This window comes from Martes martes (assembly GCF_963455335.1).
Source record: "Martes martes genome assembly, chromosome: 6".
Taxonomy (NCBI): Eukaryota; Metazoa; Chordata; class Mammalia; order Carnivora; family Mustelidae; genus Martes; species Martes martes.
In genome coordinates, this window is record NC_137893.1 from 118559440 (window position 1) to 118631528 (window position 72089).

The window sequence follows — 72089 nt, forward strand, 5'->3', positions numbered from 1 at the left end:
TTTTCACAAGAGGAGGCATCTGCAACCTCCTTTGTTCAGAAGGGAAGTGACTGATATGTCTCCAGTGGTGAGCTATGGATTGTCTATGCTGTCTGTTAATGCTCAGCCCCATTTTCATACTGATATTTGAGTCTCATGTATATCTACGTGTTGTGACTGGGTTTGTATCATTTTCCTAGGGCATTTTAGATGAAAGTATGCATCATTTAAAAAAGCAGTTACAATAGAGTATAAATCATCTCCTGAACCATTTGGTTTATAATCTGTGACTGTTGCTTTCCCCCTGCCCTATAGAATCTTACTGGTATTAGTTTCTGGGGAAAAAGAAGCAATCACCAGCTTATCATTGCTCCCAAACAGGTTCTTCTAGTTGATGTGAAGCAGTAAGAAGCTGGACACGTTAGATGGAATGAGTCTTAGGCTTCTTTCACTCTGAATTTTTCAGTTTTCAAAACTAAAGCTGGCATTCGATTTTTGTTCTGGTAGTTTTAAAACTTTTTAGCTGTGTGGAAGCATTTTTTTTTTTTAAATTTATTTGATAGACAGAGATCACAAGTAGGCAGAGAGGCAGGCAGAGAGAGGAAGGGAAGCAAGCTCCCCGCTGGCAGAGAGCCAGATGCGGGGCTCCATCCCAGGACCCTCAGATCACAACCCGAGCTTGAATGCAGAGGCATTAACCCACTGAGCCACCCAGGCACCCCGGAAACATTTTTATAATGCTGGTATAGTGGGCATGTTGGGTTTGCTGATCTCTGTAGTTGGGCTATTTCTTTTACTCAACCCTTTGTGTTTCAAAATGACACTGAAAGGCAATTCAGGGTGGTTTCCTTGGTGGTCTCTTCCTGTACCACCATTTCCACCACTCTTCCATTCTCTTTCCAAGGTGTGCCCTGGGCTTTGGGTTCTCCCAAGGCACTCGCAATGGCTTCCTGGCTGAAGAGTGAGGATGCAGAACCTTCCTGCTCTTTCCTGTACACCTAGGAGAAGGTGGTGATGAAGAAATTTGAAGGAAGGGTTGGGAGGAGGGCAAGAAAAAAATATTTGAATCCTACTGTAAATTTTCTGCATGCTCCGAATAAATGGACCTTAGGAGATTTTTAAAAATAAAAGAATATTATTGTTCCTTTAACTCAAGAGGACTTTTCATTTCATTCAGAAATCGTCCCTCAGGCCTAAAAAAAGTAGCTTGAAGTACAACACATGAGGTGAGGGGTCAGAAATGATCAGAAAAACTGCGGAGAAATTGAGCCAAGGCCATTTCCTTGTTTGATTGTGGAGGGGTTGATGTTGATTCCTTGTTGTAACTATGTACCTGTTGGAAACCACAGAGCGACTTGCTCCATTACAGTATCGGTTGGGTGTACTCATATTTTTCTTTTGTATTGCCTGCAGGGAGAATGGTGGATTTTCCAGGATACAGTGTGTCTGGTGCAGTTGCCTCTTTCTTCTTTGTACTGCTCACGATAAGGGAGCCAGGTAGGGTGCCCTTCTTCCCTTTACTGTACACCTAAATGTCCCAGTGATAGAGTCCACAGGCAGAACTCTAAATCAACAGCTCTAGGACAATAGTAGGACTGGGGGACCAGGAACCAATGCATCTGTGTTCCAGAAAGGGTCCTCCACTTCCAGCTGGCTTACCTTTGAAAAGCTACTTGAGTGCCTTCTGCCTTATGGTTTTCTCATCTTTATGATAATAACAACATACCTATGTCTTAAAGTCTAGGACAGGCTTTAGGATTAAATGAGGATGCCCAGGAAGAAGTACCTGGAACACATTAAGTTATTTATCCATTTTCCTGCTTCCACACAGGACAGCACTTTGGGTGCAAGAAAAATGGCTGTTTCCTACCACAAATTATACATCATAAAAATACTTGGAAACTAAGAAATTAGAAGATTTCTAATAAATGGATTTGGAAATCTCAGTGGCTGAATTGTACCTTAAAAAGGGATTTTGAAAATTCAGTGTCAGGGGGAAATTCCAGAGTCCCAAGGAGAATACAGCATGCAAAGGTGGAAAACAAAACAAAACAAAACAAAAAACATTGGACAGGGTGCCAGAAGGCTCAGGCTCCAGACCAAGGGCTATAGAAACTATGTGATGTGATGCGCAGCTGTCCTGACCTCTGTTTAATGCAATTTCCTAACCTGTAAAAGAAGTCAGCCAGATGGAATGACTTCATATTTGGATTCCATAAATGAAGAATGCAAACAGATCTCCACTTAAGCTCTGCAGTGAGCTTTTGACTAGCATCTATTTGATATTCATCAGCAAGTGAGCAAGTTGAGGTTTCTTCCTTCTTGGGATGATTGGATGTGGCAGAGAAAGTACAAATGGCCCTGGAGCATTTTAGGATAAGGAAGACTGTAATATATATGACTTATGAGATTATTAAACATAATAACATGTGGAATTATTAAATATCCCTTTGATTTGCAGATAATGACAAGAGGTCAAACGTGATTCAAAATTTGATTAAAAGTCTCAAACTCTTTAGACACACCATTGCCCTTAATCCACCACAAAATGTCCTTACACAGAAGTGCATTGTACATACAAAGCTCCAGTTATTGGAGTCTTGCCTACTCCAGACCAAAAATATTTTAAAGTTAAAAAATAATCCCAGTTCCTTACCTCGAACCAGGGAAATCCCGAAAAGCTGAAAAATCTAATGAATTAATTTATTACCTAAATTTTAGGAAAAATGATTATGAAATCAGTCACTAACAATTTAAAATGGGATCACTAACTATAAAATGAATTACTATAAAATACAAAACAAATCCCTAACAAAGTTCCCAGTGTAAAAAATCAACTTGCACATTAACTTATTTGAGAATAAAACAACCCATAGATGGTGGCTTTAGTATCTTAAAGATGAAGAACTTGAGATTCCAAATCTCAAATCTCATTGAAAATAATGAGTTTGCCCCCCAAATCACACAGTGGTGATAGATTTATCACTAACACTCAAATTTTTGAACTGCATCTTATTTTCAGTACACAGAATTCTCTTTTGAACAGCCAAATGTGCAAACCATCATGTCAGATTTCTCTAAATTATTGAAAATAAAGCCTTCCCTCCTCCAGGTGCCTCCGTTTTGATAGGTTGGACATCCCAAACAAGTATATTAGTCTTCTAATTAGCATTTCCTGGTTCTTCTTTTTCACTCTGTTTTGTAGATACCTGGAGAGTGATTGGTCCTACATACCCTATCCTAGCCAGGATTGGGGAAGATGCCCTACTAACCTGTCAGCTCCTCCCCAAGAGGACCACAATGCACATGAAGGTGATATGGTACTCCTCGGAGCCCAGCACACCCGTGTTTGCACACTGGGATGGAGCCGATGTGACCGAGATGCAGATGGAGGAGTACAGAGGCCGGGTCGAGTGGATAAAGGATGGCAATCATGAGGGAAATGTGACTCTGAAGATAAACAACATCCAACCATCTGATAATGGGCAATACTGGTGCCATTTCCAAGAGAATAACTACTGTGGAGAAACAAGCTTGCTGCTTCAAGTAGCAGGTGAATATTTTGGAATAGACAGAGTCTTGGAGGGAGAAGTATATTAATTCGTGGTAAGCCTACTGCCAGTTGAAAAATTCCTTTCTAATCCTCAAGGCAGTTCCTAAATGCCAGTCCTCTGTCCTGACTCATCTGAAGGCAAGTAAACCTGAAGTCTTCAAAGCAAGTTCACTTAAAAAATCTTCTCAAATTTAACTTACCCAGGTTTGACTATTCGTGACAACTAATTGCAATCCATGACATCTGGTCATTAGCAATTTCATTGAGGCACAAATGAGGCTAGTGTATCAGGCTGGTGTGATACAACAAGCCAATTGCTGTGTCTAGCAGACTGCCCAGCAACCATATCTCAGTGGAATGCATTGTCCTCTATCCAACCTCCAACATGCAATAAGTACATATGAAAATTTTGTTTTTTTGTGGAGTGCCTCCAGTTAGGAAGCTAGTGCTAGGAAGAAAGAGGATAAGAACTGTGCTTTTATGGAGATTATTAAATATTAGTGTTCAATGATTTGGGGACTCCAGATGCATTTGGACATACCCATTGTGAATGACAAGGTTTGCCTGATGCTTTTGTAGTGACAAAGTGAGGAATAGTTGAGAAAAGGGGATCGGATCTGTCCTAGGGAAAAAACATGTATCTGAAAAGTAAATTATCATCTATTTCCCTGGCAAGAATAACTGCCCCCCATATGCTAAAGACAAAATCAGGCAAATCCACTTACCTTCTCAGGGACATAGTTCTCTGGAGATGTCACCATCTCTGACTCACACTAAGGCTGTTTCCTAATACCATTTTTTCTTAACACCCATGACTATGATTATTATTATTATGTTATAGGTAATCAAAGATGAGTGAAAGAATCTATGTATTTCTGAGATATGGAGAGAGGAAGGCAGCTGTTCACTATCAGGAACCTTTGAAAATAAGTCACACGTTTTCTAAGGCTGTAGGTGAAGGGAGTGAGTCTCTTTCTCCACCAAATGATGGAGAATTATCATCTATGGGAAACAGAGTCCCTTTGTTTTGGTTTGAGAGCAGTGTTGGTTGAAGAAAGAATTTCATGACTACATAAAACTAGGATTTCTCAAAAGCATTTTCCCATTGACTGTAAAGAATGTTTAGAAACCAGAGCTCTTCATTCTATATACCCAGGTTATCTACTTGCTCCCCCAAGGTCACAACCACCAACAGAAAAAAATGTGAAGAGTAGTGCCTGGAGATGATTTCTGGCTTATATTAAACTTTTTAATTAATCAGAGTCTAGATATCATCTAAATTGTCAGAGTTTGTGGCTGGGGAAGCTCAATGAATAAATTATAACACATCTTTGTTGGCAGCACTAGTGACATAAGCAAAATGTCACTATGTCCCTTTCTCTTATTTTCCTCCTGTCTGGATCTGAAGAAAAATACTGCTCATATGCTAAAGTTTAAAGATCCAGAATGAGGAACAAGCAAAGTGTGTATGAACTCCAATTTGAAGGGGAAGAGGACTTTGGGCCCACGAACTTCTGCCTTCTCCCTTCATGCAATGTCACTGGGATCTTGGTTTCTATGGTTTGTGCCTCCATGGGATCCAGGCCTTAAGGATGTGTCTTCCCTCCACAGGTCTGGGGTCTTCCCCTTACATTCACGTGGGGGGAGTTGTGGAAAGTGGAGTCCAGCTTGTGTGCACTGCAAAAGGCTGGTTCCCAGAGCCCCAGATTTATTGGACAGATATCACAGGAGAGAAGTTGCTGGCTGTCTCTGAGCATTTCATCCAAGATGCCAATGGCCTGTTCTATGTGGAAGCGACTCTTGTGGTCAGGAATGATTCTGTGCAAACTGTGTCCTGCTTCATCCACAACCCCATCCTCAATGAGGAGAAGAGCTCTGTCATCTCCATTCCAGGTAAGAGCTCTGCTTCTAGGATCAATATGCTAATACGCAATGTGATTAACAAGAAAGGTTCAAAGGACTGCTCCATAGCACCTAATATTTTTTTTTTATTAAGGAAAATATCTAAAATTTAGTCCTATGTATTAAAAAGTATAAACTATTTATGTCTGGAAATATATACTATATTTTGATTAAATAGCTATTGTTAATGGTATTCCAGTTATTTTCAAGTTCCACCTTTAATTCTTTCTGTACTAATTTTCTTTACTCACAAGTATGCATCACATGATAAAGAAAATAAAACTATATTCTTTCAATTAAAATGTTGTCCTATACCACATTGTGCCAGCTGCTTCTAGCAACCTGCATTGTGAAGATAATCAGAGATGGAGACAACTATTTATATAATAGCATCTTAATTATAGCCTCATTTATAAATAGTAATAAAACAACAGTAAAAAAGGGCACAATACAACAGTGGAGTGAGTGTTAAGTACCTAATGTGACTATAAATTATAGCATTGATGAAAAATGATATCTCTAAATTATTTTAATGGCTGAAAAAATCCTTATGATGGGCTATTTTATAAAGATTACATCTATCTACCCACCTACCTATGTATTTATCTATCTATAAACATTTCCAATCACGTAAAGAATAATGGCTTTAAATAACTTAAAATTGCACTAAGATTTTTGGGACACCTTCTACATTTAGATATAAGAATATAGGTATTCTTATTCATATAAATTGATATATGAAAGAATTTAAAGTAAATGTCATGTGTGAAAGTTAAAAGGAACTGAATATATATTATATAATATGAATATATATTATGTAATATATATCTGAATGCATATTATAAATGCTTTATATATGTTTTACCTCTCAGTTTGGGATTATAGATGATAATTGCCTATGTCCATATATTTTTATACTTACCATGTACTTACAAGAAGAATATATATAATTTTTACAAGATGTTAAATATCAGTATGTTAAATATCAGCATAAATAAGCTATCATGAGGTAAAGAACTGAGAGACTTTTTGTTGTGCAAACAAAAGGAAAAACAGCTGGATCACTGGGTGATCTACAGGAAGGAATATTTTTCTGTACTTAATTTCTTTTTTATGAATTGAGATTTATTTATTTATTTGTTTGTTTGTTTATTTATTTTTATTATATTAGTCACCATACAGTACATCATTAGTTCTTGATATAGTGTTCCGTGATTCATTTTTTCTGTATAACACACAGTGCTCCATGCTATACATGCCCTCCTTAGTACCCAGAGCCTGGTGATGAATTGAGTTTTTAATAAAATATAGAGCTTTCTTTTCTTTTTAAATATTTTCTCTCATTTTCTTTAGATCAAATTCCTTAATATATTATTCTTTTTCTTTTTCCAGAGAAACTCCAGAGTGAGCTAGGTAAGTAGACATTGGATGCACTAGTATAAAAGAGATACTGCTTGCCCCAAAGGGAATTGGTAATCCCTGGACAAAGCCAGTGGGAGCTAACATGACAACTTGTAATCCAGATGAGAAACAGAGGCATGACTTTACCAAGTCTCAAGTTCAGTTAGTACTAGAGGAGACTGGCAAATCACAGCCTCCTTCAGGCACGTTCGCACTGTGTAGCCTATGACTTTAAGTGTTCACAGGGATCCCACTGAACTTCAGATGGATGCCTGTAAGGGGTGAAGGCAATCTTTGCTCTATCTGGCTGGAGTAAAGAGTGTTGCCTTTGTGTGTAAGAGATGGTATAGGACAGATGGTGGGTCTCTGGAGGCCCTTTTAAAATCTTTCCAGTATGAAGACAGTATCATGGTAACTGGAGCTCACCACCCATCATCTCAACTCTCTGGCCTTGCTGTGGTTTCTGCACCTTCTCCTCATGCCAGTGGATCCTAACCTCATCACTACTGGGTGGGAGCCATTACTTTCCCAGATGTAGCCTGGGGTACTATCTGGGTCGATCAACCATTTTCCTGTTTTTCTTCTTTTTCTTTCTTTCTTCTTCTTCTTCTTCTTCTTCTTTTTTTTTTCTTAACAGTTGAACTGTAGTATTATTTTATTGTACCTAAGATATAGATAAGTGGTTTAAAAAGTAACCAGCTGATATTTGAGCCACTTTGAGTTTCTCCTTTACTCCCTTACCATCTTCCTCTTTTCAGTGACCTCTTCTCCCAGCCCATGATAACCAGCCTGCTCCCTGCCCAGGTGCATATGACCTTGCATCATTCATTTTCCATCAATATCCTTCTCACCCTCAAGACACTGGTGTATGTGTACACCTGCCTATTGCAGATTAGGTGAGACTGAGCATACTTTTCAGCCTGTGTAGGAATTTTTGAGGAAAATCAGGGTGGCAAACACACCCCAATCTAGTCTAGTCTAGCCAGGGTCTAGTGTGACACTTTCAACCCCATCAGGCCATAAAGATAAAGGGAACAGCCTCAGGAAGATCAAAGGTAAATCCATAAGCTGAGGAGGCCTGTACCCCTGTAAACCATACCTTCCAAGTCAGATTCCCTTCTGCCTGGGCAGCATCTGCTTATGATCAGACAGAAACCTTTGCCGCTTCCAGTCGGCGAACGGGAAAAGAATGAGGCACAAACAAGTCAGCTGCAAGAGATTGGGAGCAGGGGACAACAGTCGAAAAGACTGCTGCCCCGAGCAACTCCACAGTCTCGCTTTTATTAGACAGAAACAGTAACCAACAGAAGAGTCGATGAAGGTCAAACGTTAGTCATATGCCTTGTAGATAAACAAGGAGGAGGGCAGAATATGTCTGTACAAGCAGTATAAAGTTTATAGTTGAACAAGCACATTCAAAGGACTTATCTAAGTAGCCACAGGTGCTCTCTGGGGAGAAAGGGGAGATAAGGGAAAAATGAAGCAGGCGGCGTTCTGCCCTGAGCGAGCTGAGCATCCCCAGCTGCTCAGCTTCAAGGCCGTATATCGTCCTGTCCCCCAGAGGCCTGTTGCAGTATCTGTTTTTCTTAAGGCTGTATCTAAATGTGCTTGGTAACTCGTAAAATTTCCCGGGGGTTATATTTTAAGTAATAAATTGTTCTGAGGGGCAGTTGCACTGACTCCTACTTTTGTCTTCATATTTTAACAGATATATAAGTACTGGAGATATTATTTTAGGTAAAATTGAAGGATAAAGCAAACAAAATGCTAGAGATAACTGGGAGTCAAATTTTAGCTAGAAGAGGAGGTAATAATCTAAAAATTAGGATCATGTTGATTGATAGTAAGTTTCCTTTCTAAAGAAATACCTAGCAGATTTTAGCTAATTACATAATGAGGACATTTTTGCCTTTGATCATTGACTCTCATCCAACAATATACAAATTTATGCCTTTATTTCTATTATAAATGACCACAACCTATGTGAAAGTATTTTTGCCATTTGATTGGAAAGGATGATTCTCAATTTAGAACAGAGAACAACTGGCATGGCTAGAGCCTGATGAACTGGCAGTGAAACATAGCTTGTGTCTAGGAAAGCCATCAGATAAAATCTCCAATTTTTCACAATGGGAGAATTAGACTTTTTGTGTATTCATTTTTTTGTGTGTTTTGCATTTTGCCAACCTCCCCAATTCTTGGTCTTATAATGTTTCTTAAAATAATCTGAGGATATTGAACCTGGTGGGTGTTTAGAGCTCCCCGTATGTTGGACCTCACAGAACAAAAATAAGGAGGTTGGATCTGACTTATAAGGTGTTATAAAAATCAAACCAGTGGAAGCTTTCTTCACATTTCATTACTAAAAATCCCCCTGAAACTCATTTTTATCCCTTATCATTATCAAGGCAAAGGGATTGGCTTCAGTGTCCTCAGGTTTCACAGTCCGCATGCCTCCACTCACAGTGCATAGTCAGAGCAATCTTAGGATTTGATAGTGATATATTTATTTCACAGTTTGAGAAACTGAGGCACACACAGATTGAGAAGTAGTTTAAGGAGGTCATACAGATGTGGAGTGATAAAATATTTTTATTCCAGGAGTATTTATTGCAAAATTATTTTTTGAGTTATAATCTGAATAAAATAGGTTGAGACGGGTGTGGGTTCCATTAATCGTTCTTTTTTTCCAGGGACAAGCACTATCCTGATCCCACCAAACCTCCCGCTCTCTAAAGGATGACCTTGTGCCTCACAGCTCCCCTGAGATGCCCATGGGTTCTAAACCCACTGGAGATTTTCCTACTGATGACACGATTTGCTCCATTTTTTGTCTTTCATTGTGTTTTGTCTGTTGTATTCCACAGCTTCCTTAAAAGTGATTGGACCGTCCCAGCCCATTCTTGTCAGAGTGGGAGAAGACATACAATTAACCTGTTACCTGTCCCCCAAGACTAATGCACAGAGCATGGAGGTGAGATGGGTCCAATCACGCCGTTATCCTGCTGTTTACACATATGTGGATGGGGAACATGTGACTGAAGAGCAGATGGAAGAATATAGAGGGAGGACATTGTTGGTGAGTGACGCCATTGATGAAGGGAGACTGACCCTGCAGATACACAATGCTACAACATCAGATAATGGGCAGTACCGGTGTCTTTTTGAAAAAGATGGTGTTTATCGGGAGGCCAGTTTGGATCTGAAGATAGTAGGTAAGGATTCCAGATGTTTGCGATTCAACCTCTGTTCCTACTGCTTTAACATTCTAGTTCCTGGAAATTTTCCCAGGGACCTGAAATTTTTGGAATGTCCATTCACTTGTCAAATTTATACTCAACCCTCTGATGGATAAGAACTGTAGTACATACTTAAAGTTCACAAACTCAAATGGACCAGATATAATTCTCTGGGTGTAAAAACTGTATACTTCCCATGATCTCTGTAAAATGACCACACATTTAGTGAAATTTGAGAATTTTACTCCACAACTATACACAAAGCTCATTGGTTCATAGAGTGTTCTTAAAATTCTGAACAATGTATAGTTACTGGGAAGTATAGTTATGTGAAGACTAAACTTTATCCATATAAAAGCAAAAGTAACAAGCATCAACAGAACTGGCAGGATGGAAGAAGAAAGACAAAATCATTCCTTGCATCATAATTTCCCACTGTTTATATTTGTGAGTAAGAATTGATTTTTCAAGGTCAGCAAATGCCATTGAAGGCACAGGCCAATATCTTGGATAATTGATTTGTTTCTCCCATTGATTTTGGGTCTTAATTCATAAACATAATCATAAAATATCCACAGGGGTACGTACTGAGAAGTTAAATGGATTCTATTTTTTTTCTGCCACTGGATGAACATGTTTATAAAATGCTGATATTTGAGGATATTCTTTTACTCACTTTCTTTAATCCTGTCCATGTGATTCATATCTTGGTCAACGCTGTTTTGTTTTCAGATACAGAAGAGAAAAGATTGGATTTAAAATTTATTGTTCCCGTGACTTTAACTGAGGATGACTTTAGGAATTCAAAAAATAAAAATAAGCCTACCATAACAAAACTAGAAGCCATTCCAGCTAGTCTCTCTCATCCCTAGATGGAGTGTAATTCCACTATAAACATTGTTCTCTCAGCCAAGGCTTTCCCATCTTTCCTCTCAGTGAAGTTACTGACAATATAACTACTTGCAGATGCTCTAGGTTTTGTTCCTTGATCTCTATTCTCCAGGTCTGGGGTCTTCCCCACTCATCACTGTAAAGGAACAGAAGGATGGGGAAATAGAACTGATATGCAGTTCAGAAGGGTGGTTCCCAGAGCCCCATGTGCAATGGAAGGACATGGAAGGAAAGATAATACCATCATTTTCAGAGGTTCTGACTAAAGGCAGCCATGGACTGTTCCATGTGGAGACATCTCTATTGGTCACGAACAGCTCTATTGTAAACATAACTTGTTCCATTCGCAACCCCCTTCTTGACGAGGAGAAAATGGCAACTTTTTCTCTCTCAGGTTGGTAACTCCATGTGTTCCTCTCAACTTTGGGAAATACATATGAATGTAAACCAAGACTTACTTATTTTATCACTCTATTATTTTTAAATTTTTATTTCCTTCTTTCTTATAAAATCACCTGCTATCACTTCAGGACACCTGGAGATCCTACTGACATCCCTTGACTAAAGCCCTAAGGTTATATTGTTGCATATACACTAACTGCTAAGACTTGACTCTATCATCACTGCAAGGACAAACTCTCTTCTTCTGATGTGAAACCAGTAACACCCTCTTTTTCCCCTTATTGTGGATTGTCTTTGTGATTCAAAACTAGTTTTCCTTAACACCATCTTCATGCCTGTGGATTAGGTAATTTTATCCTTTTCCTACCCTTGTTATTTCAGTGATGGCAGTGATATAATTGGAAAAGAGACAAGAAAGAAATATGTGTGTGTGTGTGTGTGTGTGTGTGTGTGTGTTTCTGACAGGAGCAAACAATAAAGTTAGCATAAACTTTGGGTCTCCCCTCAGCTTCTGCAGAGTAGAGAGGAACAGATCAGCTTCTTCCTTAAGAGACCCACTTCTCACTGTCCTCTCTAACTCAAGAGCTGCTCAGATAAAAAGAATGATCTTGGAATTTTCCCAGTTTCATGATTTAATGGGATTCTGGGTTTTCCGTTTTAGAGCCCATGATGAGTTTTTCATGGAAGATAGTGCTTATTTGGGTATTACTTCTTGCTGCAACTGTAGGCCTGGTCAAGAGGAAGAGCTGTAAAAAAGGTAAGTCAGGTAAATAGTCAGGTATGGAGCATCCTTTGTAGGGGGAGCCTTGCTGTGCACCTTCCCTAGCCTCTTTTTTGAGCAGTCACATGGGGGAGGCATGCAGTGAACATTCAGTAATTAATGAAACATGAGATTCCATGGTTTACATTCATGTAATGGAGGATCTGTGCTGGATGATACCAGAATTTATAGTGATAAAAGGAGCAAAAGGATTAAAAGACAGTAATTTGTTCCTCCTGTGAACACTCCCAAGCTATCTACTTAAAGGGGAAGAAGAAAAAGGTAGCAGAGCCATCCATGCTTTCTCAGCTGAGATCTGAGACCTGATTGAGATTCTGTTGGCATGAACATTTCACTAAGATCTTTAAAAATATGGTGACTTGCTTATTGATGATTCTTGCTCTGTGGATGAAGGACTTCTATATGTCAATAGGTTGTTTTGTGTGCCCTATAAACTCCCTTCACTTCAAATTTCTTATGTCACCAAAAACTTTGCTTTGCCTGTTTAGATGTTGATATCATGGAATTTATATTTTAAAATGCTCCACACATTGGTTATGATCCGAATTTATTTTTTTTTCTCTATAGCAAATGTGACATTGGATCCAAATACAGCTCACCCAGGACTTATCCTTTCTGAGGGATACAAGCATGTGAACCATGAACATTCGTACAGCCATATATCTGATGGTGATTCAACAGCTTGCTCAAAGGACCAGGCCAGGAGGGGCTCATATGACGGAAATGGTGTTGAGAAATGGAGGTTGGGGACAAGACAGTATAGGTCCCAGGTATTGCCAAGAGCAATATAGGGAGGGAGGGAGTCATCCCTCTGTCACCTGAGAATGTGTTCAGACAATGAGTTTCTATAGAAGCCAGTACTGGGCCACTACTTTTCCTCCAAGCCTTCCTTCCCTAATGATGACTCCAGAAAGGGTCAAAATCTTCCTTGACTAGCCTCCGGACACCTCTCCTTATAATATTACCAACAAGTGCTCTATCTATATTTTTCTTCTCTGAAAATCTTAATGCCTTCTTCATTCTTTTTTTTTTTTTTAAATTTATTTGACAGAGATCACAAGTAGGCAGAGAGGCAGACAGAGAGAGAGAGAGGGGAGCAGGCTCCCCGCCAAGCAGAGAGCCCGATGTGGGACTCGATCCCAGGACCCTGAGATCATGACCTGAGCCGAAGGCAGCGGCCTAACCCACTGAGCCACCCAGGCGCCCCAACCTTCTTCATTCTTTAATGTGGGTTCTCCTGATATCTTTCCCACACCCAGGAGATTTTACCACACCTACAAGGGAAAAAACAACCTTGGATTCTGGAAACAAAGATTATATTCCAACTCTGAGTCTTCTTTACCCAGCTGCTTGAAGGGGCTCACACTATCATCTAGCTACCAAATCAAGATGCTTTAATGTCACTCTGGCTTCAAATTTGATCTGGAGGCTGATCCCTTCAGAGAACTCTTATCTCAAGTTCTCTGATATCCTGCCACTGATCACAACCTGATATGTGAGACCAAAGAAAATCCAATGGGAAATGAAATTAGGCATAGAGAAGGAAATGCAAGGAAGTTTATTTATAAGTTTCTTTATGAAGGTGATAATTTTCCAAGTGGGGCTGAGGAAATGAGAAATACAGTTAAAAAGTAAAAGAAAATACAGCTGAATAGAAGGATGAAATCTGATCACTGAGATATAATCTTGAATATCATATGAAATGTGGAATTCCTATTCCAGTCCTTTTTAAGAAAGTGGATATTTAGAGTTGAAAAAAATTTAGAAATTCTATTTCAAGACAAATACCATATGATCTCATTTATATGTGGAACCTAAAAGCAAAACAAATGAATAAACAAACAAAAACCAGAATCAGACCTATAAGTACAGAGAACAAACTGATGGTTGCCAGAAGGGAGAGGGTAGGGGTATGGGCAAAATGGGTGATGGGGTGAAGGCTTCACATTATGGAATGAATAAGTCACGAGAATAAAAGTACAGCATAGGGAATATAATCAATAACATTGTAATAATGTTGTATGGTAACAGATGGTAGCTACTCTTGTGAGCACTACATAACCTATAGACTTGTCAAATCACCACGTTGCACACCTGGAACTAATGTAACATTGTGTGTTGACTTCACTCAAATTAAAAAAATTTAAAGAAAAAGAAATTCTGGTCCCAGAAGAAAATTAATTTCTTTACATCGTATCTATATGAGATGATAGATGTTAACTAAATCAATTGTGATAATCAGTTCACAATGTATACAAATTGAACCATCATACCTTAAATTTACATAGTGATTATATATGTCAATTGTTTCACAATAAAACTGGAAAAAAGAGAAAAATTAACTTATATTGTGTATATGAAGATGTCAATTTTATTTTTAAAACAAAAAAGCACACAATTAAAATAAATAATTACAAAATAAATAAATAGAAACAATAAATGCAACATATAGTAAAAATATTTTAAAGCTATAACAAATTAAGAGAAACTGTAAGTGGAAGAAGAAAGAATATGGGAAAAGAAAGACTTGGAAAAAGTCTTGAAGTATTTTGAAGTGAGAATGAGGAATACCTACTAATGACAATCTGCTACTTTCTAGGATGGCAGCCATCATAGTCACTCATATATCACATCCTGGAGTGTCTCTTTTGGCTCCTAGTATTTTTTCTTTTTTAAGACTCATATGTTTATGTTTGAAACTAAGTATTATTTTCCCACTAGTATTTACATATTTATTTTACTTAGTTTTAAAATTTTTAAACATAACACGTAACATAAAACTCATTATTATAGCCATTTATTTATTTATTTATATTTTTAAATTGTGTTATGGTAGTCACCATACATCATTAGTTTTTGATGTAGTGTTGCAAGATTCATTGTTTATGTATAACACCTAGTGCTCCATGCAATACATGCCCTCCTTAATATCAACCACCAGGGTCACCCATCCCCCCACCCCTCTCCCCTCCAAAACTCTCAGTTTCTCAGAGTCCACAGTCTCTCACAGTTTGTCTCCCTATGATTTACCCCAATTATTTTTCCTTTCCTTCTCCTAATGTCCTCCATGTTATTCCTTATGTTCCACAAGTAAGTGAAACCATATGATAATTGATTTTCTCTGCTTGACTTATTTTGCTCAGCATAATCTCCTCCAGTCCAATCCATGTTGATGCAAATTTGGGTATTCATCCTTTCTGATGGTTGAGTAATTAATATTCCATTGTATATATGGATCTCATCTTTATCCATTCATCTGTTGAAGGGCATCTCGGCTCTTTCCACAGTTTGACTATTGTGGACATTGCTGTTATGAACCTTGGGGTGCATGTGGCCCTTCTTTTCACTGCATCTGTATCTTTGGGGTAAATACCCAGTAGTGCAATTGCTGGGTCGTAGGGTAGCTCTATTTTTAATTTTTTGAGGAATCTCCACACTGTTTTCCAAAGTGGCTGTACCAACTTGGATTCCCACCAACAGTGTAAGAGGGTTCCCCTTTGCCCACATCCTCTTCAACGTTTGTTGTTTCTTGCCTTGTTAATTTTTGCCATTCTAACTGGTGTAAGGTGGTATTTCAATGTGGTTTTGATTTGAATTTCCCTGATGGCTAATGATGAACAACACCCTCCCAGAACCCCCCCCAAAAACCAAGAAACAAAAAAAAAACAGATAATCAAGTTAAAAAATGGGTATTTTAGCCATCTTAAAGTATACAATTAAGTGGTATTTATACCTTCACAATATTGTCCAAACATCATCAGCATGCAGTTCTAGATTATTACTCTGGAAGAAAACTCCATACTATTAATCAGTCACTACTCATTTTTTTTCTTTCCCCCAGCTCCTGGCAATCACTAATCTATTTTCTGTCTCTATGAATTTTCCTGTGCTAGATATTTCATATAATATATTTCATTCCATATGTCACAAAAAATATGGAGTTTGTAGTATCTGGCTTTTTTTTTTTTACTTAATATAGTATTTTTAGGGTTCATCCATGTTATAGAATGTACCAATACTTCATTCTTTTTTTTAATTGACAATTTTTTTAAGAGCTGTGTTAGATTCATGCAAAATTGAGTGAAAAATCCAGAGCATTCCCATGTCCCTCCTCTCTCTCCCCATAATTTCCTATTAACACTTTGCATTGGTTTATTACATTTGTTACAACTGATGAACCAATAATGATGCATTATTTTCAAATACAATCTCTATATGGGGTCCACATTAGGGTTCACTTTTTGTGTTGTACATGCTGTTGGGTTTGACAAATGTTTTACTACTTTTGGTACATTAATATACCCTTTATAGTTTTAAAGTCAAACTTACTAGTAGATATGCTGGCTTTGCCTTAAAATATGTTTTATTTTACTCTATTTTGACTTAATGCAATTAAAAATATTTTATTTAATAAACTCTGAAGGTTAACTATCCCCCTCCTTTTTTTTTTTTCTTCCTCCCTGATCAGTCTAATTTTTTGCTTGTTATTTTTATCTGCTTGTGCAGGCCCAATATATAATTTATAGGTTTTCCCTTGGAAGATCTCATGAAAATGTGTTTTTTATCAGTCAAATCTTTCACGATGTATTAAGAAACATGTTTTTCTTTAGCTCACCAAATTGGGGCTTAATTTATTTTCTCAGCCCCAATGCCAGTTTGAAAAACCATGGGGAAAGAGAATGATTGGTGGCTTGATTAAGACACCGCAATCACTGATTCAGTCGCTATGGCTGATGGATGAGTGACTGGATTGTCCCATCAAGGATCCAGTTCCCTGTCACTCCTGATGTACTTGGAGCTGGTTGTAGTCATGCAGAGCATGGTGATTCTCGGAAGAGATGTATGGATTTGACAGATCTCAGTTTAAGGGAGAGGACCAGAGGAAATCAGAAACCAAATTTTTTAACCCCTCTGCAGGACTTTTTCTTTATTGTCAGTAGACTTTAAGTTCCATTAGGGCAGTGATGTTTTTCTTTTTTTGTGTGTCCTCACAAAGTAGAAAAGTGTCATATATTAGGGATATTATGAAGTAGAGGAATAGATTCATAAATAGGATATTTAATATCTTATCTGTAGAACACACTGTGCTGGGCTGTAGAGATAAAATGCTTAGTAAGGCATAATTCCTGCCTTAAGATAGTTCGTTATTCTAGTAAAGTCTCTTTGTTTTTTGAATGTCTTATCATTCCCTCATAAAGTCTACTCAGAACGGGATTGCCAGAACAGTCTGGCAACAAATATTTAATTGATGGTGTCAGATGGTGAATTCAAGGTCACTACTTTGTCAGGAACTGTGGGCTACTTGGAGACCCTTCATCGCTTGTGGATTTGTCCAACCTTAGAGATGAAGATATGATGTATGATATTATCCCTGACATTTCTACAACTGTGATTCCAATAGAACATCACCCTTCACATTTTCTTTCATTGCCCACCTCTAGCCTTTGATCCTGAATCTCTAAGTTTAAAAGGACAAAATCCATTAAAATAAGTGGAGGAGAAGCAGCAGCTTGCTGGCTCAGTTGGTGGAGCATGCAGCTCTTGATCTCTGAGTCCTGACTTCAAGCCAACATTGGGCATTGAGCTTACTTAAAACAACAACAACAACGTTTGAAAGCCAGAGAGCCGCCCCCAGGTCACCTGTTGATCAGCCTGCCTGACCAACATTTGCCACAGTAGCTGTCATGGGAGTGCAGGGGAGACCATCTCTCTGGAGTTGGGTTCACTTTCCCCAAGTGTGGTCAGACCTACATGGTGCACTATCTGGGGATACTTGAAGATGGAAAGAAACTTGATTATCTCAGGGACAGAAACAAGCTCCTTAGGTTTATCTTAGGCAGCAAGAGGTGACCTGAGGCTGAGAAGAAGGGGTTGCCCACAAGAATGTGGATCAGAGAGCTAAACGGAATATCTCTCCAGACTACATTTTTGGTGTGGTGCCACTGGGCATCCAGTCATCATCCCACCAAATGCCACTCTCCTCTTTGACTCGGAGCTTCTGAAACCGGAATAACAGGAATGGCCTCCTCCCTGAGCTCCCCATTCTTAGGTGTGTCATGGAAGGATCTGGTACATCCAGATGCACATGTGAATCCTATGGCACTTTTCCTGACTTTCCACTACACTCTTTGTATAAACATGACCCATGAATGTGTTCCGAAACTCAACTTTGCTCTTTCCTTCTCTCCTTCTATGTGTGTTGGCTTAAACTATATGCCATAAATCTCAAGTTACTCATTTTATTTTGTTTTTGTTTTGGGGTGAAGGTTCAGTTTCAGTCTTTTGGATCTAGATTTATAGATCCAAATCTATCTAATACTTAAGTATTAGTAAAGTATAAATAGCACAAGTAATGGGTTAACTTTATTTTTTAAAAATTTTTAAAGATTTTGAGAGAGAGAGTGCACACACAAACAGTGAGGAGGGGCAGAGAGAGAGGGAGAAGCAGACTCCCCTCTTAGGAGGGAGCCTGATGTGGATGGGGCTTGATCCCAGGACCCTGAGATCATGACCTGAGCCTAAGGCAGACACTTTACCGACTGAGCCACCCAGGTGCCCCATGGTTTGATTAGTGTGGGAGGGAATGCAAGAATCTTTATTTTGTTATTATGTTTTTGGATGAAATTTTCATCTATTACAAATTAAACATTTTTGCTGTTGCACTAAAAGCTATAGCAGATTTGAGGTTCTGTTGAGGGCTGAATTACTCTCCAAGTTGAGAGATGTCCTTGGGTCAAATTAAAAGCCTTACCTGAAACTGAAGTGGGGAGAAGAAGAACCTTTGCCTCCACCGCCCAGCCCCAGCCTCACCTTAAACTCTCTGCCTTATGAAAGCAGATCATTCTCATTCTCATTCTCAGATGTCAGACACTACAGGTATCTGTCCCCAGACCAGCAGTGATGGCTGAAGATTTCTTTGTGGCCTAGTTTTATTATTAATTATTATTATTATTATTATTATTATTATTGTTTTTCACCCTTTGGTTTTTCTAATGGATATTCAGAACTTTTGTAATCTCATAGCTATCCAAATTCCACTTCCCAAATTTTAGGAACTTAATCAAAAGCTTAAATTGAACGTGCTGTTCATAGACACCCAATGAAAAGTCCAGCTATCATGACAAACCCTAGGGTATTGTCTTGAGGAAATGATGCTGGTCATCACAGCTTCAGCATCACCTGGTTTTGATGTTCAGCTCCCCATGCTGAGCTCAGTTTCCTGGCTTTTCCTCCTTCTCCCACCCCTCTGCTGTCCTGCATAGTGAATTGGTGAGAGAAAATTATTGCTGCCTACCCCACCTCCACCACCTCACACTACATAAGGATTTTGAGTTTTATGATTGCAATAAAAGTGCTTTATGCCGACTTTTCTCAAAAAAATGAGTGGAGAAGTGACAGGTGGAGGAATCCCATTGTAGAACAAAATATGAATTTAGTTTCTTCAGGTGAGATACTTAAAAACTCATTTGGAAATCTCATGCTGTTTGCTCTGAGTATATAAAAAAGTAACATATCCCAAACTGAACCCATTATCCTTCCTGTTCTATATCATAGTTCCAATCCCCTTTGTTCCTATTTTGTGGTTATCTCCATGTAAAGGGTTCTCATGTCCAAAATCCCTCCTCATCTACCATGTCCATTTGATTATAGCTATTAATGTTTGTCTACCATTCATTTACCTCTCTTCTCCCTTTATTTTTGCTTGCTTTTGATATAAGTATTCTCTTTACTGTCAGTAATGTTAATATTCTGGGCTCTGGCTTCATTCTTCCTGGTTCCAATACTGGTTTTACCTCTTAGTGTGTCAGTGAAATTTTGCTAAGAAGAGATATCTTCCAAGAGAAGTGGTTAATGGGACTTACGGTTTAAAAATCAGTTAATAGTGTGGAAAAATCTAAGTGGATTCTTCTATCTCCAGGAAGAGGGGGCTCATTTAACAGGAGAGACTCATATTTTATATCCTTGAAGACATAAGCTTATTGAAGCCTTAGTTGCACTAAAGGCAAAGAAACCCTCAATAGTGGTAAGAAGATGATCAGAACAGGGAAAAAAAAAATGGCCACTGTTAGCAGTGCCTTTCTCCATGAAGCCTCCAGATGTTTCTTCATTCTTATTTGAACATTTTTCTCTGAAAGCGTAAAGTGCAACATCAATTCTTTTTTCATTCACATATTCACATAGGACACAATTCAGGACTTGCTAACCAGTGAGAATTAAAAAAAAAAAAAAGTGTGTGTGTGGTGTGTGTGTGTGTGTGTGTGTGTGTGTGTGTGTGGCTCTTGTCACAGAAGGCTTGGGCTCCTGCTCAAATGGTTTATAGTTCTACATCAGTCCTCCCCACTGCATGGCAAACTCCAGGTTTCAAGGTCAGTGGACATGAACCTGAAGAAAGGGCAAGCCAAACTATTAACTTTCATGAGACTTGAGCAAATTTGTGTATCTATATTAGTAGTAATATGCATTAAGAATCCACTGAACTGTGATTCTTCCCTTCAAACACCACCCCTCCTTCATATTTGATAACAAAAATAATAGGAAGAGAGATTTTTATTTTTAATGTAGTTTTAAAAATATTTACTTCAATACACAGTACCAGAAGAGAGGTCATGCATTTGTTTGGAATTTTCTTTTTTTATTATTTTTTAAAGATTTTATTTATTTATTTGACAGAGAGAGAGATCACAAGTAGGCAGAGAGGCAGGCAGAGAGAGAGGAAGAAGCAGGGTCTCCTCGGAGCAGAGAGCCCAATGTGGGGCTCGATCCCAGGACCCTGGGATCATGACCTGAGCCGAAGGCAGAGGCTTTAACCCACTGAGCCACCCAGGCGCCCCTGGAATTTTCTTATGACAAATTGTTGCTGCTCTAAAAGACACTGTATTTCCCCAAAAATAACACAAGAGGAAATTTCCCCAGACATTTTTCAGTTGTCCCATTTCTTTTTCTGCCTTTGCCTCTCTGAAAGGGGCTGAAATCACACCTAGTGAAGCTGACCTACTCTCCACACAAGGACAGCTTTCTTGGAGAACATACCAATAAGAAGCCTGAGCAAGAGCAGCAGAGGTGCTGACACTTCACTTCTTATGCAGATAATAGAGGGTTAGCTTCTCGGGGGACACCCATGTCACCACTCCTTAAATGAGTTACAGAGGTATTTGGAGAAGAATAAGGACAATTTTCAGTGTCATCTGAAGTTGAGCAGATGGTCACAGATGTGCCAGCACCCTGAAGGCTAAAATAAGGACACAGGGTCTTACATAAGGTGACTTTAGTAAAAGAAAAGATGTGAGACCCATCAACCATGTTGTAAAATGACAAATCTCCATCTTTCCAGTCCAAGAAAACTCCTATCCTTTGAGGATGCTGTCTCAGTGACAGTGACTCTGAGGAGGTGGGAACCTTCAAGTCTCCTTCCTTATATGTTAACACCCAGAAACCATTCTCTGGAATTTCTACAAACCACCCATTTCTTCTTGCTGAATCCGAGCAAACACCCACAGCCCATTTAGTTTCAGGTCCAGCATCTGTCCCAATATTGACTTCTACCTCCCAGTAATGTCTCCCTGTTTGAAAGGAATTCTGGCCCAGAACACTGAAGACAGCTTCAGATTCCTCTTGTCCTTGGTATACTGAGGCATCACAGTGCTGAGGAACATTTCCCGTTAAAAAAACTTGTTTTTTATTCTCAGATATGGTGAGATTGCGATGAGCACTGTCTGGATCCAGAGTAACAGCAACTGCAGGTATAGGGGGGATATAGGTCATTCCACAGTAGAGACCAGTTGGTCTTAGGAAAAATGCAAATACAGGGAAAAGAGAATGAAGGAAAATAAGAGGGAGAGCCACAGAAGAGGAGGTAAGACAGTTTATGGTTTGTTCTGTGTCCTTCCTCAGGAGATATGTGTGTATATCATAGAAAGCCAAGGCTGGATGACCTTGAGTAACCAGTGTTCCAGATGGGTTGAGACTATCTAACCGAGAGGGTTGTCTGCCTGATCTGAAGATCCCCAGAGTCAGGTATTTCAAGATGGGGTCCTTCTAGCTGCTCTCTAATGCTTGCCATAATAAGAAAGTCCTGTCAGAATCCAATCACAGTGTATCTACTTTCATTAAGCTTCTTTGGTATCATTTTCACTTGTTATAATTTATTATGTAATTATTAAGCCACCCAATTCTCATGTATTTTTATTAGATTTCTAATGGTTGAAATTCTAGACTCTGTAGTCAGACAGTTATGAAATTTGATAATTAATTTATCCTTAGTAAGTGTGATCTTGAAGTTACTTTGCTTCACTTGTCCTCACTCTACCTTCATAATAATATATGCAATTATGATACCTCAGCATAGGACTATTGTGAGAAATAAACAAGATAATGTGTGGAGAACTTACAACTATGTCTTGCCCGTGATGAACACTTGGCAAATTTTTTTAGCTTCTAATAGTTATAGTAACACTAATACCAGCAGTGATAGCAGGAATAGTACTAATACCTGCAGTAATTAATTTGTTTCTTCTCAAATAAAACATCTTCAAGAGTTAGAATTTTTCTTGTAAGAATTTGTGTGTGGGGATAGTAGAATGTGTGTTAGTTTTTGGAGGATTAAATTAACTAGGAAATATTTGTGGATGCAGGGATATTCAGAGTAAACCAGCATGCACTGGAAACTGATAATCAACTAATAATGCTAAAAAGATTCTAAGATGGTTTTCCACTTACACTGAGATGCAACAAGCTCCTCTGCCTCAGGCCAGTGTAACAGACTTCCTTCTGACCAAATTGCTCTTGCAATGTTATTCACATGAATAAATCTACCACATCACTTAAGTCTCAGATTAAAAATCAGTTCCTCGGGGAAATTCCTTAAACCTACCATTTTTTTTTTCTCATGGAAATTTATTATTCCTTCATAACCTTCATCACAATTTGTACATGTACTTCTCCATGAAGTCAGATATCAGATCTGCTTTATTTATTTGACCTTGAATAAATAATTCTATAAATTAATGCTGGATGAATGAATGATATCAGAAAAGTAAGAAATCTGTTCACATTTCAGCATGAGATTGAGACTGAACTGAAAGTCATGAAATGAATAACAAACCAGGTTTTATTGGGAGTTTATATAAATGTAAGAGTTTCTCATTTGTGTAAGAGATTATGTAGGATAAAATAATAAAGTCACTTACCTGCTTTGAATTTTTCCTTCCTCCAGTCTAAAAAGAAAAAAAAAATCATATGGGAAAATACATCAAGAACATGTCTTCTCAACTAGTGGGATGCTTAACCCTTATTCCTTTATTCTTTTGGACTCCCACATTCAAAATAAAATTCCTGGAATATACCACATCTCTGAAAAATGCTCTTGAAATGCCTCATGAAATTCTGGGATACCTGAAGTCCCAAGACAACATGAGTTACTCACCAGCATACAATTTTGCTTTTCTCCAGTCTGAAATAAAACAAAGGAATTAGATTTTCCCATTCACAAGACCTTCGCTCCAGAGTATTAAATTGCTGCAACCATGTGAAATTCACGTGAAATCCACCATGTAAAGATTTATGATAGTGCTATATTTCTGTATTCATCATTTCAATGACAATTCTAGGGTATTTGCCTTCTTTAATCTCCTCTTCTATTTCTCACATTTCCCACATCCTACTAACATATTGTGATAAAATATGAGGTTCTGATTCTTTTGGGAGAAGAGAAGTGTACTGTAAAGCCTAAAATTCCATGTGCTGCCTGATGACTTTGAGCTTCAGAGGTCTCTAAATACCTGTAAGCACCCCTGCTCTCACCAGATATGCCTCCACCCAGTAGGAGAAACTCCACACTCAACTGATTTTCCTATCAGTTGAGCCAGCTGAACCTCACCTGGTCCTCAACCTAATGGCCTTCAGCTCCCTATCAGCCTGCAAAATCACTCAAAAAAAAAAAAAACCCCAAAAAACCCCAATCACATACTTCCATAGAAACCTGTAGCACCTCATCTTATGGTTACTAAAAAGCTTGCCTCCCTCAGCCTCTGCTGGTTCACTCTGTTCCCAAGTGCAACATGTGATCCTGCATGGCTTGTGTTGTCCTCCTCCCCCAGGATGTGAGTATAGGTGATTAATAAACTGCTGTCAAGCTTGTATGTCCAGTGTTGGGTGTCATGTGTCTAAACATCTTATCCTATTTAGGGTGGAGAAGCCCACCCTCACTAACAAGGTGAACAGGAGATGATCAGAAAGAGGGACAGACAAGATGCTTGGTCCAACTATAACATCGATATTACTCACCTTGTTGGTATAACTGCTTCCTTCTGTCTGAAATGGAACAACAACCTGTGAGATGCAAAGTACATAGCATGGAGAAAGGACTCTATTTCATCTGTTACAATAAAGAAAAATGGAACACTTACCAAGCTCTTTCTTAAGCAACTCTAAAAAGGAAAGAAAATAACAAAACATTTTATAGAAAACAAGTGTAAGGTTTATTTTCTAGACTGTTACCTAAGCCCACATCCTGAATGCTACTTCCACATACCTAGATCAAGAAATTCATCCTGAGAAATTCATCCACATACCTAGATCAAGAAATTCAACCATTTTTTCTAACTCCATGTTTATACCAATGAATTTTCTCTCTCCCTTGGACTCTATTATATTTTTCTCATAAAGGCTCTTGACTCCATGTCTTACTGGAGGTTGTGAGGTTCTAAGTAAGTACACTCATGTCTCTCTGTTCCAACAGATTCCATCCATATGCTCAGCTAAAAGCCCATAAGTTCACGGATTCCACCCAGTCTAATTCACACTTTTACCTTTGGCTTCACTTTCTTTCTCTTTTTCCTTCTGAACTTCCCGTAATCTTTTCTTCTCCTGTCGTTCTTTCCAGGCCAAAAACACAACAGCACCAAGGAAAATCCCAAGTATGAAGAAAGTCCCAGCAAATGCTCCCTTCCAAGGAGAGGTCCTAGGGAAGAAAGATTCTGATACAGAAATCCCCAAAACCTGATTAAAAATATTACCGAGCAATTCTATCCCATCCCAATTCCTAAATATCCCCTCCTCACAACTATCCTGTCCCCCAAATGAGCAACACTGACCTGGAATAGAAATGGTTTCCACCTGCTCTCGTCCAAAGAAGGGGTTCTTCATGGAACAGGACACTTCTGTCTTTGAACTGTCTCTCACAATGAGAGATGCCTCTATTTGAAACAACCCATCATCGTCTTGGTTCTCATCCTCAGAGAGAGATGGTATCTTCTCTCCTCTTGCATCTGTCCATTGTACCTCAGGTTGGGGAAACCACCCCTTGCCAGTGCATGTCAGCCTTATTCCTTTATCTTCTGGACCTACCATGAAAACACGAGGACCAGAACCCAGACCTGGAGAGGAGAAAGTCATTTGAGACCTGGACACCTTTGGTCCAGAGTCCTTAATTTTACACAGTAACACCAATGTGGGACATGGACAAAGCACCATCATTCTTGGGGGGAAGAGAGGGTTTCTTTTCTTCTCTCATGAAAAAAATGGGTAACTGTGGCTAAATCTCAAGAAATTTGAAGCTGATACTAGGACTACTGATGCCAACCACTTCTGCACTACTCAGCGATATCTGCAATCGGCCATAGAAGGGAAAGAGCAGAGTAAATATTACCAATATTAAGTTCTTTCAGAAAAATACCGATATTTATATATCTATCCTATATCTATCTATTTCACTTATTGAAGTATTAAGGAAGGCTATCTTTGATTAATTGAGTCTTCCTGTAGATCCTGAAATTACAAAATCTCATTTTGTAATGTTTCCAAATTCTCTTTCTTCCCCTAAGTGGAGAATATCTAAAAGATGAAGGTAGCCAGGTGAAGTTATTCCATGAAGGAGTTGATCTTTTTTTTTTTTTTTTAACTTTTCCACTCTCATTTATTTCTTTTCTTTCCACCACCTCTCCTCTTTAACTTTGTACAGGTTGGGTCGACCAGGGAATCCATGTCACTGGCACTTATATTAAAACATTACATTACCAGAATGCTAGAAAAATCCATTGTCTCTTTGAGAACAATGGCTATCCTGGCTTCTAAGGCTATATATTATTTTGTCCTTTTAAAATTTAATATTCATGGTATGGATCCTCTTATGCCTAGCTCAGTCCTACTCTGATTCCTCAGATATAGGAAATATATTAGAAATCTCAGAGGTCTTATCTTTTTTGGCTAAAAATAATGCAGCTAATAATTTTTACTACCAGATCCTGACCTGCCTGGGAGGGCCACACTTCTAAAAAAACAGAAAGCAATCTGAAAGACAATTTTCAGAATTGTTTGAGGGAGCTGTCAACTGTCCTGAACAAAGGTAATTAATAGAAGTGAGCAAAACAGACTCGACTATCAAGAACAAACTGATAGTTACCAGAGGTTGTGTGTGTTGGGGGTAGGGGTGGGGGTGTGAAATAGATGAAGATTACCATGATGCACACTGAATAATGTATTGAATTGTTGAATCACAATATTGTGCACCTGAAACTAATATAACAATGTATGTTAACTACACTTGAATTAAAATAAAAGCTTAATAAAAAAAAGAAGTTAAGAGGAAGTAGAAAACAGAAGACATCAAAGAGGAAAAGAAAGAAACTGGTCATGAGCAAAATGCAATAGTCAAGGCTTAAGAAGAAAATACTAACAGACAAAAATAGATCTTGTATCTCCTGGAAGAATATAACCAATGAAGTTCTAAGCTGAAATAAGCAAAAGCTATATGTATGTTGAGAAAGAGGAGCAGGACACCTGAGTGGCTCAGTCAGTGTCAGCCTTCAGCTCAGATCATAATTCTGGGGTCCTGGGATTGAGTCCCACATTAGACTCCTTGCTCAATGGGGAGCCCGATTTTCTCTCTGCCTGCTGCTACCCTTGTTTGGGGTCTCTCTCTCTCTCTGACAAATGAATAAATAGTTCTTTAAAAAGAGAGAGAGAGGGGCGCCTGGGTGGCTCAGTGGGTTAAAGCCTCTGCCTTCGGCTCAGGTCATGATCCCAGGGTCCTGGGATCGAGCCCCACATTGGGCTCTCTGCTCAGCGGGGAGCCTGCTTCCTCCTCTCTCTCTCTGCCTGACTCTCTGCCTACTTGTGATCTCTGTCTGTCAAATAAATAAATAAAATCTTAAAAAAAAAGAGAGAGAGAGAGAGAAAAAGAAGAACAGAAAGGAATACCCAGTCCCGAGCATAGAAGCAGCTGTACTAGGCAAAGTTTAACTGAACAGAAGATAAATGTAGATATATAATCAATCAAGCACTTCTAAAGATTGGATTTATGTACATCAGCCAATGAACAGATATAGGAAAGGTACTGAAAAAAACGACGTGATTTACGTGAGGTTATTTTTGGAATTGAAAAACTTTGACTTCCTACTTAGAAGATACTAGAGTGGTCGGTATTAAGGAGGGCACATATAGCGTGGAGCACTGGGTGTGGTGCATAAACAATGAATCTTGGAACACTGAAAAAATAAAATTAAATAAAAAAAAAGATACTAGAGTGGGATCACAGTAACAAGGCTCAGAAGAGTTTGCCACTCTTTCCTTCAATACCTCATGGATTTGGATTCTTCTTATTAAAGTAATACATAAAGAAGATGGATAAAATAAGCCTATAGATATCGTGTTGGAAAATCAAATGAGAAGTATTAATTTAAGATAGGCCTAACACATGCAAAAATGAAGAAAAACATTACAAATAAGAAGCTTGGGCAGAGAAAAGGTTTAGAAATAGAAACACTCTGATATTGTCATTATGAACACAGAAAGTATTTATAATTTGCCCTGGTGTTATGAGTTTATGGAAAATATGCATTTGTAAATTGGGACAGATTTTCTACATCATTTGCTAATAGTATAGAAATATATGATCTAATTAGGAACAAATATTTTAAGCATTCTATAAACTCTAATACCAAAATAATACTCATACAAATTAAAAATATAAATGTAAAGAGCAAAGCAATAAAAAGGAGATAGGAATGAACTACAACCATATACATTTAACCACATAGAAAAATCTCACAAACATAATAGTAAACAAAAACAAAAAACAAACAAAATAAAAACAGACAAAAGAGTCCATCCACATATATGAAATTCATAAACAGACAGAAAGTAATCTGTAAGATTAGAAATCATAATAGTGATTACTCCTGAGGAAATCATAACTGAAAAGGAATAAAAAAGGATTTTCCTGGATCCTAATTAAGCTCTGTTTATTGATTTGAGTGTTGACTTCTCAGGTGTATTCACTTTGTGAATATTTGTTATGTGGCATTTAAAATCAGTAGTAAATTCTCCATGTATGTTACATTTCAATATATTTTACAGAAAAGATATTAGGAGGAAGGAAGTTGAAATATTTTTGTGATGTTGGTATAAAGGTGTACATCTAAGAGTACTAAAAAACTAAAAAACATAAAAGATAATGTTGACAGATCAGACTATGTAATACTTCTGAATTTCTATAACTGAAATATATATGATTTCACTTATATGTAGCATCTAAAAACAAAACACATGAACAAACAAACAAAACACCAAAAACAAGTTCATAAATACAGGAAACAAACTGGCAGTTGCCAGAGGGGAGGGGAGTGTGGGATGGAAGAAATAAGTAAAAGAGATTAAGAGGTACAAACTTCCATTGGAAAGAAGAAGATAGCGGAGGAATAGGAGGACCCTAGGCTCACCTCATCCCATGAACACAATTAGATAACTATCAAATCATCCTAAATGTTCCAAAAATTGACCTGAAGACCTATGAAACAAACTCCATAACTAAAGGGAGAGAAGAGCCACATAGAAAAATGTAGGAGGTGGGAGATATGGTTTAGGGGAGAAAGGGATTGTGGGTACTGTGACGGGAAGGGAGCCATAGTTATAGAGAATCGCAAGAGAGAGGGAGGAACATTTCTCCAAAGCCATCAGCTTAGAAAACAAGAATGGCTGAATTTCATTAGTTCTTTCAATTCTATAAATTGAAAGTGACAGAATGGAGACACATTTAACATGCAGTTGGATGTCAAAAGAAAGCCAGAGTTGCATGGGAAAAACTAGACTTTAAAATAAAGACTATAACAAGAGATAAAGAAGGGCACTATATCATATTAAAGGGGAAAATCCAACCAGAAGGTCTAACATTTATAAATATCTATGCACCCAAAATGGGAGCACTCAAATATGTAAGAGAATAACCAACATGAAGGAACTAACTGATAATAATATAATAATAGTAGGGGACAGATCATCTAAACAGAAAATCAACAAGGAAACAATGGCTTTGATAGATACACTGGTCCAGATGGGCTTTACAGATATATTCAGAACATTCTATTCTAAAACAATAGAATACACATTCTTTTCTAGTGCATATGGAACATTCTCCAGAATAGACCACATATTAGGTCACAAATCAGGCCTCAATGATACAAAAAGATTGAAATCACACCATGCAACTTTTCTGATCACAATGCTATAAAGTAAATCACACACACACACACACACACACACACACAAATCTGGAAAGACCACAAATCCATGGAGGTTAAACAACATGCTATTAGCCAATGAATGGGTCAACCAGGAAATCAAATCAAAGAATAAAAACACACATGGAAACAAATGAAAATGAAAACACAATGGTTTAAAACCTGTGGGATGCAGCAAAAGCTGTACTAAGAGGGAAGTGTATAGCAATACTGGCCTACCTCAAGAAGCAAGAAAAATCTCAAATAAACAACCTAACCATACACATTAAGGAACTAGATAAAAGAACAACAAATGGAGCCTAAACACAGTAAAAGGAGGGCAATAATGAAGAATAGAGCAGGGGTGCCTGGTGGCTCAGTGAGGTAAGCATCCGACTCTTGATTTCGGCTCTGGTCATGATCTCAGGATCAAGAGATCAAACCCTGCACTAGATGTGGGGCCTGCTTCAGATCCTCTCTCCCCTTTCTCCATATCCTCACCAACACCTGTGGTTTCTTGTTTTGTTAATTTTAGCCCTCCAGACAGGTTTAAAATGGTATCTCATTGTGGTTTTGTTTTATGTATCTCCGATGATGGGCGACGTTGAGCATCCCTTAATGTGTCTGTTGGCCCTCTGGATGTCTTCTTTGGAAAAGTGTCTATGTCTTCTGCCCATTACTTAACTGGGTTCTCTGTTTTTTGAGGGTTGAGTTTAATAAGTTCTTTGTAGATTTTGGATACTAACCATTTATCAGATATGTTGTTTACAAATATCTTCTCCCATTCTGTAGGCTGCCTTTTAGTTTTGTTGTTTGTTTCCTTTGCTGTGCAGAGGCTTTTTATTTTAATGAAGTTCCAATAGTTCATTTTTGGTTTTTTTCCCTTCCCGTGGTGATGTGTCTAGTAAGAAGTTGCTATGGCCAAGGTCAAAGCAGTTTCTACTGTGTTCTCCTCTAGGATTTTCTCGGTTTCCTAGCTCACATTTAGGTCTTTCATCCATTTTGTGTGAGAAAGTGTATGGTGTATGGTGTGAGAAAGTGGTCCAGTTTCATTCTTCTCCAGGTTGCTGTCCAGTTTTCCCAACTCAATTTGTTGAAGAGACTGTCTTTTTCCCATTGGGTTTTCTTTCCTGCTTTGTCAAAGATTGGTTGACCATAGAGTTGTGGATTCATTTCTGGGTTTTCTGTTCTGTTCCAGTGATCTCTGTGTCTCGTTTTACACCAGTACTATACTGTCTTGATAACTACAGCTTTGTAATAGAGCTTAAAGTCTGGGATCATGATGCCTTCAGTTTTGTTTTGTTTTGCTTTTATATATTTTTATTACTGTGTTCAGTTAACCAACATATAGTATATCATTAATTTTTCATTTAGTGTTCAACAATTCATTAGTTGAATATAACACCTAGTGCTCATTACCTCATGCCCTCTTTTAATACCCATCACCTCCTTACCCCATTCCTCCATCCCCATCTGCTCTGTAACCCTCAGTTTGTTTCCTGGAGTCCAGAGTCTCTCATAGTTTTTCTCCCGCTCTGATTTCTTCCCACTCAGTTTTTCTTCCCTTCCCCTGCGGTCCTCCATGCTATTCCTTATGTTCCACATATGAATGAAATTATGATAATTATCTTTCTATGCTTGACTTATTTCATTTAGCATAATCCCCTCCACTTCCATCCATGTTGATACAAATGGTAGGTATTCATTCTTTCTGTTGGCTGAGTAATATTCCATTTTTTATGTGAACCACTTCTTCATCCATTCATCTGTTAAAGGAGACCTCAGATCCTTCCACAGTTTGGTTATCATGGACATTGTTGGTATGAACACTGGGGTGCATGTGCTCCTTCTCTTCACTATATCTGTATCTTTGGGGTAAATACCCAGTAGTGCAATTGCAGGGTTGTAGAGTAGCTCTATTTTTAACATCTTGAGGAACCTCCATAGTGTTTTACAGAGTGGCTGTACCAGCTTGCATTCCCACCAACAGTGTAAGAGGGTTCTCTTTTCTCCACAACCTCACCAACATTTGCTATTTCTTGTTCTGTTAATTTTTGCCATCCTAACTGGTATAAGGTGGTATCTCATTGTGGGGTTTTTTTTTTTTAAAGATTTTATTTATTAACCTGACAGACAGAGATCACAAATAGGCAGAGAGGCAGGCAGAGAGAGAGGAGGAAGCAGGCTCCCCGCTGAGCAGAGAGCCCTATGTGGGGCTCGATCCCAGGACCCTGGGATCATGACCTGAACTGAAGGCAGAGGCTTTAACCCACTGAGCCATCCAGGCGCCCCTCATTGTGGTTTTGATTTGTATTTCCCTGGTGGCTAATGATGTTGAAGATTTTTTCATGTGTTTGTTAGCTATTTATGTCTTCCTTGGAGAAGTGTCATGTCTTCCTTGGAGAAGTTCATGTCTTCTGCCCACTTTTTGACTTATTTGTTTTTTTGGGTGTTGAGTTTATAGATCTTGGACACCAACCCTTTATCTCTAATGTCCTTTGCAAATATCTTCTTCCATTTCATGGGTTGCCTCTTAGTATTATTGACTGTTTCCTTTGCTATGTAGATGCCTTTTATCTTGATGAAGTCCCCAAAGTTCATTTTTGCTTTTGTTTCCCTTGTCAATTGCTGTCCAATGTTCCTAGCACCATTATTGAAGAGACTGTCTTTTTTTCCATTGGATATTCTTTCCTGATTTGTTGAAGATTTGTTGACCATAGAGTTGAAGGTCCATTTCTGGGCTTTGTATTCTGTTCCATTGATCTCTGTGCCTGTTTTTGTGCCGATACCAAGCTGTCTTGATGATTACAGTTTTGTAATGTAGCTTGAAATCAGGCATTGTGATGCCTCCAGCTTTGTTTTTTTCCCAACATTCCCCTGCTATTCAGGATTTTTTCTGGTTCCATACAAATTTTAGGATTATTTGTTCCAGTTCTATGAAAAATGTTGTTGGTATTTTGATACAATTTTAATGACGTTGAAAGTGTAGATTTCTCTGGGCAGCATAGACATTTTCACATTCTTTATTCTTCTAATCCATGAGCACAGAATGTTTTTCCATCTCTTCATGTCTTTTTCAATTTCTTTCATAAGTATTCTGCAGTTTCTAGATTACAGATCCTTTACCCCTTTGATTAGGTTTATTCCTAGGTCTCCTATGGTTTCTGGTGTTATTCTAAATGGAATCGATTCCTTAATTCTCTTTCTTCAGTTACATTGTTAGTGTATAGAAATGCCCCCTGATTTCTATGCATTGATTTTGTATCCTGCCACATCGCTGAATTGCTCTGTGAGTTCTAGTAACTGTGAGGTGGAGTCTTTTGAGTTTTCCACATAAAGTATCATGTCATCTGTGAAGACAGTTTGACTTCTTCTTTGCCAATTTGAATGCCTGTGTGTGTGTGTGTGTGTGTGTGTGTGTGTGTGTCTGATTACTGAGGCCAGGACTTCCAATACTACATTGAATAATAATGGTGAGTGGGCAGCCCCGTGCTCTTCCTAACATTAAGGGAAAAGCTTTCATTTTTTTTCCCCATTGAGAATTATATTCACTGTGGGTTTTTAACAGATTCCTTTTATGATATTAACATACTAATATGTTAATACCTCATATTAACATATGAGGTATGTTTTCTCTATCCCTATACTTTGAAGAGTCTTAATCAGGAAAGGATGCTGTATTTTGTCAATTGGATTGCAATTGGATTGCTGCATCAGTTGGGAGGATCATATGGTTTTTGTCTTTTCTTTTATTAATGTGCTCTATCAGGATTAATCTCAATCAAGCCAGATTGATTTCTGACTTGGTTCTTGTCTTTTCTTTTATTAATGCTCTCTATCAGGATTAATCTCAATCAAGTCAGATTGATTTCTGAATGCTGAACCACCCCTGGAGCCCAGAAATAAATCCCTGTTGGTCATGGTGCATAATACTTTTTATGTACTGTTGGATCTGATTGACTAGTATAACTTGGTGAGAATTTTTGAGTCCCTGTTTATCAGGGATATTGGTCTGTACTTCTCCTTTTTCATGTTTTCTTTGTCTGGTTTTGGGATCAGTGTAATGCTGGCCTCATACAATGAGTTTAGTAGTTTTCCTTCTATTTCTATTTTTTGGAAATGTTTCAGAAGAATAGATATTAATTCTTTAAATGTTTGGAAGAATTCCCCTGAGAAGCCATCCAGCCCAGGACTTTTATTTGTTGGGAGATTTTATATTACTGACTCAATTTCTTTGCTGGCTGTTGGTCTGTTCAAATTTTCTATTTCTTTCTGTTTCAGTTTTGGTAGTTTGTAAGTTTCTAGGAAGTTGTCCATTTCTTCCAGATTGCCCATTTAGTTGCATATAATTTTTTGTAGTACTCTCTTATATTTGTTTGTATTTCTGTTGTATTGGTTGTGATCTCTCCTCTTTCATTCATGATTTTATCTCTCTGGATCCGTTCTCTTTTCTTTTTGATAAGTCTGTATAGAGGTTTATCAATTTTATTAAGTCTTTTGAAGAAGCACCTTTTACTTTCATTTATCAGTTCTACTCTTTTTTCTTTTTGTTTGTGTCTACATCATTTATTTCTGATCTAATCTTTATTGTTTCCCTTCTTCAGCGGGCTTTAGGCTTTATTGCTGTTCCTTTTCTAACTCCTCTAAGTGTAAGTTTAGATTTTGAACTTGAGAGTTTTTTGCTTCTTGATGTAGTCCTGTATTGTAATATACTTCCCTCTTAAGACTATCTTTGCTGCATCCTAAAGGTTTTGGACTGTCATGATTTCATTTTCATTTACTTCCATTCATTTTTTAGAATTCTTCTTTAATTTCCTGATTAACACAGGATGTTCTTTAATCTCTGTGTATTTGAGGTCCTTCTAAATCTTTTCTTGTGGTTGACTTCCAGTTTTGTAGTGTTGTGGTCTGAAAATATGCATGGCATAATCTTGATCTTTTTGTATTTGTTGACAGCTAATTTGTGACCCAGTATGTGATCTGTTCAGGAGAATGTTCCATGTGTACTCAAGAAGAATGTATATTCTGCTGCTTTAGGATGACATGCTCTGAATATATCTGTTAAGTCCATCTGGTCCAGTGTGTCATTCGAATTCAAAGTCATTGTTTTCTTATCGATTTTCTGCTTAGATGATCTTTCCATTGTTATAAATGGGGTGTTAAAGTCCCCTACTATTATTGCATTATTATCAACAAGTTTCTTTATATTTTTTATTAATAGATTTATATATTTAGGTTCTCCTAAGTTGGGGCATACATATTTACAATTGTTAGATCTTGCTGGATAGATTCGGTTATGATATAATCCCCTTCTTCATCTCTTGTTATAGTCTTTGTTTTAAAATCTAGCATGCCTGATATAAGTACGGGTACTCAGGCTTTCTTTTAATGTCCACCTTGTGGTTGATGGTTCTCCATCCCCTCACTTTCAATCTGCAGGTATCTTTAGTTCTAAAATGAGTCTCATGAGGTGCCTGGGTGGCTCAGTCATTAAGTGTCTGCCTTTGGCTCAGGCCATGATCCTGGGATCAAGCCCTGCATAAGGCTACCTGCTCAGCAGGAAGCCTGCTTCTCCCTCTCCCATTCCCCCTGCTTGTGTTCCCTCTCTCACTGTGTCTCTCTCTGTCAAATAAATAAAAATTTTTAAAAATGAGTCTCATGTAGGGAACATATAGATGGATCTTGTTTTTTTATCCATTCTGATACCCTATGTCTTTTGATTGGTACACTTAGTCCATTTACATTCAGAGTGATTATTTAAAGATATGTATTTAGTGCCATTGTGTTACCTGCAGAATTAGTATTTCTAGATGTTGTCTGGTCTTTTTAATTCTCTGTTGCTTTTGGGTTTTGTTTGTTTGTTTTTTATTTTTATTTTTTCTCCAGTCAGAGTCCCCCTTAAAATTTGCTGCAAGGGTGATTTAGTGGTCAGGAACTTCTTTAGTTTTTGTTTGTCTGGACAACTTTTTATCTCTCCTTCTATTCTGAAAGACAGCCTTGCTAGATAAAGAATTCTTGGATGCATGTTTTTCCCATTCAGGACATGGAATATTTCCTTCTACTCTTCTCTGGCCTGCCATGTCTCTGTGGAGAGATCAGCTGCTAACCTTATCTGCCTTCCCTTCTAGGTTAAGAACCTATTCTCCCTTGCTGCTTTCAGAATTCTTTCTTTGTGTATTTTGTGAATTTGACTATGATATGCATTGTTGATGGCCAGCTTTTGTTGAATTTAATGGGTGTTCTCTGTGCTTCTTTGATTTTGATGTCTGTGTCCTTCCTCAGATTAGGGAACTTTTTAGCTATAATTTGTTTGAATAAACCTTCTGCGCCTTTATGTCTCTCTTCATCTTCCAGGACTCCTATGATACAAATGTTATTATGCTTTACTGATTCACTGGGTTCCCTAAGTCTACCTTCATAGTCCATTACCTTTCTTTCCCTCTTCTTTTCAGCTTCATTATTTTCCATAATTTTATCTTCTGTATCACCTATTAAAACCTCTGCTCTATCCTTGTTTTTATGGCCTCCATTTGTGTTTGCATCTTAGTTACAGCATTTTTAATTTCAGACTGACTAGATTTTAGTTCTTTTATCTCTGTAGTAAGGGATTCTCTAGTTTCTTCTATGCTTTTTTTGAGGCCAGCTGGTATCCTTATAATTATTTTAAATTCTAGTTCAGACACCTTACTTATATCTGTGTTAATTAAATCCCTGGTTGTGAGTTTTGCCTCATGTTCTTTCTTTTGGGATGAAGTCCTCTGTCTCATCATTTTGTTCAGAAAAGAAAAGAAGAAAGAAAAAAGAACACCAACAACAAAAAACAAAAATCAAAGAGAAAGAAAACAGACACACACACACACACACACAACAAATAAGAAAAACAAAAATAAAAAATAAGAAAACCAAATAAAAACAAAACTAGATCCTGGGTGTTTTTTGGTCTACTTGTTAAAAGAATCTAGATCCCAAAATAAACAATAATAATAATAATATAAAATGTATTAAAATAACATAAATGTAAACTATATATATATATATAAATTAAAAAAATAAAAAAAAATTGGAAAATATAAGAAAATAAGTGAAAAAAATTTTAAAGTAAAGAATGAAAGTGAAACAGAAATTAGATATTATTTCCCCCAGAGCTGAAACTTTGTAGCAGTCTATGATCAATAAACTTGGTGTGACTAGTTATTTGTGTTGGTCTACTGGGGGATGGACCAGCTGCGTTGATTCTCAGGATAACTTGTTCAGTAGAAACGCATTTCCAGGGTGGAAGGGGGTAGGGCTTGGTGTACACAGCTCCAGCCTCCAGTAAGTGGTGCTATTTTGCCCCCTGAAGTCTTTCAGCCCTGTTGGGCATATGAAAATGGCTGTAACTTGCCCTCTAGCCTCAGAGCTGAAAGTTTGGACCCCTACTCTTTTTTTTTTTTTTTTTTTTGGACCCTTACTCTTCATTGAACCTTCAGAGAAGAGCAATCAATCACCCTATTTGTGTCCTCAGTTTCCCTCTGAAACCTGGATTCACCTTGTCTGTGTTTGAGCCTTTTTATCTCAGTTGTGTCTCAGAGTTTGCAAACTCTAAATTTCAGAGACTCCCAGATGGGGAAACACGTTGTTTCTCTAGGGGAGGTTTTCACTATGCTTCCTGGCCTATTCCAGGAAAGCAGTCAGACAACAGCCTGGATATTTGCAGTTTATAGCAGAAATCTGACACCAGGACCTGCTGCTTTCCGCTGGATTCCCAGAGCCTACACCTGGGAACAGCACAACATCTTGATGCCATCCATTCTTCTGTGATCCAGGGAATCCTCAGACCATACTGTCCCTCCTGGGATTCTGCCCCTCTTCATCACCTGGGCACCTGAAAGCCAGTCAAGGCCCCCATGATAGCAAACCAAATTATGGAAGAAGCCCAAGTATCCATCAACTGATAAATGGATAAGGAAGTGGTATATATATAATGGAATATAATTGAGCCAAAAAAAAACCCCCCAAAACAATGAAATCTTGCCACTTGCAATGACATGGGTGGACCTAGAGAGTATACTGCTAAGCAAAATAAGTCAGAAAAAGAAAAATACCATATGATTTTACTCACATGTGGAATTTAAGAAACAAAACAAAGGAGTAAAGTAGGAAAAAAGAGAGAGAGAGAGAAAGAGAGACAAATCAAGAAATAGTCTCTTAATTATGGAGAACAACCTGATGGTTACCAGAGGGGATAGGGGTAGGGAATAGTTAAGTGTACATGTGTCTATGGTATATGTGGTATATAGTATGTGTATATGGAGCAGAAAATTACTTGACATTTTAATGTGTTGTTCACTGTGCTGAATTAACTATTGCTTGAGTTTTCCTCTAAACTTTCCCCTCTCTGATTCTAATTGTAATATTTCAGCTTCAGGAATATATGGCTTAAAGAAGGACTGCATGAATAAGACTCTCTTGCTACATTGTTGAGTACACAAATTAGTGAAAGCAATTGTGTAATATAGATGGGAAAAAGAATGTCAGTGAAGGAAACCTTGATAGAGTGATTGGGACATTTCCCAAAACCTAACAAAGAGAGATCTTTAGGTGCTTCTTAAAGGGTTGCATCAAAAGTCTTTAATAGGTTCACTTGAATGGCTCAGTCAGTTAAGCATACGATTCTTGATTTCAGCTTAGGTTGTGGTCTCAGGTCATGAGATCAAGCTCCATGAGGAGTTCTGCATGGAGCTCTGTCCTCAGCAGAGAGTCTGCTTGAGATTCTCTTTTTCCCTCTGCCCTCTCTAAGTAAATAAATAAAATCTTTTTTAAAAAGTCTTTAATAATATATGTGACTTAATCACTGGAGCCAAGGGGAGAGATGTAATAAAACTTAAGATGATGAGTATCTTAGCACTTATAAGGGAGGGCCCAAGCCTGGAACTGCCCTCTGAATGCTTTGGGCCACATAGGACCTTTGCGTAATTACTACTCAAGGGAAAGAGGGACAGAAGCTCCAGTAAGAATGAAGACAAAACTTTATACTAGCATGATTGGCTGAGGGCTCAAAGTTTCAATTTTGTTTTTAAACGAGTTAACGTAAACATCTTAAAGATTAGTTTAGGAACAGAGATTAAGGTCTGCTATATAAATATATATTATTATAATTACAAATTATATTATGTATTTTATTTTATTATCATATATAATTATTGATATCTTCATATAAATATATAAAAAAGAGATAAAGAACATAGAACAATCCTGTATTAATAGTCATGTTGGAAGAGAAAAAGCAACATTGAAGGGAAAGGAAGGATTATCAATTTATATTTTATATTGTACTGAATTATTTGAGTTTGATACAATAAGTTATAATTTTATTATAATAAAAAACGAAACAGCATTGATGATAAAATTTACAGTGGTCAATTCAATATCCTGTGGACCAACCTCAGTCCATCTCAGCTTTTCACATTAAGCCCTCTCTTCAGGTTTTTTATTCCTCAAAAGCTACTCATGCTTCACTTAGTCACTGCACATAGATTAATTTCTGGCCTCAATCCTGTGATGACAAGTTTAATTCTCTGCAATACCAGTCCACCCTGTCACAACCCTCACAGTCACTTCCTCCAAACTGTGCATTCAAGACTCAACCACTGACATTCCCAGCTGAGCCTCTGTCCATTATAGCAGCCAACTGGGATTCTGGTCTCTGCCAGTAATGGTACATTTTGGTAGTCATGATGCCTTCCTTCAAAATGTGTGAAAATACACATACCAGAGAAATAAATGATCTATTTGTATAGTAGATATTTATGGAAGTCATTAAATTTTAAAGTACAGCAAAATATATGTATGAAAAGATTAAGAAAACTTCAGGTTAAATCCAGTGTCTAGGATGTTGACCAGCTCCAAGAATATCTGCCTTTTTGTCTGTGTTCTGTTCCTCATCCCCCCACCCCAACCAAAATCAAATGCAGAACACTTAGATTCCCATAGAGTGATCTGTAGTCTCAGATAATTACTCACCGATCACCTTCAGCTCCAAAGTGGCTTCTTCATAGTCACTGCCTTTTTGAAAAAAACACTTGTATATTCCATTGTCTGAGATCCGGAGACCATAGATTCTCACAGCGACTCTTCCCTCAGTGATGTAATCTTTCACCAACTCTGCTCTCCCTTTGAAATCTACCAGCTGTTCTCCCACCTGCTCCATTCCATCCTTATACACATACACAGCCTCTGAGAACTGGGAGCGGAACCACCTCAGCTCCATGCTCTCCACATTCATGGCCGGGGACACACGGCAGGGCAGCACTGTGTCTGTACCCAGCATGGCAACAATTGGCTCTGATGGGCCAATGACCAAGAATGAATCTGTGGAATAGAGCCACCATGAAAAGAATATCAATGACCTGCCCGGGCATTTTGGAACACAGCATCATTACTGGCCTAGTAGAATCCCACAGACATTCTGCTATTCACATATCAGTTCTCTGCAGCATACATTCAGGCTGAAGATGGCAGTGAACAAGACAAAGGCATCTCTACCCAATCAACAGGCTAATCTCTTATTAAACAAATGATTTTTTTAATTGCAATGGCGATAAATTCTATGAAGAAGGAGGGAAGAGTGCTGGGAAATCATGAAACCAGAGTTTTTAATTAGGTCTTGGCCATCAGAAAATGCATTCTTCATGAAGGAGAGGTCTGAATGAATTAGAAAAAGTAATTAGTGAAATAATTCCACCTGATTCTTCTCTCTCATTCATATAATGATTTAATTGCCCACATGTATGGGCAGATAAATCACTGTATTGAAATAAAGGATTTAGAATTAACCAAGGTATATATTGAGTAGTGATGGAGTAATTTAATCCTTCGGTTCAGATAATAAAACAAACTAAGCATATAAAATAAAAAAAATATTGTTACCTGAGCCCCACATGGACACCTGGAGAAGTAGAATAGAGAAGAGGTCTCTTAGTGCAGAGAAGTCCAGGGAACCCACCATCTTTCTCAGAGCAGACAACAGTATGACACACAGTAAGGTCCTGAAAATAGCTGGATTAAGGACAAAAATGGAATCCATAAGATAAAAATAATCGTGACAGCTAAGGCAGTTCACAGTGATTCAAAGAAATTACCTCCAGAAACTCTCAAACAACTGTAGTGTGTCTCTTGCGGAACATCAGAGAAGACTTTAACACTCACAAAAAAGAACTTTTGTTTCCCTTCCCCAAGGAAACAGTCTTCGTCTTTTTTTTTTTTTTTAAAGATTATTTATTTATTTATTTGACAGAGAGAGAGAGAGAGAGAGAGAGAGAGATCACAAGCAGGCAGAGAGAGAGGGAGAAGCAGGCTCCCCACTGAGCAGAGAGCCCAATGTGGGACTCGATCCCAGGACCCTGAGATCATGACCCCAGCCAAAGGCGAAGGCTTAACCCACTGAGCCACCCAGGCGCCCCAACAGTCTTCATCTTAACAACCATGTTCTGCAGTGAAAAATCTATCCACAATCTCTCTAAACTCTTTTCTAACTCAAGAGCATCTTTTCCAGTGGACAAAGAAACACAGAGGAGGCAATGAGCAACCACAGAAAGAGATGAGTCTAGCACAAACATTAATTTGGGCTCAATGAATTCTACCCTCTCCCCACATTCCTATATGATGGAGGAGCATAGGTAACTTGGCCTGTCCTCTGCCAACCCCTAGGACCCTTGCCCAAATGCTCTCAGTTCTCTCTCTCTCGCCCATCACCCAGAAAGTACAACACTCACATTTTTTATGTTCTTCTTACAGAGATGAAGGCATCTGGAAACTTCTCAGACTCATGGCCACAGGCACCAGGCACTCTCTGCCATTCCTCTCAGTTACCTGTTCTTGGCTGCCCCCAGGACTTTCCTGGGAGAGTTTCTCCAAAATGCCAAGAAGATATCAGACTTTACAAAACATGGGGCCAAGTTTTTTTATGGGACTTCAGACAACTGAGAGAAAGACGGCCCCTGCACGGAATCCCTCAGCAGTACACTTCCCTTTGGCCACCCTGACACACTCAAAACCGAAAGTAAAATAAGGTAAAGAAAGCAAACTTTGACCTGTCATTTATAATAAGTCTATCTAATGAGTACTTACTTACAAAGTATAGATGAGATCAAAAGCAAGTGATTTCTTTCTTTCTGAGAAGTATATTGTCTAGGTTAGTAGCATAGGTATTAGAACTTGACGATCTGATGAGGCTATATACAGCTTATCATTTTGAATGAGTTATACAACCTCTGTGTGCCTCAGTTTCCTCATGTGACAGTGTGTTCAATAATAGCATCTATTCTAAGTTTGGGGTGAAGAGTTTATGAATGTATTTAAAGTGCTTAGAAGAGTGTCAGTAACTTATAATTTATGTATAAATTGTTAGCTATTTTTATTATATTATGATTATTAAAATATTACATATTTTTATTTTTATTTTTATTTTTTATTTATTTTTTTTAATATTTATTTATTTATTTGTCAGAGAGAGAGAGAGGAGTGAGAGTGAGCACAAGTAGACAGAGTGGCAGGCAGAGGCAGAGGGAGAAGCAGGCTCCCTGCCGAGCAAGGAGCCCGATGTGGGACTTGATCCCAGGACACTGGGATCATGACCTGAGCCGAAGGCAGCTGCTTAACCAACTGAGCCACCCAGGCATCCCTATATATTTTTATTTTAATGTCTTGCTCACTCACCACAATATATCTGCTCTGATGATGAATTTTCATCTTCCAGTTGGACCCCTCATTCCATTAGGCAGGAAACTGAGAAGACATGGGCACAGTCACACTCTCTGACTCTTCTCGCAGACAGAAATTTGCTCCACTGTTATCTGGATTTTATCCATCTCAACCAGGATAAAAGAAAAACAGTATAAAATTCCCCAAATGATTCTCTGAGACTTTGATCTTCCTTCAATGCTATAAATAATGGAAGTGATAAAGATGAGATTTCTGTCCCTTACCTGCCTAAATAATTTTAGTTTTGAAGATCCTTCAAGTTTTCCATGAATTCTAGAATAATTGTTTCTTGCTTAGAATCACAGAAAGAAATTCTGAACTAGAGATTGGAAAAATTTTAAAAAATTGAATCTACATTTTTGAATTTCTATATCTAAGATTGATCATCTTTATATGGTTTATAAGGTACGTAGCAAAACAAGAAATAAATTATTACAAACCAGACCTATTCTAACACAATTGTAGATATTGCACCATTATTTTAAAATAAAAACATTCAGGGAGAAATCATTCAAAGAAACAAAAATGCCTTTTCAAATAGATACATTCATTAACAACATGGACTTTCAAGTATTGCATGGTGCTAATAACATACAGCTGGATTTAAAAAAAGCAAAATCAGTTGGGAACTCAAAAAAAGAAATTTGTAGTCATAGTCAGAAGAGAACAGAGCCATTATAGAACATATAAATGAAGTTATAGAAGTTTTAAATTATATACACTATGCTATACCAAATCTTTATGACTTTGTGAGATCCACTAATTTCTCTTTATTTTTATTAATATAAATCCGCTGCAGGCAGTTAAGATGGATTAGTAGAAATGACCGGGTGTGACACTTATGGAGTCCCTTTCTCCACTGTGCTGGGAGTGTCCGATCTTTCCCAGGTGTTCTTATATAAACAAACACCAAAATATCTGCTTATTTAAGTATTCTTTTTGAAACTTGTTCAAGTATTTAATCTCAGTAGAGATTTGGATTTACATTTTCTAAGCAGTCAGGGATTTGACATGCGTGTGAATGACACTTGAATTTAAGTTTATGAAATAAGTCACTGCCACAGGAAGACCATAGTCTCCCTCGCAGGCACCTACTCTATTGGGAGAGGCTAGCAGAAAAAGAGAAACACAGATAAAGACAGCATATGGCTCCTCCATTCCTAGGCAGCTAACTTCAACAGACACCATGTACCAAGCCTACCCTTCCCCTTACTCCAACTTAAATAACAGTGGCTACCCAAAGTGGAATAAACAGAACTTGGTATGTCTCCAAACCTTCTCCCTGCTCCAAGCCCCTGGGTTCAAAACCTGTAACATTCACTCTTCACGTAAGACAAGTTTTGTGAAGCAGAAATTTCTGATTCTTTGTCCAGAAATTTCTTCCTTTTGTCCTTACATTTAGATGTTCATTTTATCACTTAGATTATTCTAATTTCTACTCAGGAATGTAAAGGCTATATTTGTAGTATTGAATCCAAAGTGACAGATGTATGATGGAAGCTGATTCTTCTTTTGTACATAATGGGTTTTCTAGACTGTAAACACTTTGGGCTTTTTTGTTTGTTTGTATGTAGTCCTAAAACTTTAAAAAATTTTATATAAATGGCATTTTTTTCTCCATTAACTTAACTCTTTCTGAAGTGCCCTTTTTCTGATTCTGCCCCTAATCTGCTTCCCAGTCCAGAAAACCTGTTAAATGACCGTTGAAGCTCTGGATCTAGTATGCTTAATTAAACTTATGTTTCTTACGTTTTATCTCTTTGATTTAAAGTATCATATTCTGGAAGCACCCAGTAACCCTATTTTTCTAGCCCAATATATTTTTTAAGTTTTAATTTACAGTCCACTTAGTTAACATACAGTGCAGTTTGAGTTTCAGGTGTACGACTTTGTGATTCAACACTTTGACGCAACACCCAGCGCTCTAGACCAATATTTTGACCTGTAGAGGTGTCTACTCTGGTATCTGACGCTTCTGGTTGGTTATTATTTTAAGTTAGTTTTCCACTCCCAAGAATGAAATTATTTCTTTAGTCTTGAATTTCCTACAAATGAATCCTCCTTATTGTGCTTCACATTTGCATTAAAAAATTTTTCATATTCATATTATTTACATTTTCATGTGAGAGAAATCTGAGAATTTGAGATAAGCAAAATCAAAAAAATAGAAACACCATTTGTATCACTCAGATATAAGTTCCCTATCATTTTTCTATGATTTTAAAGTTTAACCTGTCATATTTTTTAAGTAAATAAGACCATACTGTTTATGCTATTTTAAAACTGCTTTTTGAAGTCAATAATATCTTATAGAGCTCCTTTTCCCTCTCCCCTCACCTTTCTCCTTAAACACACTAATGCTCTTATGATGTAATTCCCTTAAAATACTCCCCACAGATTAACTGATTTTCCTCAAACAATTCTCTATTATTGGGAAAACTATCTAAGACATTTAGTGAATTTTTCATGTTTATTTTTCTAGCTCTGTTGGAATGTATATTAATTTATTTACACTTTAGAATAGAATACATACACAAGCATGTTCACAAAATACAAAGTAAACAAGAGGCAAGTGGTTACTTTAACACTTACAATACTATTTCAGTGTTCCACTCCTATTCCCAAATACTTCAGACCTAAACTATTAGGTGGATGTCAGAGCCCAAGTGAAACAAAAGGGCCTCAGTGGGGAGGCCTGCCAAGCATGGTGGGAGAGGGCTTGAGTGGGCCAGCAGGGCATGAGTGAGGTGGGGGGGCAGCCATGAAGAGAACCGCAGAAGAATATATTGTATTAGAGTTGAACAATGTCATATTATGCAGCAATGAAAATTTTAAAATTTACTGATAAATAGAATATGGTTGAATCTCAAAAAGCATTTTGTTTATCCAAAGAAGCCAAACACAGAAGTGCACATACTGTATAATTTATATTTTATTGTTTTTGAAGTTTTAGAATAGGCAAGATTAAGCTATTGTGATTAGTCAGAATACTGCTTGTTTTTCCTGGAATGAATTGACTGAAAATGAAGATGAGGGAAATTTTCAAGAGGCAGACAGACATGGTCCATGTTTTGAGGGAGGTGGTGGTTATATGAGTATAAACATTTGTAAACTTCATTGAAATGTACATTTCAAAACAATACATTCCATTGTATGCAAATTATATTTTCATAAATATGATTTCTAAAAAGCCAAATGTACCTCATTGTCTCTAGAGAATATTTATTTAAGATTTTAGTATCCCTTTGACCAGACTATTAGTGACTTATATGCTAATATCTATGCAATTGCTATTTGTGTCCTTAATTATCTGTAAACCTGTGTGACATGCAAAAACATGTCTTGGACTTGGAAAAAATCTGAAGTGGAAAGAAATCCCTTTTAAGCACATTCTATGTCTGGGACTGTACAGTTGGGTTATTATCCCCATTTTACTTTTAGGAGCCCTAAGGTTTTGGAAATACAGCCCTAATCTTCTCATAGCACAGAACCCTCCATTTCTGACCTCTTATTTTCTCCTGCACAGTTTCCAATGTCAGTTAGGGTGTGGTAGGAGAAATTTCTTGTATCTCTTGTTCTTGTTCTCTAAATGGTTTAACTTTGTAAGTTAAACATTGGGATGACCAACATCCTTGAATAACACACACAAAGAGGATTCTCCCTCTCTGAATTAAGTGATTTCAGCCCTTTGCAGGTAGGAGGAGGAAGCTACACTGAGCAATTTTGACCAAAGCGCACTCTGGCTCCTATCATTCCAGAGCTGCACCCAGCCCAAAGTCCCCCAGGATGACTTTTATTACCTCCACTTTCACAGTAACTGCAAGAGCTACAGGCCGGCTGTGACTTTCTTACTGGACCCATTCTAGGAGAGGCATTCACATGTCAGTGTCTTTTGGTAGCCCTGTTTGTCCCCCTCCTAAGAATATTTTTACAGTCCAGGGATGGATTAGAAAGCTACTATTCCCAGCTCCTGCAGCCACACCTTTGGATTCTGACCACGAGAACAACCAGGTACCAATGTCTCTGGAGCTGGGACTTGTAGTTTAACTGAGGAAATAAGGAGGTTCCAGGAAGCCTCCTGGCTCATTCTGGTTGGTGAGAGAGAAATGCGTGGTGATGTGGAAGTGTGTCTGTGGAAGTTGTGGGTCCTAAAAACAAAAGGGCTTGAGCTCTGGGTCACATAGTGAAAAAACTCTCTTCTCTTGCTGGAGTTAAGCCACAAGAGTGTTTATAGTAAAAGTAAATAAGCAAATGTATGAATGAATCAATGAACGAAGGCAAGAAGGAAGAAGTTAGATTGACCAATAGGAGTGGTCTAATTTTGTGTCTGCCTTCCTTTCTCAAAAGGAATTCCTTTTCAATTTCAAGAAAGCCTACAGGACACAAGAGAGTGGTTTATGGTTTTCTACACCTGCAGGGAAAATGGTTTTCAGATAGAAGAGAGAGAGGGAAAATCCATTGGGGGAGGGTTGGAGTTGGTGGCTGTCTGTGAAGAAGCACAGCCAAAAAACTGTGTATAAAAATAAATCTTTGAACGGGGCTTTTTTTTTTTCCCCTGAAAGTTTTCACTCTGGTGTCTTTCTCACCACCTTCTCTTACAGACTACTTCCTTGTCAGAGTGAACATTTCGTGCTTTCACTTTCTGCTCTGAAGAAGATGGTGGTTTCTCCAGACTATTCTCCGGCTGGTTTCCTCCTCCTTCTCCTCCTTCTCCAGGTGTCTACATGGTACTCAGCAGGTCAGTGTTCTCTCTCCTTCTCTTTATGTATTCACTTGTTTTTAACGGCTCTTCTCAGATGATGAAAAAAACTTGATCATTCATCAGTTGTCATTGTACCTCCTCTCAAAGGCAGTTATATTGGGGGGAACTCTAACTGTGTTTGTGCCAACAGAAGACTGGAAGTTTCTGGCTAAGAATGTGCCGGATCTTTATATACACACCCCTTACTACTTTGGGTAGATTTTATAAAACTATAGCTGTAATGTTTAGCTAAATCTTTATTGACTATGGGTGATTTTAGCCTGCTTAATTTCAGTGAAACAGTATCAGTGAAAATATACTTTATAATGTTCACATTGCCAAGAAAACCTAAGTATGAGTACAACAAATTTGGAATCCCTGGTTATGATCTTTGACAAATCATTTTTTCCCCCCTCTGGCACTTGAGTCCTTCTTCCATAAAATAGAAAGGGGTCTCAGGATAAATTTTTCAGACTCAAGATTTGGAGAGAAACCAGCTATGAGATTACAATAATGACATTTTTCATTAAAATCTCTTTAATTTGATGTCAGTTAGGCAGGGAATACTAAAATATTTTATTTCCACACATGTTGACTCAGAAATTCCACAAAAATTCATCATAAAGAAAAGCTCTCCCATGTGTGTATGTATAATGTATTAAATGTTTATTGTGGGACTCTTTATAGTAATAATAAATTGGAAGCAATATAAATATTACCCTGATACAGGAAAAGCTTAAACACAATGGTATAGGCAGTGTCAAAAACAATAGATAGACCTAAATTATGTGTACTAAAATGGTTGGATGTTTCTTATTACAGAAATTGATACGTAGTGATTCCATTTATGTGAAATACAGTAACTTTTATACAACATTGTGGATATAAGCAATGTCAAATACCTTTTCCTAAATTAAATGACTTATAGAACATGTATAGCCAGTAGCCATGTATCAGTTAACTAAGAACACGTATCTGTTGAGTACTCTGGGTTTTACACAGAAATAGAAAAGAAGGGACATCACAGCCTTCATCCAGCCTAATGGCCAGTGTCATGCTCCTTGCCCAGGACTGCCTGATCCACATTCTCTGGGACAGTCTGGCCATGGGATTTTTCCTTTAAGCCCATGTGGCCTTGCCATTTGTATGCAACACTCCTGGACCCCTTCACAGCCATGCCTTTTTGAATTCTTCCCACTCTAGGGTCACTACATTTGTGGGCCTTTAAGCTCTGACCATTCAAAAGAGCCACAATATCTTTGGCCTCTGCCAGTGCAAGTTTTGCCCAGGGGGCATCAGTCACCTTTTAGTTACTGATTTCTATACTAAAGTAAGTTGCAAACAGATGGTTTAAGTGACTTGACAAAGGAGATTAGCAAAGCTAAGCAAAGTTCCCATTTTTGGCTTGCAGCATCCTCCTTCTCTGACCCAGGAATCCAACCATCTTCTCTGATAAAGACTGCCCTGCTCTTACGCCCGGGAACCACTGGCTTCTAAGTCCTCTCAAGAAATATTTTTTATGAAAAACTATTCTTTATGATTCTAAGCATTCAGAGTTATTTAAAAAAATTAAAAAGCGACATAACCTTATAAATTCTACATTTCACCTTGATATAAAACACTGTTAATCCTTTTCCTCACCCCTCAACACAGAGGAACCTAAATCGTTAATCAGAAATGGCTACTTATCCTTTTAGGAGTAGTGTGTTGGGAGAGAAAGGGATGAGTGTGGAGAGAAGTAACTTTGCTCCTCTCCTACCAAAAGAAGGGATAATTGTTTAATAAGTTACTTTGCCACATTTAATTCTAAATAAGTCTCTTATTTAGTTTTTGTAGGTTTTACATAACTTACACATAAATACTATTTGTAAATGCATAGAAAACGGTCCTTTCAAATGCCAAACTATCAGTAGTTGTTACCTCTGGAGAACATATTGAAGAAGTTATTATGGAGGTATATATTTTAAGACATATAAAACAATGCAAATAAGAAAGAAATGCAGACGGGTCTTTTGTGTCATCCTCCCTCACTCATTTCCCCAATCTGCCTTTGATTTTCATACAGCATCCAGGTTTTCTGTGACGGGACTGGCTGAGCCCATCATGGTTCTACTAGGGGCAGATGCCACTTTGCCCTGCCAGCTGTCCCCTGAGCAGAGTGCAGCCCACATGCACATTCGGTGGTACCGAAACCAACTCTCCCCCGCTGTGTTTGTGTACCAGAATGGACAGGAACATGGTGGGGAGCAAATGCTGGAATACCGTGGCAGGACAGAGTTCGTGAGGGACTCCATCAACAAAGGAGGTGTGGCCCTGCTGATCCAACATGTCCGTGCCTCTGATCATGGCCAGTACTGGTGTCATTTTATGGATGGTCAGAGCTCCCAAGAGGCTATTGTGGACCTGCATGTTATAGGTATGTTTACCTGGCACAAAGTGTCATGGTGTGAAGCAAAGAGAAAAAGGATGTCTGGATTCCTAACCTGGCATTTCTTATGATATTCCCTATATTGATATGTTAATTTACCTTGCAGAATATCAATTTCTTAAAGTATACAGTGATGCCAAGACTATATGCTCTATTCACTTTTAAACATCAAAAAAGGCAATATTTCTGAATATGTTTTTGTATCCTAAAAGGCCCCAGAAAATTAATTGTCTGTATTAATTCAGACAGGTACTGACACCCTCAGACATTCGTTTTCATCCATTCAGTAGAGAAAGACAATTTATAGGCTTAAACTCCTCTTTCTAACTTCAATTGCACCTTTTTTCTCTCTCCTTGAAATGACTCCAAGCTCTCTTAGTCTCAGTATAGTGCAAAGGCATCAAGCTGATTTCAAAACTGAATCACAAGTTGCCCTAACATTCACTGTGAGAGGATTATTGACCTCTGAGCTTCAGTTTACCTATCAGTCTAGTGAGGGCATTTTGACCTTCAGCCTCAGGGACTCCTGAGCCCCAAGGATTCCAGGCCTTAAACACGTGCCTTCTGTCTTCAGGGTTGGGCTCTGCACCTCATGTTCATATGATGGGACCTGAGGATGGTGGGATCCGAGTGTCATGCTCTGCAGATGGCTGGTTCCCAAAACCCAGGGTGCAGTGGAGTGACATGATGGGAGTGAATCTACAGGCCCTCTCTGAGTTTCAGACCCAGGATGAAGATGGACTCTTCTGTGTGGAAGCATCTCTTGTGGTCACAGATAGCTCTCTGGGCAACGTGACCTGTTCCATCCAAAATCCCCTCTCTGGACAGGAGAAAGCATCAACAATCTTCCTCCCTGGTGAATGAGGCACAAACCCCAAAGCAGAGCTGGGTGTGTGGTGAGGGTAGGGAGGAAGGAAGGAGGGCTGAGGGAGCCTTGGAGAAAGGGCAGGATGGCCTCCAGGCTAGTCCTCACTATGTCTTCACTTGCCTGTGTCAGAGCCCTTCTTCCCCAGGATGGACCCATGGAAGGCAGCCCTGGCTGGGACAGTCCCTGTGCTGATGCTCTTTCTCCTTGGGATCAGCTACACTGGCTGGAGAAAACATCAAGCCAAAGAAAGAGAAGTAAAGAAAAAGCAAAGAGAATCTCGTGAAAGAGATCAGATGAAAAATGAAAAGGAAACAGCACTTAAGGCCAAAGGTATTGTGACCCCAGGAAAAATAGGGTTCATGGAGAAGCTGGGGGTGCAGGTTGTATAAGGTGGGTGGGGAAATAAAAGTTGTCAAAGGACCTCAAGGAAAACATGGAGTACCAAAATTCCATAAAGCTGGAGTCTTATGGAAAAGAAGAAACCATGGGGGAAACTTGGAGAGTTGTGGGCAGTGGTCTGTACCCAAACTGTGGTGTTGTTTCTCCTTGTGCAAATGTCTTCCCCCCTCTTCTCTTCCTATTCTTCCTTCCAGAATTATCTTCTGAAACACCTAAGAAAGCTTGAATTCCCACAAAGCATTGGCACTCCTTCCTCAGTGACCCTATGATATTTCCCATGTAACTTTTCCTAGCACTTATCATTTAGAGTCCACATGTATGCTTGCTAATCCTTCCCACCTACTTAACTTTGGGACTCCTAATGGTGGGCCACATTGAATCCATTCAGCTACTCCATGAAATCAAGAGCAGCTAAAACCCAATTTTATGGATTTTATATCTCTTCTTTCAGAGAACCTCAAGGCAGAGCTAGGTGAGTCTTGCTTCTTCTCATGCCCTGTGTAGAATTTGCTCCCCTTTCCACATGTGTTGTAGGTCTCTCACGGAATGTTGTTTCTTTCAGAACAGCGAAAGGCACTATACCTTACAGGTAAGAGACTGGGTTTCCCATACCCCTCAATGTTTTGATGTCCAACACTTTCTCAGCTTCCTCTCTTCAGAGGTTAAGACTGAAAGATTTAATAGTGACTTGTGAAAAAAAATAAGGGGTGGGGAGAAGAATGTGAGGCTCTGGATGTCTTGCCTTATATTTACTGGATTTTTTCTGTTTTAGATTGGAAGAAGGCCTGGCTGTATCCTGGTAAGTAACTTTCTGGCGTAGGTCTTGCCATGTGCCTCTAATATTCCAAGTATAATAAGTAGAGACGTAAGAGTGCGCGCGCGCGCACGCACACACGCGCGCACACACACACACACACACACTGCCCTGAAAGTTGTGAAGATTTATTTGGTATCGATCTACAGTCTTTTTTGTATTTGGAAGGTCAAAAATTCAATTGTTTGTCAGCTAAGTATAATGAAAAAATAACTATTGACTGGTGAATTCCACGTGGCTAGAGTAGGACTCAACACGAATTTTTAACCCATCCACTATAAAAAACGAAGAGACAGAAATCAGAGCAATTTTGGTGGGATTTAGGAAGAATAAAGGACACCCTATATGATAGCAGCATTTCTATACAGTGAATAAAGTTCAAAAGAGCAGTTAACATATTTTATACTTGGGAAAAAGATATTAATTATTATTTTATTTATTTTTACCTATGTGAAATAATCAAAGTAAAGTTCAATACACAGGAACAAGGTTTATGTTTGAAAAGCTTGAAAAACAGTCTTTCAAAATACTTTAATATCATCGTAAAAATTTATTTATCTGATGGTAGAGGGAACTGGCTATTTTATATCTTCTGATATCTGTGCCCATGTACTACATATGTTTAAGACTGTGTATGTGCATATGTAATACAGAGTTAGACCTCAAAAGCATGCTGGGTATTTCCTTAAATATATAGTTGTGCAATTTTTATATGCCTGATATTGTGCTAGATGTTGGTGGCGAAATCCACTGGGGGAAGTAAGCTAAGAACCAGGCAACTGCACGCAGCCTGATAAGTACTTTGATAAGACAGGGTCAAGGTGCTCCTCCCAAGGGTTAAAGTCAGATAAACAGTTTCTACTAAGAGTGTTTTCTTTTTTTTCTTTTCTTTCTTTCTCTTTTCTTTTCTTTACTTTTTTCTTTTCTTTCTTTTCTATTTTTTTCTTTCTCTTCTCTTTTCTTCTTTTACTTTTCTCTTCTTTTCTTTTCAAAGATTTTATTTATTTATTTGTGTGAGAGAGAGAGAGAGAAAGAGAGAGGATGAGCAAGGGGGAGGGAGAGAAGAAGCAGGCATCCCACCAGCCAGGGATTCCCTACATAGAGTTCAATCCCAAGACCCTGAGATCATGATCTGATCCAAAGGCAGGTGACCCTCTACTAAGATTTTCTTTCAGGAGCTGCTTTAAAATGTTCCCATGATTCTAGAGGAGAGAGCAAAATGTAGTAGGGATGAGGACATACAGGTTTTTGTTCCAACTCTATCAATGACAGCTGAGGAATTCAGTCATTTTTGCTTTCTTGAACTCAGCCTTCTTATCTCTAAGATGAAGAGATCGCAGAAGCCCCTCTTGACTCATGTATTCATCGATTCTACATATAGAGTGCTACCCTTCTTAGAAGTGAGCAGCTCAGTGAGAGACCATCAAGAATTATGGATAAGTTCTTATCTGCCTAGTGCCCCAAGACACTAAGACTATATCCAATCTTTAATAAAATCACAAGACCTGCCATAAGAGAAGTGGCTCCAGGCAGAGGCAGATGTAGCTCTATTCCTCATGAAGAGTCTATCTCTGGAGGAAAATATTAAAAATGTGATTACAAGCATTGAAATTTTAAAAAAGTCAGTTTAAAAGCCTTGGTCCAAAGCTTAAACTCTACTCTTATGTGGCCATAGCCTGGGAAACCCCTGAAATAAAACAATAAAATAAAATAAAGTAAAATAAAAGGACATTTTATAGCTTTCATCCTCAATGAGGAGTGCCACAAAGGTCTTAAGAGCATAGGTGCCTAGAACACTAGACCATGCTCCAGGAGTTCTCCAGACTTACTTCCTCAGCATTGGGCCAAATGAGGGGATCATTTCTAATCTGAGGCAGCACAGAGGAAGTAAACCCTTTGTCTTGTAGTTTCTGGATACTAAGAGTTCAAGGGGTTCAGAGGAGGAGGGAAAGAGAGCTGAGCAGCAATGAGCCAGGAAAGGAAGTGTGACCCTCCTCTTCATTCTGTGGTTGTGTTTCCATCATAGTCTCAGTTTGTATTGCTCTTTTTCAGACTGGAGGAAGGAAAAGTTCCAGCCTGGTGAGTGGCTTTTTGTTTATCTTTGGACCCCTTTCCAACCTGGCCTTTGATATCCCATTTTTCCCTCCTAACATCATCTCCTACTTGAAAAGACAGAAGAACCACTATTCTGGTAAAGAGAGGGAAGTACATGAAGATCATTAATTTTGGCCTGGGCTGAGAATTACTGCTAGGATTAGGTACTCTGGTTGTATTTACACCTTCCTATATTGGCATGGTTTCTCACCTATGGTGGGGGGGAGGGAGGTCCACTTGGTTATGAAGGAAATCCCCAACTGAGTAAAAAGTACTTAAAATGATGAGAGTAACTTAGCTGCTCTTTGTAAAGAGGTCAGCTGACATGGAGCCCATTACTAATTAAAGAACATAGTTCTAATTTATAGATAATTAAGAAAGAACACTATTACCAAGTAAACACTGCAAGTCACAGCTCACTCCTGCATTCTGCCAAGACACTGATAATAGCATAGGTAAGATAAGGTGAGATAAGTAGCACTGAACCCATGGTGAGAGCACTTCCTAGTTCCATCTTCCCCAGCACACACACACATCCAGAGGACGGGGGTTCTTTCACTATTTGATCCTGTTTCTCTAAGGTTTCATCTGCACAACAGCCTTCTAAAATATGTAATGTTGGCCCTTCCCTTCCTTTTTCTTTCCCCACAGCCAATGTGACGATAAATCAAGAAATCCATCAGAATAATTGTGACCCAGAGAGCAAAGAGAACTTCAGAGAGGAAACACAGGATCTATCTCTTAGTGATAAGAGAGGAGACTGCAACCTTATCACACTAAATCAGCAAGACTTCACCTCAGGAAGACATTACTGGGAAGTGGATATTATGGACACTGATGAGTGGACTCTAGGCATTTATGAGAAGCTCACAGGTGAGAGTGGATTATCCACACATCTACAAAAAAAGAAATTCAGAGTCTTAGAAAAGAAAGGATGTAAATTCAGGGCTCTCATCTGTGGCCCTCAAGACATTTCCCCGAAAGAAGATCTCAAGATAGAAAAGTATCCACAAAAGATTGTGATTTTTTTGGATTATGAAGACAAAGACATTTCTTTCTATGACATGACTCAAGGTACCCACATCTTCTCCTTTACCCAGGAAAGCTTCACTGGATCACTCTATCCTTACTTCAACATTAAATCCATGGAGCATTCCCCATATGAGCAATATTAAGTGACTTAGAGGAAGAACTTACACAGTGAAGACAATAGCCTATTCTCTGTAAACCCCAGAATGCCAGTTCTGATGTGTGACCTCAAGTTCACTGATTACGAGGCCTCTTGACTTGAGGCTCCATGAGTCCCCGTGACCAGCACTGTTTCTTAATTGCAGAGACAAAAATTTTTATTTGTAATTGTTATTGTTATAAATGCTGTTTCTTGTTTTATATCTAATATATCACAGACTGATAATTTTCCAGGATAAATTACTGGAAAAATGAAGTCAATAAAAAAACAAATGGATACAATTACAAGCTGTAATAAGCTTATTGTTAGATTCAATATGCTTAAAATTACTCTGTCAATTTGCTCTAAAATGTTTCTAATACTCTAGTTCTGTATTTGTCTCATAAAGAACCTGTAAGAAACAGTTATTATAGTTCACTGGTCTGTGACCAACACTTTTGAGTGACACTGCTAAACAGTATTCAGAGGAGTAAAAATTAGATAAATCTCTTCACCTCTCTCATAGCAACGCTAAATAAAAGCAACAAAATAGTGCTATTTTCTAATGTTGAGAAAGAAAAGTTAAATTGTAGCTTGAGGGACACGTGGATGGCTCAGTTCATTAAATGTCTGCCTTTGACTCAGGTCATGACTCCAGGGTCCTGGGATCCTGTCCTACATAGCTCTTCACTCAGCAGGGAGCCTGCTTCCTCCTTTATTTGCTACTACCCCAGCTTGTGCTCTCTTTCTCTTTTCTCTCTCTCTCTGACAAATAAATAAATAAACGTTTTAAAATAAATATATAGGGACGCCTGGGTGACTCAGTTGGTTAAGCGGCTGCATTCGGCTCAGGTCATGATCCCAGGGTCATGGGATCGAGTCCCACATCAGGCTCCTTGCTCAGCAGGGAGCCTGCTTCTCCCTCTGCCTCTGCCTGCCTCTGCTCACTCTCTCTGACAAATAAATAAATAAAATCTTTAAAAAATAAATAAATAAATAAATTATAATTTAATACATGCTAATCTATATCTTAAATGCAAGGATAATTTGAGGAAAGAAAAAAAGAAGTATCAGCCAGAATCCAATTCTAACAAATGTGATGATGTTAACATGATAAGGTCTGGGAAAACCAAAAGGTAAGAGCATTTTGAGGTATTTATCTAATTAAAAAAAGAGAGAGACATTTTATCTCTTTGCCTAAGATATTAATAAGGGAAATGACTACTTTATATTTTAGGGAATTATAAGTATATCCACCAGCAGAGGTAAGGAAAGGCCCTTCTTCTGCTTCTAATCAAACCTATCTGTTATATTCAAATGAGTTGACTACAGAAGATGGTACTTAGTGTTTAAACAAGGATAAGAAGAGAGTGTGTTCCTATAAGCTAGACTGAAAAACCTGGTAAATTCTGTGGATATGGGATAGAATACCCCAAAGAATCTTGCCCCAGCAGCAGGGAATAATGAGCCCTAGACTAAAAACTGATCCAATATTGATGAGCAAATCTTAAAAGCAAGATCAAATTACTTACAAGTATCTAACTTCATGCCAGAGGATAGCTCAACCAGGTAAAATGAACAGTGTCTGACATCTAATCAAAAATTACCAGGCTTGGAAAGAAGCAGGAAAATCCAACTCATAAGAAACAAAAAATCAGTACATTGAAATTAACATGGAACTGATACAAGTGTTAGATTTAACACACAAAGGTATTAAAGCAAAAGTTGTAACTATATTCCAGATATTCCTAAAGTTCACTAGACTTTTTTTTTTTTAAAGATTTTATTTAGTTATTTGACAGAGAGACAGATCACAAGTAGGCAGAGAGTCAGGCAGAGAGAGAGAGGGAACCAGGTTCCCTGCTTAGCAGAGAACCTGATGCGGGACCCGATCCCAGGATCCCAGGACCATGACCCAAGCCGAAGGCAGAGGCTTTAACACACTGAGCCACCCAGGTGCCCCAAGTTCACTAGACTTTTAAAAGAAAGACCCAGATTCAACTTCTTTACATGGAAATGACAACGTGTTAGATAAAAATTGCCATGGATATGGTTAGCAGCAGATTAACCATTTCAGAAATAAATGATCAGTGAATCTGAAGACACAGAAATGGAAACACACAGAAAAAGAAAAGTATTTTAAAAATATAGAGTATTAGTGAGTTATGAGAAATCTTTAAAGAGCCCAGTAGAAAGGCAATTGAAGTCCTTGAAAAGAAGAGCAAGGTGAACAGAAAATTTTTTTTTCACAAAATAAGAACCAAAAATATATTCTAAATTTGATCATTATAAAATCCAGATCAAAAAAGCTGTCCTAGTCTGTTTGGGCTGCTTTAAAAATACCATAGGTTTAGTGGTATATAAACTGTATAAACTTATTTCTCATGATTCTGGAGGCTGAGAAGTCTAAGATCAAGGTGCCTTCAGTTTCAATGTCTAGTGAGAGCTAGTTTCCTGGTTTGTAGATAGTTGTCTTTGCACTGTGTCTTCACATGATGGAAGGGGTCCTTTATAAGGGTGCTGCTTCCATTGATAAGGGTTTGCCCTAATGTCTTAATTTTTTCCCCAATGTAGAAACACCAAATACCATCACTTTGGAGATCAGGTTTCAACATGTGTATTTTGACAGCACACAGATATTCATTCTATAGCAAAGTTCAATGAACTCAAAGTGCAAAAATTAAGAAAACACATAGCACATGAAAATCAAATTACTTAAAACCAGAGGTTTAAAGAAGCCAGAATAAAAACTTAAAATATCTACTGAAGAACAAAGATAAAGATGACAGAATATTTCTCACTCTAAACAGTGCAAGTGAGAAAACAGTGGAAGAACACCTATAATACTAGAAAAAATATACCAGAATAGATTTAATACCCAGTGAAAAACTTTCAAAAGCAAATGTGAAATAAAGATATTTTCATCTACAGACAAGCAGAAAAAACCAAAAAACAAAAAACAAAGCAAAACAAAAATCATCACCAGGAGACCCACACTTTAAGAAATGGCAAAAAAAAAAAAAAAAAAAAAGGCCCTTTAGACAGAAGGAAAATGGTAACCAAAGTAAATTTGTATCTATACAAAGGAATGAAGAGAATTGGAAATACTATCTGTCTAGGTAATTATAGAATGATTTCTTTTTATTGTTTAAAAATTTTAAAAAATAAGACACTCCTTAAACAAAAATGGTAACAATGAAGCATGGGATTTACAACAGAAGAAAAAATGTAATGTATGACAACAACAGAACAAAGACCAGGAGGGAACACATGAAAATACATTGGTGTAAGTCTCCTAACAGACATGAAGTAATATAAGAGCAGTTGAGGTTAGAATATTGTAAGATAAATGTGAATGCTATAAACTGCAAACAACCACTAATATAACAACAAAATTATAGCTATTAAGCCAGAAAAGGAAATAAAATGGATCGTTAAAAAATAATCAACTAATTAAAACAGAAAAAGAAGAAAAAGTTAATATAGTATAGGTAGAACAAATAGAAAATAAACAGTTGATAGACTTGAACAGTATCAGCAATGACATCAATTGCAAAGAAAGGTCATTGGGTTGATTAAGAAAATAAATAGCAAAATATACGCTGCCCACTAGAGAAATATTTTAAATAAAAAACACAAATAGGTCAAAATTAAAAGGATGGGGAAAGACATAATATACAAGCATTAACTCATGATCTTAGGCAACTGCTGAAGTATGAGAACAGATACATCATTTGTTATGTTATTAGGAATAGTCTCCTTCAGGTGACCCAGCAGTTACGATACTGAACCTGGAAAAAAAAGGCAACTTTTACATAATCATAAAGTAAATGTTTTTTGGAAGTACTCAGATTGGAGATAACTAATGAGCAAAGGGGAAAAGATTTGTGTGTACAAAAATATCAATATTAATATCCTTACCAATAAAGAAGAAGAAGTGTAACTGGTGTTACTGAGTTAGGACTGGACAAATACGGGGTATCTGGCTGTTTCAGTCAGTAGAACATGGGACTCTTGATCTTGGAGTCATGAGTTTGAGCCCCAAGTTGAGTATAGAAATTACTTTTAAAAATTAATTAATTAATTAATTAATTAATTGTTTAAAAGGACTGGACAAATACATTGAGTGGGTAGTAGGCTGAATATGTGGAGGAAAGTCAGAAGGAGTGAATAGTCTGATAAAATGTATAATTCACAGGGCGCCTGGGTGTCTCAGTCAACACATTAAGCGCTCAACTCTTATTTCAGCTCAGGTCATGATCTGAGATGGAGCCCTGCTTTGGGCTCTGTGGTCCGCTTGTTGTCTGCTTGAAATCTGGCTTTCTCTCTCCCTCTGCCCCTCCCTTTACCTGCATTCTCTCTCTTTCTTTCTCAATTAATTAATTAATTTTTAAAATCTTAAATATATATATATATATATATATATAATTCCCAGCAATTCTGCTTGAAGCTAATAATAATTTATGGATGCTGCCTTCTCATGTTTGTAGACTGTACTGCAAGTAAGTCTGAGACCAGGCTGAGTATATAAAAAAAGTTTCTGAAAACAATATCTAAATCAAGAAACAATAAGGGAATTATTTCCAGCATGTCTTAAGCTGTTGAGAAACACTAGTTAAAGAATCAACTACAGTAGTCATGTGAGGATATGTTATACAATTAATTAATTAGCTAATTAATTAATTATGTTAGGAAAAGAAAGAGCACACAAGTGGTGGGGAGGGAGAGAGGGAGAGAGAGCATCTTAAGCAGGCTCCAAGCTCAGCTCAGAGTCCAATGCCAGGCTTTTCTCTTTATTCTGAGAAGAAATCGAAATCAGACACTACCTGAGCCACCCAGGTGCCCCTACAATAATTTAAAATAAATTGTGCTGTTTAAATGTATCAATAAAATATGTGTTATCATGAAGAAGGAAAAAAAAATGCTTCTATGAAGAGTGAACAAGAGAAAGCAAACCATGAAACTGGAGTGTATGGGAAAGAAATGTCTTATGGAAAGAGCCGATTGTTGTCTTTATGGGGAAATGAAAGGAAAGGGAAGAATAAGGGTGAAGAATAAAGGCTTCTTCTCTAGAGGGAACTGGAAAGTAAACAGAGAATTCCCCCTTAGTAAGAGAATAAGGGAGAATCATCGGTGGGCAAGAAATATCCCCATAAGGGGAACAGAAATTAAAGTAGTCCAATCTCACAGCCACATGTTGAAGCATTTGTTATTTTCTGTGTGAAAAGTATTGCTGACCACCACCTGTGGTCCATTTCTAGCCCATAGTTTGTTTCTGTACAGTTTACAACTAAGAACATTTTTTTTCTTTTTACATTTTTTTTTTTTTATTTATTTATTCGACAGACAGAGATCACAAGTAGGCAGAGAGGCAGGCAGAGAGAGAGGAGAAAGCAGGCTCTCCACGGAGCAGAGAGCCCGATGCGGGGCTCGATCCCAGGACTCCGGGACCATGACCTGAGCCGAAGGCAGAGGCTTCAACCCACTGAGCCACCCAGGCGCCCCTCTTTTTACATTTTTAAAGATCTGTGAGGGAGAAAAGAGAATAATATGTGACAGGCTGTATGTGGCCCACATAGCCTGAATTATTTCCTCTCTGTCCCTTTATAGAAAAAATTTGCTTACCTCTGATCTTACAGGATTGACTCCCCAGAGCCATGAAATGCTCTTGTGGCAGTACAAAATACTCGTGATGATTGAACACTTTATATTTTGTCTAAAACTATTTTTTTTTCTTCCCAGTCCCTCCTTTATATTTGATACTTTCACTTTCCTGTTCCTTTTAAATTTTTTAAAAAGATTTTATTTATTTATTTGACAGACAGAGATCACAAGCAGGCAGAGAGGCAGGCAGAGAGGGAGGGGGAAGCAGGCTCCACGCTAGCAGAGAGCCTGATGCAGGGCTGGATCCCAGGACCCTGGGATCATGACCTGAGCCAAAGGCAGAGGCTTAACCCACTGAGCCACCCAGGCACTCCTGTTCCTTTTAAATTAACATGAATAATTTATAGTAAAAAACCTTAACTATGGTATTCTCATTCATTTTTATTTTTTTACATGACTTTTTTTCTCTTTAAGGTAACTAAAAGCAAAAAGTCTAAAACTCACACTTGTCAATTATTGGTCCATACTACAGTGGGGTGCACCAGAGTACATATGTGAAAGCACACAAATGAAACAGGGTGAATGGTGACTCTGCTTTGATTCTTTGTGATCTTTGGCATACAGGGGTAGTAGATCTGATTCCAGATTTGCCAGCAGACACATCAGAGTAGCTTAACCAAAAAAACCTTTTTAAAGAACAAGTTTTATAATTCTCACTATGGAATTGAGACTTAGATTAGAGTCCAATTAGGGAATATTAAATTATGTCATGCATTTTTGTGTTGCTTTTCTGATACACCTTGCTTAATTATTCATTAAAGCAGTAATTGGTATTGTTAAAAAAAAAAAAAAGCACAGGCCCAAAATGGTGTCACTTAGACTTTCCCCAAAAAATGGCACATAAAAAAAAATGGCACATAAAAAATGGCACATAAAAATGGCACATAAAAAATTGCACATAAAAAATGGCACATAAAAATGGCACATAAAAAAATTATGGCACATAATCCATAATCTAATTGCAGTTTCAACCTCCTGCATGGAGTTGTAACTAGTCAGTTAGGAATTTTCAATCCAAGTCTGCCACCTGGGACTTCTCCACTCAACAAAGAAAGATGAGGTAATCTATATGATAAGACCCTGTGCTTTTGCCCTAGAAAGCTGCCTCTCCTGAATAATCCTTTTCTTTTGCTATTAACTTTCTTGCTCACACCCTCCTTCTATAAAAACCTTACATTTTGTATAACCCCTTAGAGAAACTCTTTACTTGCTAGATAGGGTGCTGCCTGATTCATGAATTGTTTAATAGAACTAATTAGATCTTCAAATTTACTTGGTTGAATATTATTATATAACAGTATAAAACAGGTATTCTATAAGTAGTAAATTCTCTGTGTATGTGTAAAACATACACCATAATAATTAGTATATATTCCTGGAAAAATGCAAGGAAACTGATGCTAGAAAAATTTCATACTTAAAAAAAAAATTATTTATTTGAGAGAGAGAGAAATTTGGGGGAGGGGCAGATGGAGAGGGAGGGAGAGAATCTTAAGCAGACTCCACACTCAGAGCAGAGCCCAATGCAAGACTTGATCTCATGACCTTGAAATCATGGCCTGAGCCAAAGTTAAGAATCAGATGTTTAACTGACTGAGCCACCCAGGGGCCCTAAGTTTGGTGCTATTAATAACAAATCTTAAAGTAGGCATTTGAAAGCAGAGTGTTAGAAGATGCTTTAATATTTGCCTAGGAAAAAGGAAAAGAGACAAGAGATAGGTAGTACAACCATCTGTGACAGAAGTGATGCAGACTGACTGGATCCAAGAGATGAGGGAACAGAAGGCTAGATACAGATAGCACAAGCTGACACCATCGTGCAACCTCCCCTTCTCCCCCGACTCCTGGGTGGGGTACGTGTGACATTCCTCCAGGAAACTTACAACTATCTTAATGTGAATGATTTGCTGGAGGGAAAAACATACTTAGCTTGATAATAGCAAGGCCTTCAGTATCCTGAGGCTCTTCTTTAGCATTAGAAAGTCCTTTTGGACACCTCCCTTTTTCCTTACCTTCCCCAACACCACAGTATATAATCAGTTGCTCCTCACGACCCCACTGCAGGTTCTTCTGCCCATAGGCCCTGTCACCATTCTTTAATAAAATCACATCACCTTTTTGCACCAAAGATGTCATAAGAATTCTTTCCTGGCTGTGGGCTCCCAACCTCACCTATATTCCAAGACTACATCACAAGAACCCAAAGGGGGTTCCTTCAGAACTGGCTAAAAGGGTCCTTGACTTTGCACAGGATAGAAATCAGATATGAACTAGAGAAAATGAGAGCAGAGTTTATTGAAGATAGAGCAGATACAGAGTGTCTGGAAGATTCGTAAAGGAAAGAAGAGAGAGTCTCATCTTTGCTTGGGGCTCAACGTTTTTATTATGAATTATGGTCTGGTTTACATGTCTTCTCAGGCACCCAGGAACTTCTTAAAACAAAGACAAGGATTTAGGTGTCCTCAATAAGTCACTTATGCCTGGGACCATTCACAATGAACCAGGGGTCATTGTGAGTCAGTGATCTGGAAAATGTAAATGACATTCCATAATCGGTATTTTCTACTCCTATATCTTAAAATAAATATGTGTTGTATTTGCATACTGAGCATTCTCTCCCATTTTTCCCCCTAATGTTGAGGAAAATAAAAATCAGACCAGTGAGAAACCAAGCGACACTCAGAGAAGTAGGAGAACTCAGATTTATTTTACACCATTGGACCCAGGCAAGCTCACACTCGAAATTCTGGACCTTGGGTGATGAATTTTTAGAATATAGGTGAGGTTCAGTGGGGTGAGATCCGGAGCTGATGGCCAAGAAAGAATTCTTGAGAGCAGCCCATGGGTCCTGTCCCAGTGCTTTCACAAACCACCATTTTTCACCAAAGATTTCTCAGGAATTCTTTCTTGGTCATTGGCTCTGGACCTCACCCCACTGAACCTCACCTATATTCTAGAACTTCATCATTTGGTGCCCAAACGTGGGGCTGTGAGTATTTACATTTGGACTCTGAGCTTTGGTGCAAAATTGGTGAGTACTTTCTCTCCTCTTCCTTTAGTCTCATTTCAGGAGCTTTTCAAGGAGTATGGTCTTATTGGAACACTTGCATGTCAATTGCTCAGGCTGTAATCCTCTAGCCTGTGGCTACTCTACAGGGAGGAGAACTTCTGTCTTTTGGCTGGGAAGTCAGTACCCTGGCCAGAATGGTAATAAGACCTAGGAACTTGATGCCCTCTCTTTATTCCTGTTCTAAAGTTGTCTGTCTTGGGCATGGGACAGCCATCTGAGTCACCAGGACAGCTGCCAATCCTAAGACTCCCCTGTGAGGTTTCCTCCTGATTGATATAATGTGATCCCCTCCACATTCCTGGTCTAGTCACTTCTGGCTGCAGGAACTCCACTGGGAGCTGGCCGAAACCAGTACTCAACTGAATTAAAACGCAACTTGGGACTGTTTCCTAGGGAAGTTGGCTTTAAGGACCACATGTGTTGGAATGTCACATAGACCATGATGGATTTCAATCTTTACTGTTTCTTGTCAGTGTCTCCCTTAACTACTTAAAGCTATAAAATTGGGTAATTTACCCTTGTAAAACTTGTATTTTCCATGGGTTAAAATGGCAAACAGTATGCAATCTTCAGGACAGACAATGGTATGGCAGGGCACTATATTGGTCCATTCACCAGGCACCCATCAGCGCCTAGGTTGTGATGGGGAAGAGGAGGGAAGCCAGCACCCCTCCAGGGCCTTTTATGGCAGGAATGCCTTCCTGGGGAAGGCAGGAACGTGACCAATAGCAATGTCTTGAGGGGTGCCTCTGGTTGCTTTTGACACACAGGAGCCTCTGACACATCCTGCATGGGATGCCACCCAGGTGTCAGAGGGGATTTAGTAATGGACCTTCTTTACTTTTCTGGGAGCATGGCCTCAGTAGTCTTCTTCAGTTCCCAAGGACTCTACCTTGGGTGCCTTTTAACCCACTGGAAATAATTTGGATTGCAAAACTTAGGAAAGGACTGAGCTCCTGTAACACTGAATGGCCTCAGTGGGATCTATCAGTAAGATCTTCTCTGAAGGAAACAGGGCAAATGGACCTAGGATACCTTCATTGCTCATACGTAGGCCTTCATTGCTCTACACCAGGACCCCGACCTAAGGATCTTTTGCAGAATGTGTTTGCTTGAATGAGTTAGCTAGTAAACTCCATCCTGACATATTAGATAGTAATTACATAAATAAGCCTTCTTCTAGTAAACCCAGGTTGCTGGAGGATACACAGGCCATCCCTAGCAAAGGGGACTCTGACTTTTATCTCTCTCTGTTCCTCCTAATAGATGTGTAGGCTTTTCCCACACTCAATTCCCGTGTTAATGGCTATAACTGGAGCAAACTGTGGTTAGTCTAACTCGGGATGGAGACTTAAATGAATATTCCCAAGCAGCTACCAAAACTCCCTTTGTTTCGGGGAAATTCCCTGTCTTCTCTGGGCCGGTGTGTACCGCCTGACCCCTCCACATTTGTTGGTGGGAAAGCATGGTGTCTGCTCCTCTGTTGGAGCTGATGAGCTCTAAAATGGGGAGTCCTTTCCCTGCCTTCTGGCAGCACTTTGTTCTTCTGTCTCCCCCTTCTCCTATTTCTGCACCAATGTGGGTGCAGCCTACATGACTGGACTCTGGACCATGCACCAAGGCTCCTTCTCTCTTCACTGTCAAGGAGCAAGAAGAGCACCCCCTGGACCTAACACCCACCCCAGTCCAGATTTCCCCACCTGTCTCAGGTAAACACTGAAAATGGGGTGGACCCACGTGGAACATAAGTCAGTATTTAAACTAAGTTAAGTTAGTTGGTTCAATTAAGGTATACATGTCTTTGAAGTTACAGCAGTAGATGTGAAACTTTTATTCTACCAAGGTCTACTGAAAGTCAAATAACCTTGTGTTACCTCTGTTGCAATTTGTTAGCAAAAAGATGACTAAACTGATGGTTAATTGTCTCAAAGTATTCATGGGTAATTGTCAATATAGCCCTCAAACTCTTTGGTAACCTGAAAGTTTATAAAGTTTTGCTTGGATGATAAATGAAATTAAATTTGTTGGAAATCTAGGTCTTTCAAAATAGGATAAATTGTTAAGTCATTAATTACTGGATATAGGTTTGTGCTTTTGACTTCTTACAGCAAAGAAAATAATATTTAAATCTGTTGGTAAACATGTTTTGTGCTTAACTGTTTCATAAATTTGCCATCTAAGAATTCTGTTGTAACAGTTCACAATTGGTTAATACTTAACTGACTAGAGATTAAGGTGTTTCTAAGAATACAAAATTCTGTAACTAAGACTGATGGAAATAAGGGAAACAGTTCTGTGGAAAAGTAGAAGATATGTGAAAAGATAAGGAATGGGAGTGCATTTTGTTGAAGGTAAAAGAAGGTAATTTTGTCCTAATAAATGAGATGGTTGTTTGTGAAGGAAAGTTGTAGAAGGTTTCTGAAGGGAAATCTTCAGAAAAGGAGTTTTAGGTGTGGTACTTATGAAAGAAACTGAGGAAAGCACAAAGAAATGGAAAAATATTCCATGCTCATGGATTGGAAGAACAAATATTGTGAAAATGTCTATGCTACCTAAAGCAATTTACTTGTTTAATGCAATCCCTATCAAAATACCATCCATTTTTCTCAAAGAAATGGAACAAATTATCCTAAAATTTATATGGAACCAGGAAAGACCTCGAATAGCCAGAGGAATATTGAAAAAGAAAGCCAAAGTTGGTGGCATCAGGATTCCAGACTTCAAGCTCTATTACAAAGCTGTCATAATCCAGACAGTATGGTACTGGCACAAAAACAGACACATAGATCAATGGAACAGAATAGAGAGCCCAGAAATAGACCCTCAACTCTATGGTCAACTAATCTTCAACAAAGCAGGAAAGAATGTCCAGTGGGAAAAAGACTGTCTCTTCAACAAATGGAGTTGAGAAAATTGGACAGCTACATGCAGAATAATGAAACTGGACCATTTCCTTACACCACACATGAAAATAGACTCAAATGGATGAAGGACCTCAATGTGAGAAAGGAATCCATCAAAATCCTTGAGGAGAACACAGGCAGCAACCTCTTCGACCTCAGCCGTAGCAACATCTTCCTAGGAACATCGCCAAAGGCAAGGGAAGCAAGGGCAAAAATGAACTATTGGGACTTCATCAAGAACAAAAGCTTTTGCACAGCAAAGGAAACAGTCAACAAAACCGAAAGACAACTGACAGAATGGGAGAAGATATTTGCAAATGACATATCAGATAAAGGGCTAGTATCCAACATCTATAAAGAATTTATCAAACTCAACACCCAAAGAACAAATAATCCAATCAAGAAATGGGCAGAGGACATGAACAGACATTTCTGCAAAGAAGACATCCAGATGGACAACAGACACATGAAAAAGTGCTCCACATCACTCGGCATCAGGGAAATACAAATCAAAACCACAATGAGATACCACCTCACACCAGTCAGAATGCTAAAACTAATAGTCAGGAAATGACAGATGTTGGTGAGGATGCGGAGAAAGGGGAACCCTCCTACACTGTTGGTGGGAATGCAAGCTGGAAAACAGCATGGAGTTTCCTCAAAAAGTTGAAAATAGAGCTACCCTATGACCCAGCAATTGCACTACTGGGTATTTGCCCTAAAGATACAAATGTAGTGATACAAAGGGGAATGTGCACCCGAATGTTTATAGCAACAATGTCCACAATAGCCAAACTATGGAAAGAACCTTGATGTCCATCAGCAAATGAATGAATAAAGAAGAAGTGGTATATATTGAAAGGTCCCCCAATAATGGGTCCGTGATTAAAGGAGCGAGACTGATACAAAGCGAAGGTCAAGCAAAGCTTTATTTTGTGCCAAGCATCAAGAATCAAACTGAACATTCGGGGCCATGCCTCTTACAGAGAGGGCGACCCCCTCTGGTTTACAGATGAGCTTTTAAGGGCAAAGGCCATGTGGTTGGGCCTGGCCACACACAAGTGGCCAATGAAACTGTAACACACAGAGAAAGCTACACAGTCATGCTAGGTCACACATAAGTGACCAATTGAATTATAATTTCATAGATATTTGAACTAGTCTATCACCTTGGTCAGAATTGGCGTCCAAAAGTGCCCAAAGGGTGGGGCCCATACTGCTTGGTAACGAGGGTTACCAAGGTAACAGTATGTGCCCCCGCACTGATTGGATGTCTCCACCTGGCCTGACCCACCCTTGTATTTGGTCTTTGTTAACTGGGACTGGTTTCTGGGACTTGTTTTTAAGTAAGTCCCCTGGGGGAAGGGGGACAGGGACAGTTTAAGTGTTAGTGCATAAACAACAAAGTGACTGTTTAATCCAAGATGGAATCACTCTGGCTAAATAGGCCCTTACATATATATACAATGGAATACTATGCAGCCAACAAAAGAAATGAAATCTTGCTATTTGCAATGACATGGATGGAACTAGAGGGTATTATGCTTAGCAAAATAAGTCAATCAGAGAAAGACAATTATCATATGATCTCCCTGATGTGAGGAAGTTGAGAGGCAATGTGGGGGGCTTAGGGGGTAGGAAAAGAATAAATGAAACAAGTTGGGATCGGGAGGGTGACAAACCATAAGAGACTCTTAATCTTACAAAACAAACTGAGGGTTGCCGTGGGGAGGGGGTTAGGGAGAGGGTGGTTGGGTTATGGACACTGGGGAAGGTATGTGCTATGGTGAGTACTGTGAAGTGTGTAAACTTGACGATTCACAGACCTGTACCCCTGGGGCTAATAATACATTATATATTAATAAACATATAAAAATTTAAAAATTAAATAAATTAAAATAAAAATACAACAACAATAAAAATAATTTAAAAATAAACATTTTTCAGTTCACCACCTATAGGTAATGATTATTAAGATTTTTGTGATTTTTTTTCTGTTCGTATATGTATATACAAAGGTTTTTAACTATTAAACTTTATCACATATTAAAAAAAGAATTCTTGAGACATCTTTGGTGCAAAATGGTGGTTTATTAAAGCATGGGGACAGGATCCACTGGCAGGAAGAGCTGTTGCCCTGGGTTGTGAGGAGTGGCAGGTTATGTACCATGGGGGTGGGGGAAGTAAGGAAAAGGGAGGTTTCAATAGAACTTTCATATGCTAAAGAGGACCTACAAGATATGGGATACCAGAGGCTTTGCCATCACCAAGGTCATTCTGCCCTTTTTAGCAAACTATTAAGATAGCTGGGAGATTCCTAAAGAATGTCACATATGTCCCACCCAGGAGTGAGGGTGGAAGGGAGGTTGCAAGGTGTCAGCTTTGCTTTGTCCTCAGCCAGTCTTCTGTTCCCTCATCATTCCCCCTTGAACAATTTTGACCCTTAAATCTTTAAGGTTGTTGAAGGTGGAAGGTCTCTGCTTCTGTAACATCTTCCTGCTGAACAGGGGCATAGAGTTGTCCCTACCTACTGGGGTCAACACTGGTGAGTTGGGGAATGTGTAGGGGAGTTATGAAAGACAGAGGCAGCTGAATTCAGGGGAGACTGCTCTGAGGACAAAGCAAAAGGCTGACACCTTGCAACCTCCACCCCCCACCCCCACTCCTGGGTGGGACATATGTGACATTCTTTAGGAATCTCCCATCCATCTTAATGTTAATACCTAGCTAGAGGGCAAAACTTGAAATTGGCAATGGCAAGGCCTCTGGTATCAGGTATCTTGTAGGTCCTCTTTAGCATATGAAAGTTCTGTTGAAACCTCCTTACTTCCTCCACCCCCATGGTACATAACCTGCCACCCCTCACAACCCAGGGCAGCAGCTCTTCCTGCCCACGGGTCCTGTCCCCATGCTTTAATAAACCACCATTCTGCACCAAAGATGACTCAAGAATTCTTTCTTGGTCATCTGCTCCAGACCTCACCCCACCAAACCTCACCTATATTCTAAAACTTCATCACTGGGTAGCGGGGTTACAGAGCTATTATAAGGCAGTGCAGGGGGTCCGGTTCCAAGGGCTGTGATGACTGCTGGTAGTCAGCTGACTGGGGGGTGGGGGGGTGTTGCTTTGGGCAGGAACAGCAGTTAGGGCAGTGCAGAAGCTTATGGCAGGAAGCCTGTCTAGAGAAGCAGAATTGACTGGTTATCTCTTGCTCCCAGTGGGGATTCTGGTTATCTCTTAGTATTACTGGTAATTTTCCATCTTCTGGGGCCTGCTGGTCTGGGGCTGCTCTGGATAATTTTCCTCTTCACTGAGAACCCCAAAATTCTTTTGAGAAGTGATATCTTCATGTTTTTTGTACTGGAATTTTGAGTGAGTCTCCAAACCCCAGACTTTGAGTTAAATAGATGATTAAGGTTGATCCAGTTCATATATCAAATCTCCTCAGCCACAATAATTGTTTTGGCAAGAAGTATGTTATCCAAGTTGATCCATTTAGAGGGAATCTCTGGACTGCCAAGACAGAAAGCTTTGTATCTTTTATTGGGCTTAAATATTTTAAGATATGCGCTTGTGGATCACCCTAAAGATGAATCCTACCTCAATTTGAAGTCAATTTGAAGCATGGCAGAGCCAAGAGTGTGGTCCTGTTGATGAAGGATAGTTGGAAGGCAGGCAAGCAGGGAAAAGCCTTCCCCTCCCACCCCGACCCCCCCCACAAGAGGAAACCACCCTTAACGGATTTTACACCGCCCTGGAAGGAGCCCTCCACTCTTTCCAATGTGAAGAAAGCCTGATTGGATGACAGGTGCAGGAAGGGTTAATCAGATTAAAACATCCACCAACAAGCCCATAAATACCTTTAGACTTAGAAATTCCAGTGGCAACCTTCTCAGGTCACCTCCCTTCTTGGGAGTTTTGTGCTATCACTTTGCTATCTCTCAATACACCTTGCTTTGCTGCCCACCCCTCTGGTCTACCCTTCATTCTTCCACGTGGTGAAACCAAGAACCACTGGCACTGACAGAGAAAAAAATCCTATAACACTGTCATCATGCCATTTCTGGAAGGCATTTCTTTTTTGTCACAGAAGACACTGAATTCATTTTTTATTCATAAATTAGATTTTTCATCATTTTAAAATACAAATTTCTAACATACTGATATTATTTATTATTGTTGAATAATTAACATGTGTGAAATTATTTTTGGTAACTACAAGGATTTTCTTTTCCTTCTACTTTTTACAGGCAACCTATTCCATTGCTTATGGCAAATGCTGCCAGTGATGTCATATAAATCTAGATTCTCTGAAGTCAATTTTGTGTCCCATATCCCATATGCAAGGGCATTCCACCACTTATTTATTTATTTATTTATTTATCTAAATTTTAGTTCCAGTATAGTCACTATACAATGTTATGTTAGTTTTAGGGTACAATATTTCACTTTCCTCTTGATTTTTTAAACTACAATCTCTGCATCTAGATTTACTCGTGAAAATCACATTCATTCCTGAAATACTGTTTGTGTTGTTGGATTTCTAGAATCATGTAGTATGTACTGCTTTGAACAGCATTTTTGCCAGTTTAAAAGAAAGAAATGGTAATGATGAGGTTTTGGAATATAGGTGACATGCAGTGGGGTGAGGTCGGAGCTGATGACCAAGACAGAATTCTTGAAATGTGTTTGGTGCAAAATGGTGGTTTTATTAAGGCACAGAGTCTGGACAGGTGGGCAGAGAGAGCTGCTGCCTTGGGTGAGCTGTTGCCAAGCTCACCCCTTGTGAGGGATGGTTGACTATATACTTGGGAGTAGGGGGAGGTAAGGAAAAGAGAGATTTTTCAAAAGGATTTTCATATGTTAAAAAGCCAGAGGATACCAAGCCCTTGCCATTGTCAAGTTAAGGTTGTTTTTCCCTCTAGCATGGCATTAACATTAAGACAGTTGGGAGCTTCCTGGAAGAATGTCACACATGTCACGTCTTGGAGTGTGGGAGAGTGTTGCAGGGTGTCAGCTTATGATTTGTCTTCACCTAACCTTCTGCTCTAGCATCAGTTAACTGTGTGATAATTTTTTTTTTTTTTTTTTTTTGGTGTGAATGTCTTGGTTGATCTATGAAGTTAATCATTAATTCATTTACTCAGAGCTAAACAAATGAATCAAGGATGCATAGTTATAAAATTGAAAACCTTTGTATTAATAATCAAGTTAGGGAGGAACCAAAGATAAAACCAAAGATAAGTTAGTTGCTCATAAATTAATCCTAGGGCTTTTTTAGTGGACCATGGTGTCAGATTATGAAGTCATAAAAATGGCAGTTATATATGTTCTCAGACAACTGCTTACAAAACTGTGTTAGTGGTTTGCCATAGTTAAACATCAATGGAAGAAATATGCTGAAGAGACACAAGAAAAGAAGGAATTGTTTCAGGCATGGTCATGTTTCAGAGGGATAAGGGCAGGGGGTCTTACGAGGTGAATTACTTCATCTTCCTTTGGGAGATGGAGAGTCTTTGCTATAAATTACCTTGGTACTGATGAGAAAATCACAGATG

At 38.5% G+C, this 72089-nt stretch overlaps 3 protein-coding genes across 3 annotated transcripts; 2 read left to right on the forward strand and 1 right to left on the reverse strand.

Moving 5' to 3' along the window:
- Positions 1-1397: 1397 nt before the first annotated feature.
- On the forward strand, positions 1398-13546 carry BTNL2 (butyrophilin like 2; the record flags this gene model as incomplete). The annotated part of the gene is made up of 8 exons (XM_080805940.1): positions 1398-1476; positions 3185-3532; positions 5144-5425; positions 6827-6847; positions 9703-10050; positions 11078-11359; positions 12029-12124; positions 13380-13546. The coding sequence occupies 8 exons, from the start codon at positions 1398-1400 to the stop codon at positions 13544-13546; spliced, it is 1623 nt and encodes a 540-aa protein (XP_080662066.1).
- A 7680-nt stretch (positions 13547-21226) lies between these two features.
- Positions 21227-40627, reverse strand: LOC308344385 (butyrophilin subfamily 1 member A1-like; the record flags this gene model as incomplete). Its single annotated transcript, XM_080805941.1, has 7 exons — positions 21227-21882; positions 23335-23361; positions 24553-24573; positions 24955-25122; positions 25240-25521; positions 39643-39990; positions 40549-40627. 7 exons carry the CDS (start codon positions 40625-40627, stop codon positions 21227-21229), a joined length of 1581 nt encoding a protein of 526 aa, XP_080662067.1.
- Positions 40628-47029: 6402 nt separating this feature from the next.
- On the forward strand, positions 47030-55197 carry LOC308345073 (butyrophilin-like protein 1). Its single transcript, XM_080807030.1, has 9 exons — positions 47030-47119; positions 49188-49538; positions 50125-50406; positions 50548-50748; positions 51269-51289; positions 51380-51406; positions 51590-51616; positions 53684-53710; positions 54377-55197. The coding sequence occupies exons 1-9, from the start codon at positions 47038-47040 to the stop codon at positions 54898-54900; spliced, it is 1542 nt and encodes a 513-aa protein (XP_080663156.1). The 5' UTR covers positions 47030-47037; the 3' UTR covers positions 54901-55197.
- The last annotated feature ends 16892 nt before the right edge of the window (positions 55198-72089 follow it).

What these genes read in the sequence shown, in the direction of transcription:
- LOC308345073 (XM_080807030.1), top strand. Translation starts at nt 47,038, where the DNA reads ATGGTGGTTTCTCCAGACTATTCTCCGGCTGGTTTCCTCCTCCTTCTC. An exon ending in TGTGGACCTGCATGTTATAG is followed by an intron (nt 49,539 to 50,124) that starts GTATGTTTACCT and finishes TTCTGTCTTCAG; the next exon opens with GGTTGGGCTCTGCACCTCAT. An exon ending in ATCAACAATCTTCCTCCCTG is followed by an intron (nt 50,407 to 50,547) that starts GTGAATGAGGCA and finishes TGCCTGTGTCAG; the next exon opens with AGCCCTTCTTCCCCAGGATG.